A 72,089-nucleotide genomic window follows, 5' to 3' on the forward strand; every position below is an offset into this window, starting at 1 on the left:
TGATATTTGTGCTCTATTCTTTGCAGCAGAAACACCAATGTTGCCTGCTGAACAGTTGAATGAGCATAATCATAAGACATCAGTGACTTGAATCATTAATAACTTTTGTTCCTTACATTTGATTGAAAAGTTGTAGCTGAGAAAATTTGCTACAATCACTGTTATCATTTTTAAAAGCATAGTGATGTGGTGAATTGTTAGATATATATGAACAAAAACATAAGTTTTCCCATAGTAATTCCCATATAAACTTGAAATGGTTTGTGCCAAGTCAGTTTCTTACAAATGTAGTTCAAATTTTGAGAGGCTAAGCAGGACCCAATTTGGAACCGTTTGACCACTGTGGAGCGAAAAATTCAAATTTTGCATCAGTCTAGTGGGCATGTGTTGGGTATTTTGAATAAGTTCAACTACTGTTCTCCTCAGCGTTGCAGAGTTATCTTCAGCCTTGAACCTGCTCTTCATCCGACTCTCGATTTTTGGTGGAGGTATGCGCCAACTTTTGTCTCCGTACCAGTGGGAGCTCTGAATTGGCAGTCATGCGGTGAAGTTTGTTCCTCTCATCGAGGAGAAAGATCCTGTCATTTCCGGAGGTCATTGCTGTAAAGGCAGCGGCTTTCGTTGCAATTGCTGCGGTTATACGATGGCGGAAGGGCAGAATACCCGGAAGAATACCAAAGACAATCCGAACGTAAGTGTTGAAAGTTGGTGCTAGTCTCTGCACGAGCTTTTCGATGGCGATGCGCGTCATCTCAAGACCAGTAGGCGACTATCGATGACGGCACTTGCAACCCGGAAACGAGTTACGCGATTGTTAGACCGGTGGGGACGAGAGATGGTGCAGATCAAGTTGATCCTACTGCGGCAGTCGTTCTTGATCGCCTTAAAATGCTGCTCGAAGTTGAGGGACTGGTCAACAAGTACCCCAGAATACGGACCGTCTTCTTCAGTGGTATGGGCTGGCTTTGAACATTGATAGGTGGCCCGCCGACACGGTGTCGGGATGGACACACGTGGCACCTGACACTTTTGGTGGACGAAAGCTAGAAACCTACCGCGCTGGCCCACCTGGCTACAGCGGAGACTGCTGCCTGGGCCTTGATCCTGTTACGTGCTGCTGTTGGGCCGGTTGTTACGATAAGTACATCGTCAGCATACATGAAAATGTGAACAGTTTTCGGCAGAGCTTTGAGTGGGTTGTTTTATTTCCTTTAAAATCCGTTATAATTGCTTATCTTTTAACAGATACGCGTTTTTCGTCTACTACTTGCAGACACGTATCTGTCAAAAGATAAGCAATTATAACGAAATTTAAAGGAAATAAACCAACCCACTCGAAGCTCTTCATAAAAGGATTCCGTTAAGAGGTTCGACAAATTTAAAGCATTTTTCGGCAGTCCTCCGAAAGCTCCGTTAAACAATAAGCTTGAAATGCGAATAAGGTTATCAAATTATTATTTTTTTTCAATTCAACCAAAAATGAGCCCCAAAGGGGTTTCTGTAGACTAGTTGAAAAACGTGAATATGTAAATTAGAATAAAAAAAATTAACAAAGATGAAGAGTCTGATAGGTTAATTAATTAAATGATAAAACAATGTAAATTCATACTTAGCAGAAATAAACGTAATTTTACTACTACTGCTATTTTCACTATTTGTACTATATGCCACACAATTGCTGACTAACTACGCCGTCGAATGGCATATTGCATACATATTTCACATTAATGCTTTGGAGAAATATGCGTTTGAAATCACCCCCTTTTTTCCGTTACATGCCTCATTTTCTATTTCTTAATGTGACCCCCAGTATAGTAAAGAAAGACGTAGTCCTACGTCAAAATACAAGTAGGTTTATAAAAATGTGCCATACCTTTCACTCAAGATTCTCTTCATTTTGAAAGTGGGCCCGCTAGTTTGTTTCGGCCAACATGAGCTTTTTCTCAGTAGGGTGCCTCGTTATCGCGACAACTATGGCAGGTAAAAGTTCACAGAAGCACAAGTTGGATGTCGCGTTGCGTTACCTGCCATGTTCATTGGATGACGCCGACTAAGATAGCACCTGCCAGATGCAATGGACCACAACTGTACTGCACAGCAGCTACAATATTGGAACTTGGTTATCAGTGCGGCAAATCACCGAAAGCTACATTTTTGCATGTATTTTACTGGCCCTCTCGACGTACATGTGATAACTATGCGTGAATGGCATATTGAAAATTGCATATGTGATTAAATTATGCAATCAAACATCGAGATATGTTTCCCGGTGAGCGAGCGAATCTTCACGTTAGGTCAGAGGAACGCAAGGCTGAAGGTTAAAACATCTTGTATGGAATTTAGTGTCCCAAGCCTGGAGAATGTTGCTGTTTTTTTTAGCAATTTAATGAACAGTAGGTTTTGTGTATTAAGCAAACTGTTGCATAACACCAATTGACGGTTGATAAAGTTTTAACGTGAATGTCTGAACTTTTTTTTTAAGACAATTGACACCATCTTAGGCCAAAGGGAACACCCAGTAGGCCAGTAGGGAAATTCCCGGGATACGAAAAGTTCCACCAGCTGGAGCGGGAATCGAACCCTCACTACGTGGCACTCACAATACGCTTGAACGACGGGTGATGCTTAGGTAATAGCCAGAATTTCTTATCTCCTGGAACCCCAGCGATGCAAACTGGGGCAATCAATCACGACACAATCTTTATTTTGTAACACTATCAAACTTAATCCATGCATCGCGTTATGTTCATGTGAGCTTTAAGTGCAACCATCAAACATGGAAGTGCAAACTCCGTGCCCGTCTTCCACGAATTGATAAACTCAACCCAAGCTGGCAATCTGCAGGATCAGCATGTAACCCGTAGGGTAGATGCGATTACATGATTCGACTTGCCTGGGGTGCCACCGTAATGCAAGATTGACTGCACTAGTTGCAACCGCTACGAAAACGACTACGGTCAATAAATTCCGCACACGTGGTAGACATAAAGCGCACGCTATACTCGGCGTCATTTGGGGACGTCACGAAACGTTCATTATTGCTAAGTTAAACATGAATGCCTAAGAAGCGCCAATCTCTGCTCTGCTCTGCTCTGCGTCGACTATTTCATTTTTCCAACCACCTTTCAAGTCACCGGTGTTCGCCGTGATGCAGCAAATGCAATTAGCTAATTCGGTTTGCGATTATTGTTCCCTTTCATTTGAGATCGAGAAGCATCATCACCGGGTCTGGGTCGTCGTCGGTGGTGGCATCTTCGTCATCGTCGTTGCTGTCATCATCAATCTGTGAGTGGAATATCCGAATGCAGCTGCACCGCGCGTCGGTGGCTCGATATGGCGTTATTCGTGCCGATGTTACTTCACACGCAATATCAACATGAAAATAATAGATCATGCAAGGTTTGCACTGCTTCATTAGTATAAAACGGCAGTCATACTCTGTCACAAGCATATCCTACGTATCGCACTGTCCTTTCACGAAGAGGAATTGAGTTGCGAATTCATTAAAATTTTGTAAGTTAATTTTATGTTTAACACATCTAGAGAACCCTCAGAACGAGTGCTAATTGAAAGATTGTAGTTTACAACACCAGAACATCTCTTATCGTATGAAGTCACTCGAATGAACCCATGAATAGATCTCAAGCCACCACAAATCCGGGTACGATGAATAGAGTGAGAGAGAACTTGAACAATTGCACTCCATTAACAGACAATTAACCTTGACCATACCAAGCAGAAGGCAAACGTAAAGTAAAGGTACTCCAATTGTGCTTATGCATCTTCATTCATTCCCAGCTGGGCTCTACTCTATTATGCTCTTTTTTTTATTGGACGTCTCAATGCCAACGATGAGCCCTGCGTGTAGCACATCCGGGTTGATGCTGGACTGGATGACTAAGAATTGAATCTGAATCCATCAATTGCGGTCTGAGATGTAGATGCGGAAGACAATTTTCCTGCACATCTGGCCTGTTCTAATTTCAGATTCAAAAATCAAAAAATGAAATAAAGTGGTAGCACTAAAAAACAAGTTCCACTCAATTATAAACTTGGCTTTTAATTGAAAATGGGGGGTTTTTAAAAAGTTACCATAAATCGATATTATTATATCGAATCACCATCAAACAGCATTCTCAGGTTGAACAAAGCAAATGGGTATGGGACAGCATTCAAATTTGCTACTGAATAAAATGAAGAAAACAATCGGAAATATGATTGGCAAGACATATACGTCTGTACGTCTTAAAGGGGCCTTTTTATTAATTGAGGTAATTCAATTTTTACCTCAAATAACTAAATCGAAAGGTAGACCGAAGATCCCCAAGCATATGTGTAAATCATAGACGACTCCATAAACTGAAGTCAGTAATCCTGAAAGTTCGGTAATACCAGCACTTCGATTTGAGTGTATATAGTTCATTAAAATTCTCTGAAAATGTGTGATTTATTAAACCACTCTTTTCTTTTCTTCTATTTGAATGAAAACAATTGGACTTCTCCATCCAAATTTGAACGGAGTATTGCAACCTTGAGGTTACTCATAGACTGAGTAAAATGTTCCTCGATTTTCCAGGACAAACTTTTCGAATATGAGTAAAATCGAGAGAGGTTTCACTCAGACTGAGTAAAATTTTCTTCGATTTTCCTCATCTTCGAGCAGATTTTTTTAGGAAAAGCGAGTCAAATTTTACTCAGTTTATGAGTAAGCACTCAATTTTGAGTCGATCTCATCGGCCGCGCACGATCGAAAGCAGCTCGTCTTTTGGTGAGTGCTGACAGAAACAGTACAAAACATCTGATTGATGAAGGTTTTTGAAAAAAAAAGTAGAAGAGTCTGTGCCTGTAGGGACAAGAACGGAGGCTTGACGTAGGACCGCTAGTGGACGGAACAAATACGTTGATCATTTAGTTCTTAACTCTTTCCGTTTTTGAATTGGTGGCCCCGAAAAGGGCCGGTTGTTTTTCAAATGGTGGCCACACCAGTGCAAGTCAATGCCAACCGGATGGTGCCTATTGCGGGAAGCCTTGACACATATACCGATTTATCTGTAATGATACAGATTTTTCCAAAAAATTTGGTACAGATATCTGTATTTACAGATTTTTTTAAATATACATGCTTAGAATTTTTTACAGAATTCGGTAAACAAAAACACCGAAATTTATCTGTAAAATGTATATTACAGATTATTCGGTAAAAGTTAGGTATTTTCCATCAATTTGTCACAGACTTACCGAAATACTGTAAATAAAAATGAATACCGAACAATCTGTAATGGTTTTTACTGAATTATCTGTAACACATGGAAATTTACCATAAATCGGTAATTTCTCACCGAACTTCTGTAAGAACCTTGTGCAGCCATCTTGTCAAATCTGGAAAGCAAAAAAAATCACAAGTGCTTGACGCGCCGGTAGTAAAAGTATCTGAAAAAGTGCGAAAATGGACAATTTCATGGACAAATTGCATGGACAGGACGAAAGGATAGTCAGTGTCTTCCGTAAGTAATATAAAACACTTATTTAATTATGAACTTTTGTTCTAGCCTTCGATAATCTGTTTTTTTTTGCCATGCCCAAGTTCCCGGCTACGTTGCTGGCTTGCACCGCCATGTAAACAGCCATATAAAAAATAATGATTTCCGCTCTTGTGTTACGTTTTTTGATTGTACATTTCCACAATGCAATTCACGATTTGCCAAATTTTACACTCTCAAAAGGCACATAATTGAGAAACATCCCTTGGATAATGTTATGAACAGAACACTTGAACATGACTTACGGCATACATTAAACACTGACGAATATCAGGAACAGCAGGAACATGAGCAGAATTTGAGTTCCAGTCCAGCACAAGTAATGCAACTGGAAGAGATTCGAAGGATTATTAATCTTAACGTTTGTCGATTGACAAGCGATGTTAGTCTGCCACAATCCAAAGTCAGAGAAATAATCAAGTTTTGTGATTCAACTATTCAGCATGTTACTGATTACTTGGAGAAACAAGTCTTTAAGTTTCTGGAACTTCATAGCATTACGCTTCCTGATAGCGAGCTCATAAGGTTGCGAAACACTTTTCATCTGAACGATATGTTTTCTCAAATCGACTCGTTTACGAAGCAAAACAAATTTTTAGATAAAATGACCGTGCAAACCCCTGCGCCGTCGACAAGATGTTCGTCACATAAATTCGCTCCCTAAGAAGGTTTTGGTTAACGAAACAGCGTCGTACATAAGCATTGTAGATACGCTTAAATTATTATTCAGAGATCCCAGTGCAAGACAGCTTTTGGAAGAGCCAGAATCAGTAGACACTCCTTGTGTTATAGAGTTTAGCTCGTTCAAAACGGGAGAATCGTTCAAAACCAATGAGTATTTCAAAGAAAATCCAAACTGCATTCGTTTGAGCTTATATCAGGATGATGTTGAGCTGTGTAATGCATTAAGTTCAAGGGCTGGAGTTAATAAAATTTGCAACTTCAGCTTTAAAATACAGAATATACCAGAAAAGTGGAACAGCTCACCCCGAACAGTGTTTCCATTACTTTTTTGCACCTCCATTGATGCTAAAAAGCATGGATACAAAAAAGTACTCCAACCCTTGATCGATGATTTGAAAAGACTGGAAGGAGGTGTTACAGTGTTCTACGGCAATCAACAATTTGTGATAAAAGCAGTGGTCACCATGTTTTGTGGTGACACATTAACGGTACACGACGTGTTTGGGCTGTTAGGGCCAAGTGCCAAGTATTTCTGCCGTATTTGCCAGATATCCAGGGCCGAGTTTCATAACAATCCTTCAGGTGAATTCCCCCTTCGAAACAGGCAATGGTATGACAACCAACTTAAAGCAGTCCAAAATGGAGAGGTTTCCTCGAAAGATTGCGGATTGAAGCCTATCGGTTGTGTCCTCAACGAACTTCAAAACTTTCACACATCTGCAAACTATAACCTTGATGGTATGCATGATCTAGCAGAAGGAGTGGTCCCATTGTCAATCCAGTTAGTACTCTCCAATTATTCCAAGCAAAAGGATCTGAAAATTAATGCAACCTATATAAACAATCGTATAAACACATTTGCCGATGGATACACTGATCGCCATAACAAGCCATCAGCAAACTTTACGGAGGAAATGCTGTCCCATCCCAATTTACACAGAATAAAGCAAACATCGGCACAAACTTTATTACTTCTGAGGAGTTTTCCATTTCTCTTTGGTCACAAAATCCCATCTGATTGCCAATTGATGAATATGATCGGGCACTTAATCAACATTGTGAGAATAATTATGCCTACAGTAGTTTCAGAACACCTGCTACTTCAATTGCAGGATCACCTAACTTTTTTCGAACAAACCTTTTACACAACTTTTAACCGTCGCATAAATAAACTTCACCATCTAAAACACTACGCTCTATGCATAACGAAAAGTGGTGCCATGAAGCAGTATAATTGTTTGCAGTTTGAACAAACTAATAAAGTAAGAAAAGATCAATCTGCAACGTGTAAAAACTTCAAAAACATTTGCCACAGCCTAGCCAAACGGCAATGTGTTAGAATGGTCATCAACATACTGGATAACCCTCTATGCGACAAGCTTACTTTTTCGTCTGGAATGCTTCTTAATCGCGAAGAATGTCTGAGCGAAGTTCATTTGGATCCTTCCGTACAACTCATTTTTGTACCCAAAACGGCGCATTTGAATGGAGTAGAATTCAGGATTAATCTAGTAGTAGGCGTAAAAAAGCATTTAGATGAGTATTACCCTACTTATGGTATCATCCAAGAAATTTTAATCATCGACAACAAACCTCAGCTTCTGTTGCGGTTGTGCAAAACAAAATGTTACAAGGATTTTTACGAAGCATATGAAGTAGAAGTAACAGATGCTTATGAGTTGTTTTCTTCGGAAGAATGTTTTACGCACGCAACATTCGCCTTTTGGTCGCCATTCAAATGTTCCTATAAGTACATCTCAAGACGATTTTACAATCAGGATTATTAGAAGTAGGCCATTTCTGCTATAACTTTTAATATACATCTAGTATCTTATAACCGCTTATCTATTTCAGAAAGAGAAGAAATTGACGACTTGGATACCTTCCTACAACTTGATGACAATGACTTTACAAGACTGAACCTAACTACTAAAATGATTAAAATTATTCAACGTGTGCAACGGGAGTACGATCAAGCAGGTGCGCAGGTTGAAGACGATCCACTCGGACTACACCCTGGTACAGGAGTCAATTCAACTATCAAAGTAATTCACCAAACAATACAGCATACAACTACCTCCGCGTCCTGTTCTACAACTACTCAACTGTCATCTTCTGCAACTGATCCGAACGACAATCCATACCAAGAAATTAACTTGGATGAGGTAAGCTTGATTATTCATACCTTATTGTAATTGAAAATTAACTGAATAATTAATCTTTTTAGATCATCAATATCGACCGTGTGTTTGAGAAAACTGAGGAAGGCATTGCAGTCATGGAAGCACTGAAAGAGACAACAAAATCAAATGAGACAATCATCAGAAAAGTTGGTAATATACTATGTGACTGCCTGAAGTCACTGTACGGCTGGTAAGCATTATAACGTCTATGGGCCCTATTATGTAAGCCAAGTCGAGCGTCATTTTTGTCACTAATCTATCTTGGTATCCGTTCTGTAATATCAAAGTAGACCAGTGACCAAAAGTGACGGTCGTCTTGACTTACATACACAACCCACCATAAGTATCGAATCACTTCAAAAGCAGTTGAATATTGCAGCACCTTGAAATGTTTGGACTCATCTAATATATATTAAGTGATGCAGGATAATTCCAACTTTTTGGAGATGCTGCAATATTCACTTTGAGTGTTGAAATACTTTTCGAAGCGATTCGATACTTATGGTGGTAAGTATAATAGGGTCCTATCTAAAAGAAAACTAAGGCTAGCACTTAATCATGAATACATCCCGATCAACATACAATTACTTCTGACACAACAACTTGCAACAGTTGAAAAAACATCAAACAAACTAAGGCGTACTAGTTCTGGAAATTACACCAGCTTTGACGGTATACACCCATTGTGATACAAGAACATTTAAATCTTCTACGCTGTAATTGGTTCACGCCATAGCTGATGCCCTAATTTTGTCAGATTACGTTGAATGCAACACTTGAATAAAGTACAATCCATACTGCTATACTGTTACTTATAATAATAACATGAACTGTAATTCTCATTTCAGCCGCCCGTGCAACTTTTATAAAAACCAGATTGCAGTTTTACTTGTCCAATCATACCCGATTACGGCTGCTGAGTCAACTGAAACGCCACAGGTGAGGGATTGAAGTCTGATATTGTATGGTTTCACTTATCGCAGATCAATTGTAGGCATTGTGGTTCCACCCACATGCTAGGGGAACCAATCGGCATGCAGGACGCATTCATTATAGAATGAAGTACCTCTCCCGAAAATCTGAAGAACGCGTAACCAAGCGCCGACGAATCGCAGACCAGGAAGAAGATGTCCAGCTCATTTCTCCAGCAGCACCTGAAGATATCGATAAAGCTGTTAGTTATTTCAAAATACATATTGTAAGGCTATGTTTATTAATATTTTAAATTATGATTCCAGGAAAGCGAGTTGAAATTCATTATTCCAAACTCTCAGATGAAATCCAGAGTGATCGAGTTATGGAATGCAACGTTCAAGATGCGACATCAATACCGTATCGAAAACCAGTTCATCGGGTATGCGGCAGATTTTCCGGTTATAACCGCCTACAATGGAGAATTGGTAAATATTCGGAAAGCTTTACTATAATTTATTAGCATTTTATATTGATGAATAATTTTGATGTTTTTTTTTTTCGTTGTACAGCTAACCATGGATTTTAAGATTATTCATCAGAAAGCAGCAGCGTTTCTGGACAAATGGGATATTTTGGAACCAAAGATAAGTGTTCGTTATCACAACCTTTTCAAGGAATTGAAAAACGGTATGCAAATGGTATGTTTATCTTGATAAATGTCGTAATTTGTTTTCTATGACTACTAGATTTTGTGCGAGCTCTTGCAATTGTTCGATGCAAGAATCCGTCACGTGGCTCAAAACGTATTAAGGGGAGGTTTACTTGGATTTTTCAAAAAAATTGATTTTTTGCATAAAATGAAAGCTACAAGTGTGTAGAATATGTGGCCAAAAGGATTTTACGATCCGAAACATATTTAGCGAGTTATGGCGCTTTGAGTGAACCTTTGACATGCGCGCTGAGGGATGCTACAAAAACTTTAAACGCGTTTTTCTCGAAACCATATTTTTTTATAACAACTTAGAGCATAGGGCTTGAACAAATGATCCGATTAACAATCGAAAAATTGCGCTTTGAAGGATACTATTTTTTGCATGGCTTATACCTAAAATGAAAAAAAAATTGTTAGTTACTATTTTTTAAGCAAGGTCAAAGTGAGAAAAAAAGGGGTAAAAAAAGCACTAAATTTTCAAATGTCCATAATTTGGTCAATTTTTGTCGGATTTCGTTCTAGTTAAGTATAAGCCATAGGGAATATTATCAACTTTAACCACAATAAAAAAATTTCATTTCAGTTCACCACCAGAGGGTGTGCACTCGAAGTTCTGCAGCAAAACCTGACTGACACTCCTCCACGCGAGCCGCCATTTTGAGCCGCCATTTTGTTTTTTTACCTTCAAAAAATTTCCAAATATTCAGGAATAGTGGACAAATATAATTATCGAAACCGGAAGTTCGTATGCCTTTTCATTCTTCTGAAAAAAAATTCCAAAGTTCAACTGTTTTTCAGCCAAATCCAAGTAAACCTCCCCTTAAAGAAAACGCGCCAACCAGCAGAAATCCTCTGCATGGAATTATTGAGTGGATCGATGTGAGTATTGAATATTGTGAAAACTAATAAAAAACTAAGAATAAAAACGGACAACAAAACAACGCCCGTACTGTTCGTTCGCGGTGTGGAATTCGAGGACTCAATCGATTGTGCTGTTGTGTGGAACAATATTGTCATCCCAATTCAAAAGAGTATCAAAAGCTCTTTTGATGTATTCGTGCAGTCGTTCTATGTTTTCAACACTGCTGCTTCTCTCAGCGACAAGCAGTTTTTTTTTTTGTTTATCGCAGGGGCTGCAATGGGTGTTGAACAGTTGAGCACAACGGGTACTAAGTTTTTGCACAGTGTTCAATAGTTTGATTGGAATAGATTTGTATTCATTAAAGAGAAAAGTAAAATATATGCACAAAAACTAAAAAAAATCAGCAAATCGAATTTTACATGATTATTCCGAAAAAATATCTGAATTAAGTAGCTTCTAATAAGAATAAAATAATTAAAAGCACAGTTTTAACAGATTATTAAAAAAACACAGAAAGATTCGGTAAAACGAAAGTTCATTCTTCCAAAATTTTACCGAAGAATTTGTAAAAAAAAATTACCAAACGGTTCGGAAATTGCAACAAAAAATTACAGATTTTTCGGTAATCTAAAAAATCACCGAACACATTACCGAACGTTCAGCTGTTGAGATTTCGGTAAAATTTTACAGATTTCTGTAAAAAAAATCTAAGTGTGTACAGATTTATCAAATAAGTGGAATATTTGTTTAACTCTGGATTGTATTGTTTAATATCCATACAAAAAATAATTTCTTCCTTTTGAGTAGGTACAAGCAACTAACCACATACCAATTTTTAGCTTTTTATTTTATTATCTTCGTTAATCTTGAACGGACTTCTGATGCTTAGATGTACTGATTTCTGATTGCTTAGAAGGGACATTAGAAATGAATGAAAAACTAATGTCCCTTCTAACCAATCTAAGTCCCTTCTAAGAAATCAGAAATCAGTACATCTAAGCATCAGAAGTCCGTTCAAACTTAACGAAAATAATAAAATAAAAACCGAAAAATTGGTATTTGGTTAGTTGCTTGTACCTACTCAAAAGGAAGAAAGGATTTATGGATATTAAACAATACAATCCACCATATCACATGGTGACAGGCACTATTTTTTTCTTTTATTTTTCGAATCGGTAAACAAGCCGTTTTAACAACCCAGCTGATTGATTACAGTTTGTGAGTCGAAGAATCAACTGGATATTTTGACATTTGACTAGCGTAATCTCAGAGATAAAGAATATTCTATGCAATTCTACCAAACATCCAAATAAAAGTTATGTGTTGTGACCAAATACAATAAAGTTGATAAAACATATGAACACGATTGCAAATAGAGAAATACACATGAAACCATCCCAAAGTTTTTCACAAAAAATACTGATTACACATAAGTATTTAGGTTCGAGCAACAGCTAGCGAATTCAATTTCCTTTTAATCTGCCAAATAAAGTTGAAATTTGGTTCGATTAGATGAATTTGGGAAAATGAAACATCGAGCATAACATTTTACAATGAATACTCCATAAAAAAAATAATTCTTGAATAAAAAAAGTAAGAGGTTGCATCCAAGACTCGACCGTAGATTTGACGTAGGATTACGTGCTCGGTATCAATATTTGGCGACTATGTTAGGGAAACCACTTTTTGCAGGCAATCGGTGATAATTTTGATAACCATTGCAATAGTTGGACATTTGTGTAATTTTCAATAGTGACCTATTGAAAATTGATAAAGTATTCAATTTATCAGCTTTGTAGAAAAATTACCAATCGATTGGCTTGTTTAGGATTAAAATCCATCTGCTATTGATAGAGTTATAGCTGGTCAAAACCTGACCAGTTTTGGTAACGCGGTCGATTTTGTTTTTTTTTTATTGCATCCCCAATATGTTGCCAAGAGACGTAACCCTATGTCAAAATGTAAACTTTCCGGGAGACGATGTCATTTCACTCGAAGGCAATTTTGGGAAATATGAAGTAAAACAAATCCTAGCCAACTCACAAGCAGGCTGCTTTTTCATGGTATACAGAGTGCTAATTCAATAATCAATTAATTATCTCAACATTTACTGGCAGATAATTCATAAATGTTGGTAACATAGGGGAAATGGATGTAATGTGTAGCAAGTACGCTTTATGATTAGCACATTAGCAATGAACATTTACAAACTACAATCATAGTTATGCTTTCTATAAATTATTTATTCTGTTATATGTTATTTATTAATTAAAATATGAAATATCGTTTTTTCAAATAAATCTTAAATGTGTTCACCGCTAAGGAACACCCATTATTAGAATGGGTAAAAGAGTTACCCTAGCCATAAAACTGTTCAAATGAGTTCCCGTACACGTTAGCTACAAGCGCAAAGCACATGTCCCGATAGCCTGTTGAGCGTGGCTTCTTGTTCACATTACCGCGTCGATTCGCGTGCATCGACCTGCGCCTAAAACAATTAGGAATGCATTGACCTTTCCTGTTCGGCTTTGCACTTTCCCGAACTCGGGAGAGGAATGTGGCTGGACGATTAATATTCGTTCGGTGGAATGAGATGTCCCTATTTCTATAGGAATTGTCGCATGCTCAATTTTGAGAATCGGTTTCGTGATTTTGGCCTTCGTCTGAAATCACGATTACCGGGGACAAAGGTCACCAAGCGTGGTATCTGAGGACACACTTAGCCCTAACTCGTCCACTTTGTATTGATACGTGGAAGAGGCAAGAGTGGTCAGTTTTTGATCCGTGCCGTGGTGTGTGTAAAAAGGTGAATTGTAACATGTGGTCTCGATAAGGTGTTAATTTATACTAGATTTTCCTTCCCCTAGTTAACAGTAGTGAGCGAAGCTATATTAGCTATTTGGCGGTTAGTGGTTAGCGTGTGACTTAGAGAAAACGGTAAAGTGCAAAGTTTGTAGATGGTGCGTAAACTAAGAGGAAATATGCGTCGTTATATCCATAGATTCGTGGCAGCACAGGTCGTTTGCCGACACACCACCATTTCGTTGGAACCACTCTTTGACCCCACCTATCCATTGCAAAGATTCCCTGGGTACATCGTCAAGTCGTGCCTGGGCAGGCAGGCCATTCGTCGAGGAGAGTACGTTCAGCCAACGTACACACGACCGCTTGTACCACGCTGTCGCGCAAGCCCGCGAATCGGTGAGGGAGACACATCATCAGCCATTGTCGCATCCGCGATCGTTTCTGGGCCGGAGTAGTGCACCAAGCAGCTTCGGTACCGCCGCCAGTCTCCCCACCAAAGGACATCACGTAAAACCTAGGTCGTGAGTAGAAATGCATGCATGTTTGTTTGTGTCGTCCATGGCCATGTGACTCGTTTGAGACACACTCAAATACAGCTATCCCGTAAGCCGTCAATGAACGGGAGTAGCCCTTAGAATAACGAATTAAAGAAATGTGAAGACGACCATTGAAGCAATCGATCGCTGAGTTACCGCAGAGTGCACACAGGAGGAGTACATGGGACAGATACAATAATCTCACACGCTAGGAAAGATAGGTAGTACGTAAGGGGAAAGGATGACAAACAACTAGGCCTAGGCAATGAAAAGGGGAACAAAGCTACGAGAAATAAAGTCTTTGTAAACGTTTGAATTTCTGTGCTTTGAGCTTTATGGTAGAATAGAGCTGTACAAATGTTGATCCCGCTTGGAATAAATGAGTTTACGTTACACTGAATGTTTTCTGTTGTGTACCAATGAGAGATAGTTTGGTTAATGTCTTTTGAGGTTTCATGTTACTTCGCGTTCGTTTTGTAGTTTTTGGAATTTGATGTTTATTGGGTAGTCAGCCCGAATCTGACTAATTTTCTGGCAACTCTGGAATTGGAAGCGTTTCAGTACAAACGGGGACGATTAGGGCTAGGCCGGTGATGATAACCCCCGTTCACGTGTTCCTAGTCTTTGGCCGATTGTCGGAGTTTGATTTGCGTAAGTCTTATAGGAATTAGGGATATCTTGCGCGTCTTACGTGAAGTACGCCGAACGCGTGTTAGTCAGCCAGTCAGCTTCCTACCCGAAATTCGGGAAACTTGATCCTCTCCCTAGGAAGGTCTCAAAGCCGGGCAAGCTACCAACTGTTGGATGGTCTCCTTTAGGAGTGGCGCTTAAGCCATCCTTCTTTAAAAAGGGAAGCTCGACGGGCTGTCGCGTTACAAATGTCGGCCCAAATGCCCCTAATTTACTCATACATAAATTAAGCAATCGACTAAATTTTCAATAGCAACCAAAAATATCCATTAGTACCGTCCCAATGACGCATTCATCTGGATAAAATTGATTAATAGCAGATTTTTAGCGATGGGCCCAATCTTAGATCCATAGCCCAACATTAGAGCCATTTCCCCTATAAAAATTCTATAATCCATATTAAATTTCCTATGTAAGCGCCGATCAAAACAAACTTTTTGACGTCACTACAAGGGTGAGTGCCACTCAGAAAATTTTTCACTTAGTTGTGTAACGGGTCATACGGGTCATTGAACATACTGAGAGGTAAGCATATATCATCGGTAAGAGACGTGTGTGTGAGAAAATTTGCGAAAAAATCTAAGGGCACCTTTCCTATAAACAATTAAATTGACTGCAAAGTCGCTAAACCGTAAATTACTACCGTAATTACTAACTTCACTTAAGCGCCAGGTAGACGAATATACCGTGAAGGAGTGATGGGCTCAAAAGGACCCGGCTTGGAGACATCAGGGCGAGTTCAATCAAACTCTTAATGGCGGCAAAGCGGTTGCGAACTCCGACTTACCAACAGGGAAAAGCCTTAATACATCGGCAAAAGAGGTTTCCTATGGTGGTTTTCCTCTACTTGCCTACAGGGGAAACTTATCGATACGCGGAAAAATGGTGTATCCAATTAGATCATTAAAAGAACAAAACTGCTTTTTCATTCTCCTCAACTAGATTCTAGGGTATATGGTGTGCCAAGAAGAAAAGGTTTTTTTCAGGTGTGTTGTTTTTCTTTTCTTAAATCGGTGATGGGATTAGTAGAGTGTGTACAATGGGCTGGGGTGTACTTAAAGTTATCTGACCTGTTTTTGGACGTGTGGTTTCGGTGATTTTTGCGATACGCTGCAGGGTGCCGGTGGGAGGTAGTTTTCCACCAACGGCGGGCGTCGTGGTGGTACGACAAATCGTGGTTTCGATGCGATATACCACGCGGCGTGCGTCTTGGGTATCGCGTCGTCGAGAACGAGGGCACGAGGTAGCAGATTACCCCACGCTACTAAGGTGAGATTCCGATCGGTGGGAACGAAGCTTCCTCCACGATTTTCACCTCAACAGGTGGCTATCGACGGATAGGTGGCGGTCGGGTAGCGCCGGTATCGTTGGGCGGCGTCGAATCGTTGGGGTTCTGTCCGATAATACGGCCGACACGTGGACTCCGACGCTCGGTCGAGTTGGTCTGGTGAACGGGATCGGCCGGTTCTATTTTTCCGTCCCGAGGGGTGCACCCTTGTTTGAAGGGTTTAAATCTGTGCGAAAACCTTATCACCCACGTGTATTCCACGTAAACCTCGAATGCACTTTTTTTTTTAGTTTCTATTAAGCACCGTAAAATTTCCAGACGATTTACAAAACTCGTTAACTTTTTCTACCACCGTTTCCTACTAATCTCTGCTCTAACCCGATCTAGCCCTTCACGCAGTTTTGAACCAATCACTATCCAATTGGGAAGTCTCACTCATCTCGACTCGTGAACGAACCCGAAGTCTACCTTGTTGAAGTTCGGTTCCCATTATCGCACACGTTCGGACGAGTCTATCCGGTGGCATAAACTCTACCTCAGCGCTGCCATTTATACAGATTTATCTGTATTATACAGATTTTTTAATCTTAATACAGACCCGATACAGAATACAGATTTATCACAGATTTTTAAATTACAATACAGATTTATACAGATTTTTATAAAATGCTTGAGAAAAAAAAATTCAAAATTTATAAAAACAAAATAACTTGCTCGATTTTATCAGCGTACCCCCTTCTCTCCAAAATTAATTGTTGTGCTAAAAACCATATTTGGTTGAGTGGTAGTTTTATCAAATATCCGAGAGTTTTTGCACCTCCAGTGGTTGGAAAACTGTTTTTGCAGTATGGAGAATATCACAAAATTCGCGACTCTCTACTAAATATAACTTCACAGAAGGAAAAAGGCGAACATGAAAGAAAACGAAATCCAATTTGGCTCAAAAGACTAGAAGAAGCTTACTCGTCGCTATGCTCCTCTAACATAAAAAAAAAATTAAAAAGTTTATGGAACATTTAATCGATTCCACTGTGCGTTTATATAGCTGCCTTTTAATAACTCATGATGACATCAAAATTTGATGTATTTTTATTTTGTTTTTTCGGCATGCATGCAATAACATGTTGATAACTAAATTTGTAATCTAAATAAAATATCTATATCAAAATAAGTTATCAAGCAGTTCTCACTAATATCAATATATGTTATAATTTTGATATTCTTCGCATCTCTTTTAGCTCTCATTTTTGTTCTGTTAGCCATCAACTCCATCAAAATGAAATCAATTTGAGTTATCAGGAATAATGAAAACAACATAATTCTTGTTTTCATTTTGTTCTCACCCTCTGCTCGGGAACCTATCAAATTTCCATTGACAATTAATCATGTTATGGTGTTTTTGACAGCATTCACAACCAGAGGACCAACCGCTTTCGGATGCATATGGAACTGGTAGTAAACGATTTGAGATTGTATGGGGATTTACAGTATCAATTGAATATTTCCAATATAAGCATGTATGTTAAATACAAGAAAAGTGCCCGAGCACATTAAAATGGTACAAATACAACATTTTACATTTTACTTGCATTGAAAATGTATTTCGTAAGAAATTGCGGATTTTCTGATATTCTCCATACTGCAATAATGATTTTACCAGCACTGGGGGGCGACATCTCTCGACTTTTCGGTGTAACTACCACACAAATGATGTAATTAATTGTATTCATCTATATTAAAAATATCAAATAGTAATGAACTCGTGCACTTTTTTGCATTTAAAACTGCTTATCAGGAAGATAATGAATAGAAACTAAAATCTCCATACATTTTCAAACGGCTTCATATCACTCTTATAAATAAGTACGGACGATATCACAAATGGCGCAATTATATCCCGTATGGTTAGTACGATAGCCCGAATAGGTGGTTAAGCACTTTTTATGGTTATTTTGTATGCACTGTATTTGTAAAACAACAAAACATGATTAATTAAGAAAAAAATCGTCAATACAGAAAATACAGATTTTTTAATAGAGTGGATACAGATTTTTTATAAAACCACCTGGCAGCTCTGCTCTACCTACCAATCGTCATAATATGAATTCCTCGTTTGACGTTCTTTGTCGGTTTGAATCCAGAGACGTGGAACGCGATTCGCTCATGTGAAAATAGTAATTTAATGAGGTTGTGTAGGAATGTATTTTAACTTATTTTTTATAAGTGTAACCTTGTTACAGATGTTACATGAAAACATCATAGATTTTTTCCATCTAGTTTTTCACGTAAATTTTAAGTTTTTCATATGTAGATCGGTTTGAAAGTTCTAATTTCAATCCACATACAACTCTTATAAGTAGTATAGGCTTTGGAAGTAAATTCCACTTAATTTTCATGTAGCATCTAAGTGAAATAATAATAATAATAAATAAATTGTATTATGTTTTCACTTAAATTTTAGTAATTTTTTTCGTACTATCATCCATTGTAAGGAATTTTAAAAATATTTTATTGAAATAGTAAAAAAATTATTGTTCAGATAGCTGATTGTATATATCTTATGTGCTCCAGCAACCTCCGGCCAGCTACACTTCCTCTGCCAATCTTTTGGATGAGATCATTCCTCGTCCGTCGATTCCTCGTTTGAAAAACATACCATAAACAAATGGTGTATCATGACAAAAATAAAGCATCATACTTTTCAGAAAATTCAACAAATCCTAGTATTTGTGAATCCAGCAACAACTCTTCAGCAATGTACCGTTCGGACGTCATGTTGGTTTTGTTTGTGCCATTACCACTCAGAAATTTTCACACTATAAATTCATGTAGAATCTAAGTAAAATTATCTTACATGAAATTCACTTGAAACTAATATACATTCATCTAAGTTTCAAAGCTTATTACATTGCTTTTGATACGATTTGTAATGAATTTTATTAACGTCATGTACTTTACAGACAATTTTTAATATCTGAAGGTTACGTGTTTTTTCCAGTGAAATTAATGTGACAAATTTTTTGAGTGAATGAAAGCCGAGGGAAAACGGATTAATCATTTTGTCAAGCTTCTGCATGTTCCATCAGATGTCACTTCTGTTGTTGGCGGTGGCATCTATCGGAAACTACACATAATTTGTTTTCCAATAATTGTTCACAGAGGACAATGCAGTGCAAATCATGTCTGGTACCTCTATAGGGTAAACGCTCCTATAGTTGCGGTACGTTAGAAGCGTTAGGTTCCTATAGTTGTGTATGGAGACTCCATACACAACTATAGGAACCTAACGCTTCTAACATACCGCAACTATAGGAGCATTTCCCCTATATGCATTTAGATAAACAACCGAAGTCCCTCTATCTTTACACATTCTGCACTCAAAATTGCTAACCCCTTACAGGATTTCCTTCCGAATTATATGAATGGGGCGGGGCAGAAAGTATCGTTTGTGCAGAATATGTAAAAAAGGAGGCACTTCGAATGTTAATCTAAATGCATATATATAGGTACCAGACATGTTTTGAAGTGTCAGGTACTCTATTCTAAAGGAAATCACAAATTGGGTGTCATAAAAACCTAGGGGGACGACTCTATCTACGATGCAGAAAAGTTTGCGTTTTACTTTGGCTAGCTGCGCGCACGCTGAGTAGATAGAAAGAAGATTGATGACGATTCTGAAGATCTAAGGCAAAAAGATGATGCGCGATGCAAGTAGATGCGAGAAATGAAAGATGATTTTTAGAAGATTGAATCGCTAGTGTGAGATTTGTTGAGCATCTAGACTTGAGATTTAGATGTGTCGCCTCTCCCTCGTAAAAACATGGCATGTTGAGAGATTGAGCACCTGAGAGCTAATTTTCTCACAAATTTGAATTTTTTGGCTTTCTGGGGATTGGTAGTAGAGCAGGTAAAATTATATGGGGAAAAATCATTTAAATTAAACAATAATTTCCGGGAAAAAATGAATGTCCCTGACAAGTTTATTTAGCTCGTTCACTTTTTTGACCTGAATATGCACCTAAAGCGAATTATTCCCATTTCTCTCAAATTCTATATGTAGATTTTTAATTCCATCCAATTGAGTTGATGTCTTCAGTGAAGTTTCTTGGATTAGTTAGGACTACATTTTTTTTGCAAACCACAGGTTGCAGCCGTTTAGGGGCTCATTTGTCTGCGCCTGCTCTGTTCAACAATAGATCCGCTACTCGAACGTCAGAAGAGGCAATCAGTCCAGGTTAAGAAGGCACTGCTAACACATTTGAATAGGGATCTATTGAGGTATCATTTTAATATAACGATTGTGTGAACTTATCTATGAAATTCTGGGCTTACTTGTGTTGCTAAATCATCGGTTGACTAGGGGTGCTTTGTGGGTTATTATTGTCGTTGCCTCGGACCGTCTTCTTCGCCAGAATCGGTTCTTCTCATCACTGAATCCGGAAAAGTCGGAAGGAACTAGGTCTTCTGTTTCACTATCCCAGTGAGAGTAGCTGCTAGTCTCAAATTCCGACTCCACCATGCTACTATACAGATTTTTAGTGGTTTGTTTGAACTTGCTTCTTTCTTGTATAATATATATATCCTGCCATACTTCAATGGGAATTTTGCTCCTCTCCACGTCCTGTCGAATACAGGTTTTCCAGGTATAAGCTATTACTACTCTCTTGTGGACGATCTTCGTGATGATTGTTGTCGTTGGCTGTATTTTGTCGATCGCTAGATTGCTCATTCTGCTTATCATTCCATGTAAGCACTTCTGTGTCATCATGACACAGAATATGAAGAGTCAGTCATCTCTAGTTTCATTCTCCGCAATGAATTTCGAGTTCTCTTCAGTATTGTAGTTTTGTAGTTGAAGATGTTAATTTCAAATATCAGACTAAAGTGGTAATTTTTATACGATAGATGAGGAGATGAAAGTATAGAATTGATAGTTCCGTTAGAGTACGGCAGTGTGAAAATTGCATATAGAGAGTAGCAAGCGAGCTAGGACAACTTTAGGAAGGTACAAATCGGTTTGATCATCTCTCTTTACCAAACTCCCTCGTTGGAGAGGGATGGTTAGGGGTGTCCCCCCGCCACCACTGGCTAATCTCCATGGAGTACGTCACCACTGGAGTAATTAAACAATGGAAAAGCTTTCTTACTCTGCTCCATTTAAGAGGGTGTTGCTTGAGGAAAGAACACAGATGATGATATGCTTTGTACGCCTTCTTTATGCGTTCTGAAGAGGTAGTTCTTCTCGTAATACTACTGTTCCCAGGTATCTCATAATAATGACCACCGGTAGTTGATACTTTCCAAACTTAGTATTTTTTGTGGGCTTATGTTTTTTGTATCACTGGGGTCTCGGAATAACACCTTCGTTTTCTTGGTGTTGATCTCCAGTCCTATCGAATTCAATAGCGGTTCTAATACACTGATGAGCCTTTCCACATCCTCAACCTCTTCGCAAATGAATATAAGATCATCCACGTAGACAAGTATGCATGGTAATTCGATCCTCGATCCATGAGCCAAATTGATTTCCGGGATGAATTCGTTGACCGATTGTAAAACATGATGCAACATCAAGATGAACAATTGTGGGCTCAGAGGACAGCCTTGCTTTAACCCTCTCATTTTTTTTATTGAACTTGTCCTCTGCCCAAACCATTGAAGCGATGTTTTCTCGTGCAGACATGCGGATATCATTCGGTTGATTAACGATTTTGAAACACCTATTTAGGCGAGAACGGTGGCTGCTTTTGATATGTCCAGTCTGATAAATCTGTTTCAAATCAAGTGAAATCAGGATGGTTTGCCTCCCTTTTCTCCATCGTTCATCTAAGATTCAACGAAGCACTAACACTTGATCCGAATCACTCCTTTTTGTTGAAAGGCCATTTGTTAACCGGGTAGAGGCCGACTTGGTCGGACAAGCGTTTCAAAAGTAAGCTTGCATATATTTTGTAAGCAGTTGAACAAAGAGTGATGCATCTTTAGTCTTTGGTGTTTTGATGATATGGGACCTTTGTAATCGGAACCTAAATAGTTTCTAACCAGGCTTCAGGAACCTGATTAGTCCTGAAAACTTCCTTCATCAGATCTACTATCTTCTCTAGAAGCTCCTCTGACCCATGCTTGAAATACTTGAAGAACTCGAACAAACTGTACTGTCCCGGTGCACTGCTATTTTTGGTTGCCCATATGATTGTTCTGATTTCTTCCAAAGTTACTATCATCTTCTACTAGCAGCTCGATATCGTCATCCAAACCAGCATTAGCCATCTCTTTCAGTTTTCGGTCCCACTGTTGTATGCTTATATATTTCTTATTATTCGACTCCTTCTGTTTCTTATGCTGTTTGATGAACCGAAACGTTTTTGCCATTTTGGACAGAGGGTTCTCTTCTTCGATGTCCAGCAGAAATTTGTTGACTTTATCTTCAAAGTTTTCCTGGCATGCTTTTTGCTTTTCCTTTCTTGCTTTTTTGCTTCCTTGTTTAAAAATGTCAATCTATCCAGCAGGACAATTTTCACAAAAGTTGATACAATTATGTTTTTTGTAGTGTACCAACACCGTTCCATAGCGTACCTTCAAGGATTTGAACGTACCTCGCAATTTCCTTGTTTCAGGGTGTCCTGCTGAATAGACGGGTGATTTTTCGAAAATCTTGATGATGATGATGATGATGGTCCCAGCTCTTACCCCTACAAAGGTTTGAGCTGGACGATTTATCTTTAAGATAATTAAATATGACATTTTAACCAGGTTAGCAAACAAAATCGAACTGGTTTCAGTTACAGATATAAATTCTCTCTAGAGTTTACAGTTGCTTCACAGCGATATAAATGTGGAAAAGCTCAGGCGTCCACCTCTTACCTCGCCTTTTTGTCCACCTAAAATATTCATAAGTATAACAAGCAATCAAGAGTTAATAAACAATCAACAAAGCATCTTATTACACTAGCAACCCCGCAATCTGATGCTATCATAATTTTCAGCAATGTCAGGAATGCTCACGAACCCCCAACATTTGCCAAAAAACTTATTGCTAACTCAAGGTATCTTCCAAATAAGCTTCAAAATTGCATTTTTTTTAATATCAATGTTAAATTCAGTCCTCTATATCCGTAATACGCGCGCGAGGCTCAAACCTTTGTAGACTACTTTTTTTTTTTATTAATCTACTATTAAATCTAGGTTTTAATAAAGATTTCCAAATTTTCCATAACTCTTTACTGTTGTTTTGATGCTGACCAATCTTCCTTTGCACACGTTCACAACGAGTTTTCTTTATCGATTGTGAATACTTATTACGCGCGATTGTGTACCTATTCCAATGATTGTCATTATTTGATCTACAAAACTTTTTGTACCATTTGTCCCTTTTCCGTTTAAGACGCAAAAGATCCAAATTGTATCAGCTGTTCGAATTCTTCAAAGAAACAAACTTTTGCTCAACTAGTTGATTAGTACACGTTTTCAAAGCTCCTTTCAACAAGATTCGAAACAGCTTGCTTCGAATATTTCCTCCAGCACTTCAATTTTACAAAATTATCGTTGTCGGTAACATGGTCTAAGACATTAATCACTAATGTCTCATGATTGGTTATTTTCAAATCAGTATCCATAACTGAATAAATGGAATCAAAATTGGAATAAACGTGGTCAATTGAAGTTCTACTGTGCCAGGAAATACGCGTATATTCATTTACTGTTTGCTTTAAATTAAAAAAAAAACTCAGCTTAACGCTTCAAATGATTCGAATTATGTTATCACGTCAATTAATATTAAAATCACCAGCCAATATATTTAATTTACTAGAATCAAGGAATGTCTCGAGCCAGTTCTCTAAAACTTCAACAAAACGCTGGTCACTAGAACTGGGAGAATGACACAAAACACCATAATTACCCATCTTCATGCCACGTACAACTGCAATGCCCAAGAACCAGTTGCCATCAATAACTTCGTTGGTACGAAGGTTAATTGAACTGATTCTTTGACATAAATAGCAACACCGCCAGTGTGTCTAGAATGTGATAAACAAGCAGCAACAATATATCCCGGAATACTATACTGATCAAAAGCTTCGGTTTCTACAATATGAGTTTAGCCGGCGCCGGTGGTGTAGTGGTAAGCGTGACTGCTTTCTGACACTCCGAGGGGTCTGGGTTCAATCCCAGCCGAGGTCGGTGGGATTTTTCTGAAGCATAAAAATCTCTGGTCACGTCTTCCTTCGGAAGGGAAGTAAAGCCGTTGGTCCCGGCCCATGTGTGTTGTGAATGGGTGCGAGATCCTACGCAGGTGTGGAAGCTGCCTTCCTGCACATTCGATTGCCGTCAATGGATGGCAATCGATATCCGTCGGTGATTGGCACTAGATTGCGGAACAGAGACCGACGTTAAATAAAGGAAAGAAGTACAATATGAGTTTCAGATAATAAAACTAAAAGAGGACGTTTTTCCTCAATAATCTGACGTAATGCTACGTAGTTTGTTGACAACCCCATCATCATCATCAATCAGGCTAAGGCCTTGTTGTCCTCTGCTGTCCGAAGAAGTCGTCTCCACTCTACTCGATCCATGGCCACAGTTCGCCAGCCTCGTAGTCTGCGAAGGGTCCGCAGGTCACCTTCTACTTGGTCGATCCACCTTGCCCGCTGCGCGCCTCTTCTTCTTGTTCCTGTTGGGTCGCTTTCTAGAACCATTTTCACTGGGTCGTCGTGCGGCATTCTTACGACGTGCCCAGCCCACCGTAGTCGCCCAATTTTTGCAATGTGCACGATGGATGGTTCTCACAGCAGCTGGTGCAATTCGTGGTTCATTCGCCTCCTCCACGTTCCGTCATCCATCTGCACTCCACCGTAGATGGTACGCAACACCTTCCGTTCGAAAACACCAAGGGCGCGTTGGTCTTCCACGAGCATAGTCCAGGTCTCGTGGCCGTAAAGGACCACCGGTCTAATCAGCGTCTTGTAGACAGTCAACTTCGTGCGGCGGCGAATTTTATTCGACCGGAGCGTCCTCCGGAGTCCAAAGTAGGCACGATTCCCTGCCATAATGCGTCTTTGAATTTCTCTGCTGGTATCAGTTTCGGCGGTCACCAGTGAGCCCAAATACACGAACTCATCGACCACCTCGATTTCGTCACCGTCAATCTGAACTCGGGGTGGGAGGCTAACATTGTCTTCTCTAGAACCTCTTGCTTTCATGTATTTTGTCTTTGATGCGTTGATGGCAAGTCCAATCCGTCTAGCTTCAGCCTTCAGTCTGATGTACGTTTCCGCCATCATCTCAAAGTTCCGTGCCATAATGTCAATGTCATCGGCGAAACCAAGGAGCTGGATGGACTTCCTGAATATCGTGCCACTCGTGTCTATCCCAGCTCCTCTGATCACACCTTCTAACGCGATGTTGAACAGCAGACACGAAAGTCCATCACCCTGCCGTAACCCCCTTCGAGATTCAAAGGGACTCGAGAGTGTCCCCGATACTCGAACAACGCACATCACTCGATCCATCGTCGCCTTGACCAATCGCGTCAGTTTATCCGGAAATCCGTACTCGTGCATTATCTGCCATAGCTGATCTCGATCGATTGTGTCGTATGCGGATTTGAAATCGATGAACAAATGATGTGTGGGCACGTTGTATTCGCGGCATTTCTGCAGAACCTGCCGAATCGCGAAAATTTGGTCCGTGGTAGCGCGGGCACCCATGAATCCCGCCTGGTATTGCCCCACGAACTCTCTTGCATATGGTGACAGACGGCGGCATAGAATTTGGGAGAGTACCTTGTAGGCGGCGCTCAGCAGTGTGATCGCGCGGTAGTTGCAGCAATCCAACTTGTCGCCCTTTTTGTAGATTGGGCATACGACACCTTCCATCCACTCCTCCGGTAATATCTCCTCCTCCCAAATCTTGGCAATTACCCAGTGCAGCGCTCTAGCCAGTGCTTCACCACCGTATTTCAATAGCTCACTTGGTAGTTGATCTACACCAGTTGCTTTGTTGTTCTTCAGCCGACCGATCTCCTCCTCAACTTCTTGAAGATCAGGGGCCGGTAGCCTGTCGTCTTCTGCGCGTGCTCCAAGGTCTGTTGCCGTTTTCTGCTGCTTCACCGTTGAGGTGCTCGTCATAGTACTGCTTCCACCTCTCAATCACCTCACACTCGTTCGTGAGAAGGTTACCGTCCAAGTCCTTGCACATATCGGCTTGCGGCACGTAGCCTTTGCGCGAACTATTTAGCTTCTCGTAGAACTTCCGTGTGTCCTTTACGCGGTACAGATTTTCCATCGCCTCGCGATCTCGGTCTTCCTGCTGACGCTTCTTCCTTCGGAAAACCGAGTTTTGTCTGTTCCGCGCTTGTCTGTATCGCTCCACATTCAATCTCGTGCGGTGTTGCAGCATTCTCGCCCGTGCTGCATTCTTCTCCTCTACTAACAGTTTGCATTTGCCGTCAAACCAGTAATTTCTTCGGTCCGGGATTGCAGTACCTAGTGCCGCTGCAGCAGTACTACCTATGGCTGAACGGATGTCCCTCCAGCCATCTTCAAGAGAAGCTGCGCCAAGCTGCTCTTCCGTGGGTAGTGCAACTTCCAGCTTGTTGACAACCCCGCAATATTCAAATACAAAAAATCGAATTGATTCACATTCCTGGAACTTGGCTGCTATTTATTGAAACGCAAGCTGCTTTTCTTCTGATCAAAAAGTCTTCTATAGAGCAAACATTCCGAGCTAAATGCAGCATGGTTGACGTCCAAGTTCATTTTACGTTCTTAATTCAGATTTAAACAATTAACACATTTCAATACCGTTGACGTACACTCCAACGTTTTGTGTTGTTGGCTGCACCTAGAGCATCTCTCATGATTTCCTTGCTCTTGTGCCCAAATTCTCCACATTTGAAGCATCCCAACTCATTAATCGCGGTAACTATCGAGCCCCGATCAAACCCTAAATTTACTTTTTTCGCACATAACAAACATTTATACGTATCGACATCAACTTTAATTATTACACTAAACTTATTGTAAGTGAAGTGTGGATTTTCAAACATGTTCACTACCTTTACATCATTTATAGCGATGTCTTCCTTTGGCTTTTTAAGTAGTCAATGATGACATTGGAGGAAAACTGATCGCTCATGCCCACTATTTTCAATCTTGGCACCGAAGTGGGAACAACAGCACTATATTTTTCACCCAGATTGCTTTCAATACCAGTTTTTACATCATTTAGATTGGCTCCTGTTGCACACTCAACAATAATAGAGCCATCTTTACCATTCCTAAAATTACTGATTTTGTGTGTTTTTGGATCCAACTGAGTTTTCAAAAACTTACGAGTATTTTCGCAAGCTTGTTTGGACTCTTCTTGCACATTCGGTTGCCGTCAATGGATGGCAATCGATGTCCGTCGGTGATTGGCACTAGATTGCGGAACAGAGACCGACGTTAAATAAAGGAATGAAGATATTGTCCAATTGCTCACAAATAAATTTTTCAATACCATTTACATTTCGGCAAACGTCTACCATCCCGCTCTTTAACGCGATGTCTATCTGAGTAGCAATATAATCTCGCATGCCAGTGATCGAGTCCGAGAGTTGAAATACATTCTTCATCTCTTCCTGTATCCTTTTGACGCGTGAGATCAGATCATTCTGCTCGTCGCAACTCTGATCTGATAGACAACTATCACACTTGAACAGAACATTTGCATTGTCCGTGATAAGCTTTGACTGAGTTCGCGTAAGTGTAGTGCATTTGCAATGAAATACACGAGCACAATTACCCACACAGATAACCAGCAAATCACTTATCAAAATCCCCAAATTACATATTGCACACTCTGCCAAATCTATCCACCCATACACATAAACTTTACATGCAACACTCAGAGACACAAGTAAAAACGAACGAAAGCAGAAATTTCAATGCCCCAGCTTACTAAAGGGTGCCATCCAATAGCATGCCGGGCGAAGGAAAAAACGCAAATTAAACAAGATCCAGCTGCAGCAGCAACCGTTCTCCTACTTATCCACTAAATGATCACTATGGGGCACGCGTAGGATCAATTCGACCGTGGCACAAGCACAATTTCACACTTAATTTATCGAATATTTATCACAGTACTGCGAAATAAACTATAGCGTTCGCCAATTGTGTAACATTTTCTTTCTTTTTTGAATATCACAGGTTCACGCCTGATGGTTATGCTCTCCACACTACAATCCAGGGAGCGCATTATTCCCCGCTGGGGGGGTGCATTTCGACCGTTTTGTGCATTTTACCCCCCTCCCCTTCCACCCCCCGATCAGAACGGAATAACACAATGATAACACAATTACGGTAGAAAACTTCTTCGGCCTAATCGCCCATTTTGGGCCTATCAGTAAAGTGGTCTGTGTAAAGTTTTTTTTTTATTAAAAAGTCAGCTATATTTACTATCAAAACATAAAATATGTATTAATTATTACAAAATATTAGTTTATCCCCTATTTTCTGTTTCTAAGTGACGATCATTAGATACATCTGCGTATAAATAATAAGAAATAATAAGATTTTCGAATGATTGTCCAAGATTGTTTAATTCAAAAACGGCTTATATCGCGAATTTCTTTAGCAATGACCGCCGTCTCTTATTCAGCTATCTCTTTGAAGTATTTAAAAAAAAATCTGGTTTGCTGCTCTATGGAAAAAGTAACAGAAAAGTCATTTTTAATTGATCCACAGTTTTCCATAGTGGTTCAGGTTGTGGAGCAGCTTCATATCTTAAAATAAAATAGGTTGTTAGTGTGCTGTCATTATTGAAAAAGAAGACTACATACCCATACTGACAATTCAAACAAAAATAAACCCTTTCGGAGCTGGGAAAGCATTAGTAAAAGTGGTAAAGCTTTCGGGAAAAGTTTTGCCTAGGATGGAAACATTCAACATTCTCATAAAGTCTTCCAAACCTCCTTGGCTAAGCTTGTGCCTTATGTAAAAATTCAGTGCCATAAACATTGTCTTTGACACGAATGTTGCCATGAAATTTTGACGATTGATCGTATTTACTCGAAAGCTCCTGAAAAAAGATAGGTTGTTCTCAGTCTTATCTACCTTGAATAAATAAGATAATAAATACCGATCCGGAACATCGTTCATCGTTTCCTTCGAAGAATTCTGCATGCATAAAGTCATCCGGTTTTTATGATTCGGCATCGGAAAACTCTACCGACGGCGATGATTTATCCGAAATAGATTGGCTGCCTACTGCTTCTGAACCAGATGAGGGATGAAATTCCATCACCATAGGAATCTTATAAATTGATGGAAGATCCTCTATCCATGTGGAAAACCACGAACGACGCAACCAAGCATCGGGCTCAACTGCCACATAACACAATTAAACGCGTTCCACTTGAGCCGGAAAAAGTGAAATATACCTATGCGAGGTAATCTTCATTCATTCAGAATAACTAAAACAACACCATCACCATCCCTCTCCAAAGGGGGAGTTTGGTAAAGAGAGATGAAAAAACCGATTTGTACCTTCCTTAAAAAGTTGTTCTAGCTCGCTATTCTAATATCTATATCTTCACACTGCCGTACTCTAACGGAACTATCAACTCTATGCTTTCATCTACTCCATCTATCGTATAAAAATTACCACTACAGTCTGTTATTTGAAATAAGCATCTTCAACTATGTAAATCGTTGACTTCACGTAGAAGTAATACTAAAACATATAGTCAAAAGTAAAACAACAAATTTTTCTCTCAGATCGGTTGTTGAAACTCCGCACTTATCGGAGAGACAAACCAGCTGCTGCAAAATCTTTGGCTGATGAAGCATCACACATTATGAAGCGAATTCTGGCATATTGTGGAAAAAGAAGCCAGGAAAATGACTCTTAATTAATTAAAATGACCTACAGTTGATGAAGTCTTGAAAAAATAAACTTTATTTGTAATTAATTATTTGACTTCGATTCGAAAAATGTGAAAAAGAAATGGCATAAAACCATTGCCAAAAATATGGCAATTTTTATATCTAACTAGCTGAGTGTGCCCGGTCTTGCTCGGGATTCAATATTAGCTTGAGTTTATGCGCCGATTTAAAAAAAAAGCATGCTATATTGTACCCCCCCCCCCCTATTATCTAAGGGGATACCCCCTATGATTATCTCCTTATACCCCCACACTCGCCTCCACATGCCTAATTTGGTTCCATTTGCTTGATTAGTTCTCGAGTTATGCAGAAATTTCTGTTTAATTTGTATGGGAGCCCCCCCTTACAGAAGGGGGAGGAGTCTCGAACCATCATAAGAACCTTCCACGGCCCCAAAAACCCCTGTATACAAATTTTCACGCCAATCGGTTCAGTAGTTTCCGAGTCTATAAGGGTCAGACAGACAGACAGACAGACAGAAATTCATTTTTATATAGGGTAGATGTACCAGTTATGGCTATACGTTCCTATTATGGTGTGTTCCAATTATGGCCTATGGAATTCCATAGGCCATAACTGGAACACACCATAATAGGAACGTATGGTCATTACTGGTACACCTACCCTATATAGATTTAATTTATAATAACGGTTGTTATATGTGTATTTTTGAACGCGATAAATGATATCTAATTTTGTAATAATTTTGATATAATCATATCACCGTCTGCTATAATTTTGTTCCACTAGACGAATTTTTGTTATATTTTATGTTATTTTAACAACTGACCAGCCATTGTTTATTACACGTTCTGTTACAAATTTTTGTTGAAATAAATAACTCCAGTTGTTATAATTGTGTTATGCCCTTCTGATTGGGCCTACGGATTTCGGTCCCGCTCGGAATTAGTGTCTGTGATTCTACTTTTTTAATATTCTTCGCATTGATTTTTGAGCGTTTTTATCATGCAGCTATTCCGCCATAGGCACGGATATTTTCCCATTCCGAGATTCACCTTCACCGCCAAGTGCTCAGACAATCTCTTCCCGCACCACTATGATCAAGCTGTCATTCATCCCCGATGAACAGCACTACAATCTCATCCTCCCTCAGAGACCTTCCGAAAAGTCTCAGTCCCAGGTGTAGGAGTAGAGTGGTTTTAATTTTATTATTTATATCTATATTATGCAACTGTATTTCCCTTTGCGCTGCTTCGCATTCTCACCGATAGGCGCTTTGCGACGAATACAGAAGCATGCAATTTTCACTTTCAGAGGTCCAATTTTAGATAACCGAATCCATTCACTCCAACTCCCTCAGCGCTGTCAGTCAATGCTCGGGCGAAATGGGCCATCGCACTACGATTTGGTTTCCAATCCAGCAGATCCAACAGCCCCTGCCGGAGATCGCTTGTTCTCCTGGTGCCACACCGCGGTGTTGTAGGCTAATGTTTTAATTATTGCAATTATTACCATCTTTTTCCGCTTCTTTATTTAAAAAGGTCTGGCGGCTTCGGCACGACCTCTGGTGGTATAGCACGCTGTCATTTGGTGTTGACCTCAGCATAGACCCACAGAAGAGCTCTCGGATTATGCAAGTGTGCCTTTTTATTTGCAGATGCGCGAGAAATGCAAGAAAGTCGCCGTCGTCGTTAACGCCGTTGTTGTTTTCACCCCGGTTGGTTTTTGTAATGGGTCTGGGCGGGTCTGTGATGGTAGGTGCAGAATAAATGGCTGCACGCAAATGGGTCGCTCAGGAAAGTAAAAACGTGGGGAGGGTTTCGATGAATACAAACTGCATCACTTGAGTTTTGCTAGGCGCGATCTACTGAATCGTTAAATCTGTGAGAACAGTTCAATAACTCGTCAATTATTAGAAAAGGAATCACTTTATGGGGTGGCTTTCTCAGTCTTTTAGTAGAAACGATTATTTTTTACGTTCCCGACGTTCCGACCGTTTGGTTGTGGTCTTTCTCCCCTTGAGAAAGACCACAACCAAACGGTCGAAACGTCGGGAACGTAAAAAATAATCGTTTCTACTAAAAGACTGAGAAAGCCACCCCATAATCAAAGTTAATAGAGTTTTTGGCCTTTTTTTTGCAACCATATATATTCTTTTTATAATCGTACAGCTATCGGACACGGTAATTTTTTTTTCAAACACATCTAGGTTTCGCACGACGTTTGCTTGTTAAAACGAATAATCGCACCAAATTCATAGTGTTATTGAATATTAGCGAAGACAACTGTAACCGTTTAGTTACAATGTCCTAGGTTTTAATTTGTGCATGTTGTTTTAGGAAACTGTAGTGTTTGTTTAGTGTCAGTGTTGGGTTAGTAGGATTAGTAGGATTGTAGGTAAAATTGCTGCTATTGAAAAATGTATAAATTTGTCTTAGTAGGTAGTTTGAAAATGATATTTGTTTATAAGCTTAATTGGATGTGACAGGATCGAAAGGGTGTTATAATCAACTGTGGTAGAAAAACTCAATAGGCGAAGGAGATGATATGGATGGGTGGTGATAAGCTACAAGGAAGGAAAATGGAGGAAATAATAAGGAACGAATTGAAAACTGGATGGGAAAAGGAGGGCTTTCGATAGCTGGGATGGTCAACCATTGCCCAGAAGTAAACCGGCGTTTGTGCCTAGAAGACGTGAGTGGAGTGCAAAAGTGAACCAAAGTGCAGAGAACGAACTTTTTATGTTCCTGGTGTTCATTCAGGTAACTGAATTCGACCAAAAATGATTTTGGCTTGGTTTAAAACAACCATTTGTCCTTTAGGACCTTTTGTTTGGTATTCCACGGAGATCCTCACGATCGGCAATTTTCGACCAAGTCAGTCTCGACTGTCTTGGTCTAAATGTCAAGGACCTTCAACTCTCCGGCTTAATAATTGCTAGAAAGGAGAGCATCCTCGGCCTTGGTAGTCCTAACTGTTAAGGAGGAAGACCCTTCTCGGCTCGACCAAGGTGGCCTTGTCACGGTCAGCTGATGTTCGCCAACGAAGGGAGACGCCGTGGACACCGAAAAGGCTACTTCAGTAGCTGCACAGGGATTGCTTTATTCCCTGGTTGCGAACCGCCATCACAACGCGCAAACCCAAGCATCAAACCCGCCATTGTAGTGACCACAGCTCCAGTCACCAGGCGCCATCTTCCAGACCAGCTTAAGACACCGATCCGCCATTGTCCTGTGACACAGTTCAGGGGTCTCATGCTACTGAGCTAGATATCCGGGAGTCTTGGTTGAGCCACATAGGGTGAGTCTCATCTAGTCTCACAACATATCAAGAAGACTGGCAACTCTTCCATTTTCTCACACGAACGCTATGAGACAGGTACAATCGCGTCATCTACCGCTCAAAGGTCAATGCTTCGAACGAATTTGATAGCAAAGATTACATCCTCAGAAGAAAGGTTTGTGTATTTGCTAATTTTTCTATGCGTTGCTTCCACCTTCACTCAAGCGCAGCGCTACCTGTATGTGTCACTTGGATTCTGGCAAAGTTGCCACTCTTTTTGATATGTATCTTCGATATTAGACTCTCGGTGAACGCGGTGATTAAATATCCCAATAGAATTATTTATGCTTGAATATTTTAGGTTCTATTATCGTCGTGTTTTACTGCAAATCACTTAATCGTTCATTTGACGTAAGTTGTATTATGATAGAAATAAATTGATTTTTAATTTCATTTAAATTCTAACATGCATAAACTTTGTCAGAGTAATGAGCTACCCATTTTAATTTGGGAGGTATCATTATTAGATCATTAATGTTCCTTATTCGCCTCTATCGATATTGGTTTGTTTATAAAACGGAGTGTGTTAATTGTACTTGAAGCTGTGCAATAAAGGAGAAGTTATTGAGTTCTAATTTGCACACATTTCTGACACAATAAGTTGCAGCAACTTGTTTATGACTGATATAAGTTGTATAGAAGTTGCCACAACCGATTAGTGACAAGGGTGCTACTAGGGTAGTGAAGATAGCTGATTAGAAAGTGGGAAAGTTTAGGGAAATAGAAGAGACCTGTGTGATAGTTCATCGGGGTGTGTTAAAAGTATTTGAGTATTTTTTTTAGGCCGCGATAGTCACACATGCATGCCGACCCTGATGCAGTGTAGAGGGGGGTCTCATTAGTACTGGGCAGGGAGTACCCCACCTGTTACAATTTACCCTATATAGGTAATATTTTGTATATTTAAATTCAATGCAGCCCAGCCCGTGTAAATCACCTATGCCAAAAACTACGGCTGATAAATATGCAATTGATGGGGGCCAGACATAATGAAAAATGGACGAAACATATGGTTACGTTTGATTGATTTTCAATTTTATTTTTTACTGTCCCTCCCATCGACAGGTTCGAAAATTGTGTGTCAAAAGTAAAAATATTAATTGTTTCGGCCTAATTGCTTATCAATTGATCAACTTAAATAACAAATCTTCGCACTTGTAGCGTAATTCATGCAACAGGCCAGGCCAGGCAAGTTTTGTAAATTCTCTTTCGGAAACTTTCGTTGATAAAGAGTTGAGTCATAAATAGATCAATACGATCATAACAGTAAGCTTGATGGATCTTGAATGATGTGGGTTTGGAGGACTACTGGAATAAAACCAGTTCGGCCTTCAAGTCCGAGTATGAACAATAGGAACAAGGGAAAACAACCACCTTAAGCCCAAAGTTCTGTAAATCTGTCCCAATATGAACCGCTATCTTCTAAGACTAGGAGTTGGTTGAGGCAATATTAATTGATAAAAGATTAAATTCGTCGAGAAGATTTGTGTTTCATAATGCCAATGATTGAATCCGTTGGAAGATCGAAGATTATTTCTGGTTTCATAATATGATGTTATACACACTGGAGTCGGTTTAACGCGGTTTTTGTACATGGTTTTCCCACAAAAAATACTCTAAGGAAGCCTTAACGTGAAACTTTAATGGCACAAATGTCAGCTTCCACAAAACATACAAATTTGAAATTGCTACTCCTTGTTTGCTGTGCTACTACAAACAGAGAGTAGCAATTTCAAATTTGTATGTTTTGTGGACGCTACCATTTGAGCCTTTGAAGTTTCACGCTAAGGCTTCCTTAGAGTATCACCTTAACGACCTTATTCCAATCACATTATCCATTTTGGGCCAAAAGTAGTCAAATGGCGTACTTAAATAATTCTCAATTGTTGGCATGTGAAATTATCAATCTCGGTTGGTTGGCTTATGGCTAACAGTACTAGTTCTAAATAGACAAACATCACAAATTTCCATGAATTCATATAATGTGCAATCCCCATGGGTTCCCTTCGCCGTACTAATCATCACTCAACTTCTTACATATGCATAGAAGTCATGCAATGAATTAAAAGGTCATAAACTATTGAAAACGTATAATTTAAATTGGAATTAGATTGTACTCATCTCGCGTATGGATTCCGCCGAAGATCATCGCATTCACGACCGGTACGGTCTTCCTACTCACCATGATATGCATGCACCCAGGTGAGCGTTTTATTGCTTGCCTCTTTTGTAGAGCACACATATGAATCGCACGCCATAACCATCACCGGATTTTCGTGGCGTTCACCTCCCAGATTGGGCAATGAACATTTTCACGGTTGAACGACTGATTGCACCTGGAGATGAGCCAGCATGTTCAGAAGCTATGCCTGCATCTTGTGCTATTCTTGCTTGTCAGTTGCAGTAAGTACATTGTACCATCTGCCAATAATGGACAGTGTTTGCGGTCAACCGATTGTTTATGGTTTGATTGTGTCGAATCGTCGCCGTTGTCGTCGTCACCTCCTAGCATCGTGAACTCCAATCAAACCGCTTTGTCAATGCTAAGGAGCAGCAATTCATTTTCTGTGAGCCATTCTCTTAGTGACAGGGTAGTAGCTAGCAGATGTACAAAAATATGTGACATCGTAAATGATGATGATGATGATGATTATTGCACATACGACAACGCCATCGACAGCAGTTGACTGGTCTCCCGCGCAATCGAATTCAAATTTAATTTTCGATCCGAACGCTCGTTTAAGATAAAGGTTGACTCGGCGCTCGGTTATTTTTTTACTGGTCCCCCCCCCCCCCCCCGCTTCACATTCGCATGGAGGCACTTCTATTTTCCGTCAATAATCACCTCTGCATTTGAATGAGCTGCTCGAAACATTGAGGATGCTTGGGCGAGCGGATAATTATCATTCACAAAAGAGGCTGCTGTATATTGAAAAGGAGGACATTGCAACAGACACAATCATATGAACGATTTGCATTTTTTTTTGTGGGTGATTCAATTAGGTCGTTGAAGATTTTTTACATGGTTTTTTTTAATATATGTATGTGTTCATGTTTGTAAGATTATCATTTCATTAGCCTTTTTTTTACACCTTTGTAGATTAATGTTTGTTCCATATAGAATTGAGACGACGCTGATTGCAGTGTCAATGGTTGTAAAAATTGTGATTCTATTTCTGAATTAGCTGAAAACATAGATGAAGCTGAAAACATAGCTTTTTTACAACCCCACTGGGACTTTACGGCGCCTCTCAACTTAGTGCTCTTTAATCACTTCCACTGTTGTTTATTAATTAATTAATTTATTTATTTATTTATTCATCTGACTTTTTTCCGTCTAAATGAATGTGATGGGGAAAAGCCAATTTATCTGGCCTAAAAACCCCATGTATTTTCACAATACAGTGCAAACATTACAAAACAAGTACATCCTTTAACATAACAGAGTAAACATGGTTTCAAATATCAACTGTAGTCAAAACATAAAAAAAAAATATGGTTCAATCAGCTCCATTACATCCATCATCCGAAGCAATCCTCGTCGGCAGTGGTGAATCGAGGAAAAAAAAGATACAGGTAGCATAATCGTTACAATTTAGGAGCAATGGAATATAACTCACCTTTCACAGTAACGCATCTCACTCGATCCATTGATACAATTCAGTCAGTTGCCACAGTAGAGTTGAAGTCGAAGAGGATGTAGACTTCGCCGACATAAAGCGGACAGGACCATGAAGGCCGGGGCTCAAGCAGCAAAAAGTTTCTTTGGCGAAGCAATCGTTCAGGAACGTAAAGGTTAAGTTGACCTAGTACCTCCGGTGCGTCAGTTTCTCCTGTGAGAATTTTAACAACAAACACCGCTTGGGCATCATTCCGTCTCTGCTCAAGCGTCTGCAGTCCCAATACACTGAAACCTCTGTTTATGAAGTCTTTTTACGCAGTATCCAATTTACGTCCCTCTTTTTACGAAGTACAGCTTTCCCCCGAAGAACGCGTTTTCCAACACTGAGTTCTACCCACCGCTTTGTCTCGGTGGGTTTTCAACCAAGCACTCGGATTTTCTGCGAGTGACTAGTTCTCCATTGGCACTACACGAAACGAAAATCAATTATTTAATTCATGTGTTTCACTTATACATTTTTGCCAAAGCATCATCCTTATACATTCCATAAGACAAACCACATAGGTCCTATTAGAATGCATAAAAGGTATGTGTGACCGCTTATACATTTCATTTGACACATGATCTTTATTAACTTTTTGCAAGGCGTCTACCTATTAGTTGACTTATACATTTTATGAATAATCAGCAATGGAAATTTGCCAAAAGGTATAAGGAGATTTCTATCCGTGTAGGGGAAACAGCCCTATTGTTACGGTACGTTAGCAGCGTTAGAAGCCTATATCTGTTTCCCTCTTGCTCGCACTCGTTCGATTTAAATGGTGCAGTAGTGTGCGCCGATTTAACGTCAAAAAGCTCTATTGTTGTGTATGGAGACCTCCATACACAACAATAGGCTTCTAACACTGCTAACGTACCGCAACAATAGGGCTGTTTCCCCTTTCACATGCAAAAATCAGACCGACTGGCCGAGAAAAAGCGGTGGGTGCAACTCAGTGGGTAACGCGTTCTTCGGGGGATAGCTGTAAATCCCAAGTAACAAGGTTTTTTTTTACGAAATAAAATCCAAATAACGAGTTTTTGCGATTTTGGGAAACTGGGAAATACTGTGAAATACCCCACTATATGGGTATTGTTTAAATCGGAGTGACGTGAAGGAACCAGAAATCCTTGTCTGCCACCATTTTGAAATCCAAGATGGTGGCTTTCGCTTACAGAAAAACTTGGAAATTCTGCCAAATACCCCACAATATAGGTATTTTTGGAATCGGAGTGACGTGTAGGAACCGGAAATTGATGTCTGACGTTATTTTGAAATCCAAGATGGCGGCTTCCGGTTACAGAAAAAAATTGAAAATACTGTCAAGTATTGACAGTCAGTTCTAAAGGGTGCTACGGTCAAAATTTGGTCAATATCAACTTGACGTATTTCTTTCAATGTTGCATTTAAAAAACCTGAACACCCCTCATTTTGAAGGTGTGTGTGTGTAGAATGTTGCTCCTATTTTGATTTCGGAATTCACTCTTCAGTTGTCAAAATGCCGTCCAAGCAAGAAGAGCAGCGTATCAAAATTTTGCTCGCGCATCGCGAAAATCCGAGCTACTCGCACGCAAAGTTGGCAAAATCGCTAAAAGTTGCCAAATCAACCGTTACAAATGTAATTAAAGTGTTTGGGGAACGTTTGTCGACAGCCAGGAAGTCTGGATCGGGGGGAAATCGAAAACCGGAAGCCGCTGAGACGACAAAGAGAGTTGCCGGTAGTTTCAAGTGAAACCCTAACCTCTCTCTCCGAGATGCCGCAAATAAGCTGGGTGTATCGTCTACAACCGTGCATCGAGCCAAAAAACGAGCCGGACTATCGACTTACAAGAAGGTAGTGACTCCAAATCGCGATGATAAACAAAATACGACGGCCAAAGCGCGATCCCGGAGGCTGTACACGACGATGCTGACGAAGTTTGACTGCGTGGTAATGGACGACGAAACCTACGTCAAAGCCGACTACAAGCAGCTTCCGGGACAGGAGTTTTATACGGCAAAAGGAAGGGGAAAGGTAGCAGATGTTTTCAAGCACATGAAACTGTCAAAGTTCGCAAAGAAATATCTGGTTTGGCAAGCCATCTGTACCTGTGGCTTGAAAAGCAGCATTTTCATAGCTTCCGGGACTGTCAACCAAGAAATTTACGTGAAAGAGTGTTTGAATAAACGTCTGCTGCCTTTCCTGAAGAAACACGGTTGTTCCGTACTGTTTTGGCCGGATTTGGCATCTTGCCATTACGGTAAAAAGGCCATGGAGTGGTACGCCGCCAACAACGTGCAGGTGGTTCCCAAGGACAAGAACCCTCCCAACACGCCAGAGCTCCGCCCAATTGAGAAATACTGGGCTATTGTCAAGCGGAACCTAAAGAAGACCAAAAAAACTGCTAAGGGCGAGCAGCAGTTCAAGGCAAACTGGCTTTCTGCGACGAAGAAGGTGGACAAGGTGGCTGTACAAAATCTGATGGCAGGGGTCAAGCGTAAGGCCCGGCAATTCGGATTTGGAAAAGCGGAAGCCTAACTGAATATTTTTCGTGAATTTTATACTAATTGAACTTGAAAAAGAAATTTAATTTGATTTTTTAAATAAACGATTTCACCGATTTACACGCGTTTTCCCTTGACCAAATTTTGACCGTATCACCCTTTAGTCCCTACACGTCAGTATTGGACTGACGTGTAGGGACTAGAAATTGATGTGTATCACCATTTTAATATCCAAGACGGCGGCTTCCGGTTACAGAAAAACTTGGAAATGCTGTCAAATATCCCACAATATGGGTATTTTTGGAATCGGTGAGACGTGTAGCAACCAGAAATCGATGCGAGACGCCATTTTTAAATCCAAGATGACCACTTCCGGTTAGAGAAAAGCTTGGAAATTCTGTATAATACCCACAATATGGCTGTTTTTAGAATCAGGGTGACGTGGAGGAACTATAAATCGATTTCTGACACCATTTTGATCCAAGATGGTGGATGGATGTTCTAGAAATTAAAAAAATACCCATGTGTGGGGTATTTTGCAGCATTTCCAAGTTTTTCTCTAACCTGATGCCGCCATCTTGGGGTTCAAAATGGGGTCAGACATGGATTTCCGGTTCTAACACGTCACCCCGATTATTAAGGTACCCATATTGTGGGTTAACATTATTTTTCTGTTTTTATGTAACCGGGAGCGGGGTTTGTCGTGCGCGACATTATGTTTGTATCCGTGCTCTCATGCTCTACCGTCGTCTTTCTCACGTAACACAAACGATAGAACAACATTCGAGGAAAAAGTAGAAGGGTCTGTGCCTAGGGACACGAACGGAAGCTTGACGTAGGACCGCTAGTGGACGGAATAAATGTGATGAGCATTTAGTTCTTTTAATTGATCAATTATCTATTATCTCAACTCTTTCCGTTTTTGAATTGTAGGCGTACCAAATTTGTAGTAATCTTTTGACGTAGGACTACGTCTTTGATTTCTATATGGGGGTACACTTTGTGAAAACCGAAAATGGAACATGTAACAAATGAGGAAATATTTTGAACTTTAATAACTCAGGTGCCCCTGGTCCAATTTCAATAATTTTATCACCAATCGATCAGAAATATGGCTACGCATCGATAACAATGCTCCCGAATGTTGATTTTCAACAAGAAACTATTGAAAAACTGGTAAATGTCCAGCATTGTCTAAAAGCATCGATATAACTAACGAATCCACCAATTACCTACATGCATATGCTGCTTCCCCAGCACAGTCGTCAGAGAGTAGTAAGTAGACGAAGTGGCATTCGCCTCCGATCCTCGGGCGCGTTCGAAAAGGGAGGACGGAATTGCGTAATATTTTGCACACTCATCGCCATACTCAGAACCACACGCTCCCAACGACCACACCAATGTGTGGTGGTGTTCGTTCGTCGAAATTAGTAGCAGCAGTAGCAGTGCTTTCGGGGTGTGGCGTTGAAAATTGTTCTCCAGTAACAACGAAAGGCTGCCTGCAAGCAGCGAGCTGCAGAGCTCACATAAGCAACCATCAAAGGAGGAAGAAGCTGCACCGCTATGCTATGGAACGGAATCACTAGCTCTTCGTGAGTCGCTGCGGGTCGGTCATCTATGCCAAGCGTGTCACCCTCGCTCCAAACGACATACAGCTCGACAGCCTCATCCGTGTTGAACACCCAGCTCAGCATTACTCAACCATCACTACAAAACGGTCCTTTTCAGGGCCACCAAAAATTTGTTAAAGAGTATTATTTGGACATTTGTCAAGCTCATCAGTTCCCGAAAGCAGCTAGTTATCAAGGCTCAACCTGGTCTGTATAGAAGGTGTGGAATTGTAGGCCCGAATGTATTGGTGAGATTAATCAACGTCCGACCATTTTCCAGAACACGCTGGTAGGAAGTGTTAAAAATCCATATAGAATTAGAGAGAAGTGGGAATAATTCGCTTTGGGTGTATATTCAGTCCCCAGAAAGCCAATAAAATAAAATTTGTGAGAAAATTAGCTCTCACGAGTTCAATCTCTCGAAGTTCCTCCTTTTTTACATATTCTGCAGAAACGATACTTTCCGCCCCGCCCCATTGATATAATTCGGAAAGAAATCCTGTGAGGGGTGAATTGAATACACTTTAATACCAAAATGCACAAAATTTAAAAATTCATAAATAAAAAAAAAATCAAGATACACCTTTTAAAGTCGGGTAGATGAATCAAAAATACTCAAGTTGACAGTCCCTTGGATTCTCTTCACCAACTTTCTCTTTAAAATAAATACTACAAATTATTTGATACGCTTACAAATAAAAAACGGAAAGAGTTAAGATAATTGATGATTGATCAATTAAAAGAACTAAATGTTCACATTTGTATCGTCCACTAGCGGTCCTACGTCAAGATTCCGTTCGTGCCCTTAGGCACAGACCCTTCTACTTTTTCAAAGAGAAAGTTGATTAAGATAATCAATCAAAATCACTTGCACCCCTGCTTCCAAGTTTGGTTACAAGATTACATTTCTGGAGAGCATTTTGTGTGGTCGTTGCGGGCTTGTGGTTCTGAATATGGACAAACAAGCACAAATAAATTATATTCCAACTCTTTACTGATGTAAGCTTGATGACCCTGAAAAGGGCCGTTTCATTGAAGAGGACATCCATGGCCGCTTACGCTTGGCGTGTTTAGTGTAGGTGACAGCATCACGGACCTCATTTTCCAGGATCACCTTCAGCACACCTCGTAGATCAGACCGGAGATACGTTTGACACCACCACGGCGAGCCAGACGACCGATGGCGGTTATCTCGAAGAACTTTGCGATGACGCTTGGCGCCTCCTTTACCAGACCTTTTCCTTCTTTGCCACGACCAGTCAATTGTTGCTTGTTGGGTGTGAAGGAGTGGACTAGCCACTACCTTCCTACTGCTGCTATTGCTGTTCACCACGCCGTCCGAAGCGAAAATGAACTAATGCCATACAGCAGCGCTCTTTTATATCTTTTCAGGTTAAAGCAGAATGATGTGCAACCAAGTGGTATAAAAGCTACAAAGACTCCTCCCATTATAAGTAGTTTGCTATCAAGTAGCGAAACTGGCTCTTTTCCTTTTGCGTACACGGCGAATGAGAACGACCCAAATTTGAGTTTAGTTCACTCATAATCGCCAAAAGTGCAGGAACTCAGCGATGAGTAAATTTGTCTCATGGTTTCCTGCCAGAAAATGAGGAAATTGACGAAAATTTTATTCAGTCTCGGAGTAGTACCAATTGACTGAGTGAATCCAATCTTTACTTTTCTCAAATTCGGGAATTTTTCCCTGGCAAATCCTGGGAAAACATGAGGCAAATTTACTCATCGCTGAGTTCCTGCACTTTATTTCTTATTTCTGAGATAACTAAACTCAAATTTGGGTCGATATCATTCGCCGTGATATCACCTTGAAAGATATCGGCGCCGGTGGTTGGCATGATTACCTCTCACTCCAGCAGGCCTGGGTCCAATCTCAGTCGGCGCCACCGGCATGTTCTAAAGCATAATATCTCTGATCACGCCTTCCTTCGGGAAGTAAAGCCGTTGGTCCCCGGTTGAGTTGATGGGTCGATTGGTAGGGTCCAGGTGTGGGAGCTGTCTCCCTGGCGTCGGTAGCATTCGAGCTCAGTACGGAAAACAAATCTCGCGTTACTTAATAAGCTTGGTGGCCCTGAAAAGAGCCGTTTTGTTGCCAAAGTTGGTGATGATTTAACCTCCGAAACCAAACAGAGTGCGTCTCTGTCACTTCAAAACGTAGATGACATCCATGGCCGCTTACGCTTGGCGTGTTTAGTGTAGGTGACAGCATCATGGATCTCGTTTTTCAGGAACACCTTCAGCACACCTCGTAAATCAAACCGGAGATACGTCAGAGGATCGGAGACGAATGCCACTTCGTCTTGTTTCGTCTACTTACTATTATCTGACGACTGTGCTGGGGAAGCAGCATATGCATGCAGGTAATTGGTGGATTTGTTAGTTAATTCGATGCTTTTGGACAATTCTGGACAGTTACCAGTTTTTCAATAGTTTCTTGTTGAAAATCAACATTCTGAAGCATTGTGATATAGCCATATTTCTGATCAATTGGTGATAAAATTATTGAAATTGGACCAGGGGCAGCTGAGTTATTAACGTTCAAAATCTTTCTTAATTTGTTACATGTTCCATTTTCGGTTTTCACAAAGTGTACCCCCATATAGAAATCAAAGACGTAGTCCTACGTCAAAAAAATGAATTTCAGGATGAATACTTCACGGGCACTGACTACTTTTTAGCTGGTTATATTAAAATAATTATTGCCAAAATGTACAATTTCACTTGTTTCGAATGTCTTAAAGCATACTGATTTAATATTTGTAATATATTTGCCTACGTTTTATTTTGAAAATGAATACCTTGGTAGAAGAAAACTATAAGAGTGATACATGAGTTAGAAAAGGATCACATTCGAAACAAATACAATTTATTTGAAATCAATCAGACAATTTTAAAACAATTAGCCATGATGTCTTAATTTTTAAATGTCTTGTTTTGATATTCTATAATATTCTTGGTGAAGGACTGCGGAATGGTATTTCACTTGGTTTTCCCACCATACATGGTTAAATTATATGTAGGTAAGATCATAAATGTTTATTTAGCACAATTGCTCACTATTACGCCGTGAAGTATGCAATAGTTGATTTATGATCCAGTATGGGTGGTATGGTACTGGATGGCTTCCTGTACTAGAAACAGGATTACCTCAGGTAGGGTCGAAGAGCATGCTTGGCATGCACAGTTGTACTCACCAACTGCTCATTTGTTAATAACTTTTCACTCAGTTATTGAAAATTGATTTTCTTTAAAGTAATTGATGGATTAGGATCATAGCTTACTAATGATATGCAAAGAGTAGGTAAATCTTAACATTCGAATCAACACCAATGAATTTTTTGGCCGGCGCCGGTGGTGTAGTGGTAAGCGTGACTGCTTTCTCACCCCAATGGGTCTGGGTTCAATCCCAGTCGAGATCGGTGGGATTTTTCTGAGGCATAAAAATCTCTGGTCACGTCTTCCTTCGGAAGGGATGTAAAGCAGTTGGTCCCGGCCCATGTGTGTTGATGAATGGGTGCGATATCCTACGCAGGTGTGGAAGCTGCCTTCCTGCACATTCGATTGCCGTCAATAAATGGCAATAGATGTCCGTCGGTGATTGGCACTAGATTGCGGAACAGAGACCGACGTTAAATAAAGGAAAGAAGACCAATGAATTTTAAGCTTAAAGTCCGAGATGTGCAGCGAGTATTTCTCACCTCATTTTTACAACGCAAAAACAAATACAGTTTATTACTAGAATTAAAACTACCTTTTCTTACGTACCTATTACAAACTTAAACTTTATTCTATCTACTGCTTCAAGCAGAACTACGTTTTGTCAACTGTGAGCAAAGTTATTAGCAAGTGAGCAGTTTGTGACCAAAACCGTGTATGCCAAGCATGTCGAAGAGGAATAAGAGTCGAACAAGGTAGAACATTTACTGGCATATTGAGCACTGAAAAGTGCTGTTTAAATTTGTTGTAGCTTTAATTATCAGTAACATTTCCTTCAGCAAAAAGCAATTGGATCCGCACGGCAAGAGAGCACGATGCGGACTGACCCTTTTCGCAGTCTTTCGTTGTTCTCTTTGGATGACCTAAGTGAATTGATTTTTTATTTATTGTATTATCTTTTCAAATCACCAAATTTATTTAACGAATGTTTAAAGATTATTTGTACATTTTTTTTATAATGAATCAATATTGAAACCGTACAATTGATTGATTAAAATTGAATAAAATGCAAGCAAGTCGTACAATTATATCTAAGGAATTCTGGTTATTCTCGAATCTTCGAAGAGCGTCTACAGCAATAGGCCGATTTAAATATGTGTACTTTAACTTAAGTACTCCAATTAAACGCTCCACATGAACCCTTAAACAAGTTATTTGTTTATCTTTCTCGATATTAAGAGGGTTCAATTGAGTATTTTTCCGCAAGAATGTAGGAATGTTCAGAGAGGCTCCTTTTGCTGTTATTAGGTCATTAATATCGAATCTTTTGTCAGCCAGTATCACTTCGTTGGCTTGACTAATATCAAGGAATCCACAATCCTGTAATATAAATCGATCAGAGCACCGACCTGCATAGGCATGAGATATGAAGGCAGTAACGGCGGTGAGCATAAATCATAAATCATAAACTTAGTTGTTGGCGTTGGCTCCTTCTTGATTCAGCGTCAGTGGTGATGACAGCAGCAACAAACAATTTTATTGGAGAAAGTTGGTATTACGGCCAATGATAATTTGAATTTAAATTTTATGGCATGATAATTTCATTGCTTGTTCGCTTTATATTGTATGATAATTAATTTAATGAAACAGATTAACAAAACTAGGAACAAATTTAAATACTACTGAATAAATATTCACAATGCCGAGAGACAATACCAACCTTAGGCTAATAAACACTCAATATTTGACACTCAAACACATAACATGGAGTATATACAAATATTTTATGTTTAAACATTTACTAACAATATATTTTTATTTTTTTTACAATATATACATTTTTATAAATTAAGCTGCCCCAGTAATCAAAGAATCAAAGAATCATTGTAACCGTGGAAGCGTTGGTTACAATTTTCCCGGGGACAGGATAAAAAAGCCTTACGGTTTTTTTTTTTTTTTTTTTTTTTTTTGTCAAAATCAGTGCGAGCCAATATAGTGAATTAATCGTAAAAGGGTCAATGTCGAGGCTTTCAACACGCGTCAGAAAAAAACGCGCTCTAGCTGTCACTACAGTAGTGGACAATGATCAGAAACCAGAAACAGTCATTTACTCTCTCCTTTACTTACACCTACAATTAGCAATATCGAACCAAGAGATCACATATTGTTTTATCACATTCACTTGGACAAAAATAATTCTCTTTCATTCAAATCCCAATCATTCATACTTTCATAAGCCCCCTCATTAATTCATCATCACTCATAGTTTAATTTTTAAAGTTACTTACGGCTAGCAATTTATTAGGGTACCCTATTCTATTTGTGATTAATTAAATCTACGCATCTCTTTTCAATGAGTTGCGTGACCATAATATTTTAAGTCTTCAGCGTTATATTCCAGTACTTTCGACCATGGTGGGTATATAAATGGTGATACAGCTTTGTCACTATATAGGCGAGGAGGTCGCGGGGGGGAAAAGTGCGGTTTTAGAGCAAATTGTAAACAAACTCGGTCGCTGTCCCATACAAAAATCCAACATGGCTGAATCATGAATTTGACACATTAGAACACCTATTTGTAGTCACCTTGGATTTCTGGACTGGTAAGTATGTAATTAATAATCATATTGCTTGATTTTCTTATAGGTGACTTTTCCGATGGTTTTCCTTCCGAACAAAGACGAGGTGGTGGAGCAGAGGTTGATTTTTGAGGATGACGATCCCACCCACGCAATTCAGCGTTCGAAAGTTTATGCCATTATTGCGGACGAAATAAACAATGATTCCGTGGTGTTCTTCTATCCGGGTTTCAAGTGGATGGCAGGCCATACCCCTAGATTGTTACCTGCTAGGTCTTCCAACTCATAAGAAGACGTACCTTGTTTGGCTTTTACCCGACATGGAAGGAATTGACGACCATACTTGGCGTTGTAATTTTCGGCCACACTCGATTGCTTCATGTTTCTCCGATAAACAAGTTGCCCGGGAACGAATGCCTTCGCAAACTTTCGATGACGAAGATTGTATGTCGAATTGGATGATTCGTGTGCATTGACTAGATTCCGGCTGACGATGTCGTACAGATCCGCAAACATCTGCTTCTTGCGGTCTTCTTGTTGCTCTTGTGTGAGTGATTCGTAGTGACGTGCCAAACGGTGATCCGTTCCGACTTCCGACAACTCGTGACCGCGCGTGATGAAAAACGGAGTGTAACGTGTCGACGAGTGAACACTAGTGTTGAGGACCATTTCGATTTCCGGAATCTTCGTGTCCCATAATCGTTGATCGTCCTTCACGTAGGTTCTAATCGCCGCGTTGATTGTTCGATTAACCCTCTCTACAGGGTTCGCCTGTTAGTGGTATCGGGAATTGAGCCAGTGTGTAATTTTGAATCGATCCAAAAGTGCCTTAAACTCCTTCGAGAGGAAACAACTCGCATTATCTGTGATGATGATTTCCGGTACCGAATTTCTAAGAAACCATTGATCCTTCAATATGGAACAAAGAGATGAACTCGCGATGTTCCTGACAGGCTGTATCATTGTGTTTATTCTACGAATGGAGTGAGGGGAGATGATTCGACTCACTTTAATAGAGCGATTCCAGCTGTCGAATGCAGTGAGAAAGGTCACTGTGAATGAACCCGCATGAACTCTCGCTCTATTCCAACATTCGAGTTATATCGACTTTTGTCGGTGCATCGTGACTTTCCGAGTCGTGACGTTTTGACTTGTCGACTGGTGTTAAAAAGCATAAAACATGGAGGTGAAGAAGTAAGATTTTTTTTCTTGTGATCAAATTTGTATTTTTTGACGAAAACTGTTCTAATTTCAGGGTGCGCGTTACAAATCGCAAACAATTTGAAATGCTTGTGTCGATGTTGGAGGAACATCCTCCAGTAGCCAAGGGCCAAAAGTTTTGCGAGGTGATGCACATTTCGAAGCAAAACTACACCGAAATATGGCGTTGTAATTTTCGGCCGCACTCGATTGCTTCATGTTTCTCCGATAAACAAGTTACCCGGGAACGAATGCCTTCGCAAACTTTCAAAGACGAAGATTGTATGTCGAATTGGATGATTCGTGTGCTTTGACTAGATTCCGGCTGACGATGTCGTACAGATCCGCAAACATCTGCTTCGTGCGGTCTTCTTGTTGCTCTTGTGTGAGTGATTCGTCGTGACGTGCCAAACGGTGATCCGTTCCGACAACTCGTGACCGCGCGTGATGAAAAACGGAGTGTAACGTGTCGACGAGTGAACACTAGTGTTGAGGATCATTTCGATTTCCGGAATCTTCGTGTCCCATAATCTTTGATCGTCCTTCACGTAGGTTCTAATCGCCGCGTTGATTGTTCGATTAACTCTCTACAGGGTTCGCCTGCGAGTGGTATCGGGAATTGAGCCAGTCCCCCCTATTCTGCGAGTCACGTGACTCTCTCTCATTTGATTTGCATGGAGAGTCACCTCACACGAGGTGACAATTGTCACCTCACCGGTGAGAGAGAGTCACGTGACTCGCAGCATAAGGGGGAGTGTGTAATTTTGAATCGATCCAAAAGTGCCTTAAACTCCTTCGAGAGGAAACAACTCGCATTATCTGTGATGATGATTTCCGGTACCGAATTTCTAAGAAACCATTGATCCTTCAATATGGAACAAAGAGATGAACTCGCGATGTTCCTGACAGGCTGTATCATGACCCACTTTGAAAAGTTATTGGTCGCAACCAAAATGTGTTGGTTTCCCGACTGCGAGGGAGGGGTCCGATGTAATCGACCGATACCATTTGCCAGGGGCGTGTAGCTAAGCGCATCTTTCCCATTTCTGGTGCTACCGGCACAGAAGCTGCTTTGACCTCCTTGCAGATCGCACATTGCTGGCAGTATTGACGTATTTCGGTTGCCATCCGGGGCCAGTAGAATCGCTGTCGTATCCTGGCGAGTGTTTTATCATTTATACAATCCCCCCTATTCTGCGAGTCACGTGACTCTCTCTCACCGGTGAGGTGACTAGTCACCTCGTGTGAGGTGACTCTCCATTTGATTTGCATGGAGAGTCACCTCACACGAGGTGACAATTGTCACCTCACCGGTGAGAGAGAGTCACGTGACTCGCAGAATAAGGGGGAATAACTTAATCAGTGTGCATTTAATCATGAATGACCAATTTTTGGCCGTTCCACCCATTATAGTGTCAATATAAATATGATAAGCGTCACTCTACATAGCCTGCTGTTCACTGTAGTTTAGGCCTGTCATTATTCACATATTAGGCATAGACAAACATTAATTCATCTATTGTTTTTATATTCTCACATCAAAGAAGGATATCCTAATTATATAAATTTTTTTAGCACATTCATAATCTTAAAATTGTAAACAAACCAACAGCCAAATTGCCCGAAATTTGCACTCAATCGGTAGCGAAAAATTTCCCGCTAATAATGCCTCAAATTCGCCTATTTAGCTCTTGTCAAATCCCACGGCAGAACACTAAAGCCAATTTTCAACAATGACTTACGATGGAGGAAGGCCGACGGCTTCACTAAACAGTTCGTTATTCGACATTGTGATAATTGAATTGCCGTATATCCCATGGCTGCGATGAAGAAGAAGACCAATCATTCATCTTTAACAAATTGTAAAACCTTTGAAAATTTCCGCCGAGCATTAGTGAGAAACACTGTCACTTGCTGTCGGGTTACAATTAGCGGCTTTATCTGCTTTAATTGAGCAATAAAGATTAGAATAAGAATGAGGCACGCGCCAAGCAGTGCTAGTCGGTCGGGCGGCAAAATTGACTGATGACTGATTTTCGTATTCAAAGCCGAGCTGCTGGGTGACCTTGCTGCTGTTTCGGATGTATTTTCATTATATTTAGGTAATTGAAACCCGTACGATGAGAACGCCGCAAAGCAGCAAAGCTCACGAAACTGTCACATTGACCTAATGAGGAGTCGCATAAACATGTCAAAGTGATGCATATCAAGCGAGTAATTTGGTCATTTTGAGTGGAAACACGTTGTCATCGAAACGATAAGATTTAATCAAAAACATGGATTGCATTCCAAACAAGGTTACAGCCATGTGAACTCATATTGCACAACGACAACAACAACAACAACGACAATCAAGACATTCAAAGTGATGTTTTGAAAAGATTTTAAAAATAATTAAAACATCTTGATTTGATAAAACATAAGTACCATATCGTCTTTCACCCAATTCCCTGCTAATTGAGATAAATTACACTCAATATTAGTAGACATTTTTAACCACCTTATAAACATCACCCATTCAATGTGATCATCTTTCAAAATGTTCAACCTGCATTCAAGCAACCACCAATCGGCAATTGGCACTTCAAACCAACTTCAGCTCCCTTTCGTTTCTCAGCCTTTCGAAACCACCCATCGAAAGGTGGCCAAGTTCCACTTTAGTCGGTTAGTTGGTCAGTTTTTGGAGTACTTTTTTTTTTTTTTTTGGAAACGTGATGAGCCCTCATCAGCATGCATCCCATTCCAAGAGTATTCATTTTCACGAAACTTTACACGCTCGTAAAGTTAATAGCACACTACCTACGCTGCCACTGGCCGAAGCATTCAGCTGCATTTGCAAATATACTACGGCGCACGGAATGAGACAGAGCGACTGAGAGAAACATGTGTTTTGCTTTTGTTGATGCGCTTCTGTGCATTTTGCCAGTAATAAGTGGGTGTAGGTAGAAGATTGGCCAGAAATGACGGGATGGTTGGTTCGCATCTTGTAATCGTTTTGTATCGTGCGCAAACATTAATTGGCAATAAATCATACGGGGTTCGCAGTAGACAACAAATTCCATGAGCGAATCTATAGATTGTGAGTCAAAAATGTTGCACAATAGAAAAACCGATCGTCACATTTCAGAAGAAGTAAGAGAACATATCACAAGACATAATTCGTATACTAATTGGTAAGCCTAATAGCTGACTTCGTCATTTCAATCTTGAATATGAAGTGCAGATAGCGGTGATTATAGTCACTATATTCATAGACTGGCGGAGACAATGGCGGGAGCCAATTTGTCACTTGTGGGAGCCAATCGAGCATGACTGTTTCTTTTTGGATCACTGTGGTGGAAGATGTCAATCGTGACGATAATTAAGGGGACGGCCTGGAGTATTGTGTAACATCCATACCTCTCGCGCCACAGTCACGAGTTCAAATCTCATTCCCGGACAAGTCACGAATGACACAAGAGTGATAAATAGACTATAATAAAAAAAAAATCGAACAAAGATTATATTAAACGATCGAATGTATTAACGCGTTCCTAGCCTCGCCAGTGGTGTAGTGGTAAGCGTGATTACCTCTCACCCCAGCAAGCCTGGGTTCAATCCAGTCGGCGCCGCCGGGATGTTCTGAGGCATAACATCTTTGATCACGCCTTCCTTTGCAAGGGAAGTAAAACCGTTGGTCCCCGATTCATGAGTTGATGGGTCGATAGGCAGGGTCCAGGTGTGGGAGCTGCCTCCCTGGCGACGGTAGCATTAGTGCTCAGCACGGAAAACAAGATTGACGGAAAATAAATCAAGGAAAAAGTTGGTAGTGTTGTGTACAAGACACGACCGCATGGTTGACGTATTTTTTCTAGATATTTATTTAAAATACAGTAGATGTAACCTATGATTTCGGTCCTATGTACATATTTTGGATTTCTTACTAAGCAAAACTTGACTTTCTCTTTCGTTAATAACTTGAGCACATAACCGTTTCTTGATGTGTTTGTCGCTAGAAAAAAGCTTCTTTTATCAATCTGTGTGCTGAAAATACAAGGAGAAAGTCGACAAAGAGAATCTGTCAATGTTACTTAGAAAAAATCGATGAAGAGAATCAATCATTGCAAGTAGGCCTTTTGAACGCTAACTGTCGAAATTCAGTCAGGGTTGCCAAAAGTAAATCTGTGTTTTTGCCCAAAAAAATCTTTTCATCTTAGTTTTTATCCAGAAAATCTGTGATGATAATTTAAAAATTTCCTTTGAAAAGTGATTGAGCCATTTTTCCGATAGAGATAAAATATAGATAACAATATATGTATCATGAATTGCTTATGGATTGGCAAAAACGAATGCCTCTGACAGTTCTCATTCTCTTTTTTAATTCCACAAAAAAAAAAATGCATACTTAGATATATAAGTTGGGGATGGTAAAATAAGTGAAAATAATGTTTTGTTTTTGAACATTTCAAGTTTAATTTTTTAATGTCTGATCCAGTGTTGGCAAAATCAGAAATCAATTGATATTTTTCCGCTCTCATGCGCTCGCAATATCACGCGTGATATTGGAACTAAATATCATGCTTGATATTGATTGCGAGACTATTCACAACGTGACTCGACACAAAAATGATTCCATTGCACATCTTTTTCTTAGAAAGAGAAACCATAGTTTGCTATCTATTTTTAATCTTCACCGATGGCAGACACAAAGGGACTGCTGCAAGCCGTTATGGAAGTTTCGGTTGCATTCGGGAGTAAAGCAAAAATCAACAAACTCAATCTCACCACAGTGTGGTGAGATTTGCAGTTGGTGAGCTTGATATTCCGAGCTGCGATATCACAGCTTGCAAAATCAACCGCAGATATTTGCTTGTTGATTTTTGTCTACGAAAATCAAGCGTGATCTTGGGCGTTGGCGAGATTTTATTTTTTGATATTTTCCCAACACTGGTCTGATCATATTTTAAAAATCTGTGCAATCTATTTAAATCCTAAAATTCTTTAGCCTGTGAATACAGATTTTTGGATTTAAAAACTCTGAAAAATCTGTAGAAATACAGAATTATCTATAGTTTTCTCGGTAGTTTTGGTAACCCTGATTTCAGTACCTAGCACTGAAAAAAAAACTCGACGGTAACTCTATTTATGCTAAGAGAGAAGCATTGTAAGTCCCTCCTACTTGGAGAGTTATGCAATCGAACGGCTTGCTATGCCTCACCCCCATCAGCAAAAAATCAGGGATTTTATTAACCGTTCTACATATACATAACATAGGGGAAAAGTTTTCTTCGGCAATACCTTAACCTATTATCGTCAGGGGGGTAAACAAAGTCCTAGAGCACTCAAATTTGGCCAATAGTTGCTCTGAAACACAATGTATCCACATGCCAAAATTGAGCTCTCAACGACGTTGTTTACCCCCTTGACGATAATAGGTTAAGGTATTGCCGAAGAAAACTTTTCCCCTATATAACATAATTTCATGATTTCAATGCTTGGTACAGAAATCTGTAATCTGTGTAGGAAATCTTTTTTTTCCCACCACAGAAACGGGTACACGACGTTAGGCATACGGACGTTAGGCATAATGTACGATAGGCATAATGGACGTTGGGCATAAAGGACGTTAGGCATAATGGACGTTAGGCATAATCAACCCGATGAATTCCAGAAGGATGATAATGGGGACCGTCTATTGATTGCTGACTTCGGTGACAATAATGAAAGAGCCTTAATTTTTGGAACTCATGAGAACTTGCGACGTCTTGGACAGGCAAAGTATTGGGTTACAGATGGTACGTTTGCCACAGTTTCTTGTTTGTTTCGGTAACTCGTCACTGTTCATGGAAGTATCGCTCCCTCACATCAGCAGACGGTTCCGCTAGTTTTAATTCTGATGACAAAAAAAAAACAGAATCGTTGTATCGAACAGTATGGCAGGAAATCCTGGAAGCAGCAGGTATGTTTTTTGTTATTGGATGAAAAACCACCGAATTTACCATTCGTCATTTCATGAGCTGTTCTTTGGCATCATATTTTATTCAACCTTAGCTGTTTTTTTAATATTGAATGAAAAATCACAGAATTCACCATTCTTTATTTCATGAGATGTTCTTTGAGGAAAGCCTTTTCTTCTTTGACAATTGCAATATGTGTGTAAGAATATATTACAGCAAATGTGTGATTTTTTAATTTCTAGATGCGATTGATTTCAAGATATAGCTCAAAACTATGCTGAGTTTTCATTGGCATATTACTTAACCGCTATCGCTACTAATCTTGGATCTAAGTAAATATGTAGCTAAGTCACTTATGATATGATAAATAATGGATTCCAAACTGTGCTTATTAAATAAACTATGTTTGTTTAAGTTGTATCATTTTTATTCAACGCTTAGCCTAATTTAAGCATTGTTTACCATGCTCGAAACAGGTTTCTAGATTTGCACAGTAGCAAGGTATTTTATGCCTAACGTCAATTATGCCTAATGTATATTATACCTAACGTCCATTATGCGTAATGACTTTATGCCTAACGTCCATTATGCCTAACGTCCGTAGGCCTAACGTCCTTATGCCAAACGTATTTATGCCTAATGGGGTACACTCATTTAGTGCATTTTTTAATTCAATCAATGGATAAACGATGTACCAATAATTAAATGGAGGGATTTCAAGCTAAAATGTTCTGATCGCGTGATATTCGCGATCAATACCGAAATTTCGCATAAATGTCCAACCCGTATGCGTGTGTACTGCTGATTTTCACTGTTGCCCAACAGTGAAGTGGGGTAATTGGTCAAACAAATTCTACGTCATTTATGGATGGTTCCTAATTATTCTTCCAAGGCTGTATCCCAATGGGTGAGTTAAATTTATCTCGTGGTTAAAAGTGACAGATGAGCTATCGAATAACCCTGCTATCCAATATTGGCCACCGTGGCTGAGTTCTGTTTGAAAACCGATCAATTTCCGGGATTTTCGAACATTGAAAATAACTTTCGAAATGTCACGTTTAACCACGAGTTAAAATTTAACTCGGCAATTGGGACACAGCCCAAGAAGTTTCTCTCGATTACTTTTTCGAAGGGACGAATCAGCTTGTGTAAACAACGCGTTGGAACGTCTATTTGGCGTAACTCGTAGTTCATTCTCGCATGCTATCACTACCATCAGATAGGGAAAATTTCCCCCTACCTATAATAGTAGTGTTAGTATGCGTGGGAGAGCTATCAGTTACCCCAATCCGACGATAAAATGCGTTGTTTACAAAAGCTGATATGTCCTTTAGAAAAAGTAATCGAGATTTGTAGAACGTGGCAAGGCAAGGAGGTTGATCCACTTCAAAGCGCTTGCACCATCGAGGCGACGGCGCTGCCAGCATCCAGTAATCACGACGGGAAAGAAGGGCAAGGTTCGAGGTTCCAAACTCGAACGCTGCGCGCTTGACAGGTACCGCTGCCTTTCTACTGCTGCTGCTACCTTCTCATTCGCGGTCCGAAGCGAAAATGAGTTGAGGCACAAAAGCAGCGCTGTTTTATAACTTTTCAGATTCAAGCAGCACGATGTGCAACCAAATGGTACTCGATTATGACGACGGGGTTTGGGGAGAACGATTATTTCATGAAAACAGTGATAAAATTATCACTTTTTATTTGTACATTTTTCAACAGTTTTTTCATAGAAGATTGAAAAGGCGTTTACTGTTGCAAATTATGTGTTATTTCCTATCGATTGGTGTATTTGGATTTTAATTTCATCTATAAATGACAAAGTTATAAGCGTTCAAAACCTTACACCTTTTCGTGACGGTCGCAATTTTAGATTTTCGATTTACTCCCAGTACCTTCCCGTAAGACGTAGTCTACGTCAAAGAAGTCAGAATGATGATGCTTCCATCGTATAGAAGGGTTACGCAGGGAAGCCTATCACGAGTGTAAGATGAATTTTAATTAGCGAATTCATCTGTTAAAATTGTATCTTACACGGCACTTGAAGCTCTTGCCTTGATTGTGGAGCTCAATATGACAAGAAAGAACTACGAAAGACTGCGAAAAGGGTCAGTCCACATCGTGCTCTCTTGCGGTGAGGATCTATTTACTTTTTGCTGAAGGAAATGTTACTGCTACCTAAAGCTGCAAAAAATTTAAACAGCACTTTTTAGCGCTCAATATGCCTGTAAATTTTCTACCTTGTTCGACTCTTATTACTCTTCGTCCCTACCCGAGGTAATCCTGTTTCTAGTATAGGAAGCCATCCAGTACCATACCATCCAGCATGCATCATAAATCAACTATTGCATACTTCAAGGCGTAATAGTGAGCAATTCTAGATAGAGTTGGAATTAGGGCCTAACAGATTTTGTAAACAATGACTTCTTTCGATGATTTATAGAAATTCAAGGTGCGCCCACGCAAGGGGAATACTTCCCCTATCTGATGGTGATATTGATTTGCTTGGGCGAGCCTTGAGTTTCTAGAAATCATCGAGAGAAGTCATTGTTTACAAAAGCTGTTACGCCCTAATTCCAGTTCTATCTAAAATTGTGCTAAATAAACATTTATGATCTTACCTTGTATGGTGGGAACCTTAATTTAACCTTGTATGGTGGGAAAACCACGTGAAAAACCATTCCCCAGTCCTTCACCAAGAATATTATAGAATATCATATCAAAGACATCATGGCTAATTGTTTTAAAATTGTCGGATTGATTTCAAATAAATTGTATTTGTTTCGAATGTGATCCTTTTATAACTCATGTATCACCCTATCGTAGGCTTTATGGTACACTTTAGAATTTGGATAACTTAACAAAAATTTACAAATATTAAATCAATATGCTTTGAGACCTTCGAAATAAGTGAAATAGTACATTTTAGCAATGATTATCTTACTATAACCAGCTAAAAAGCAGTCAGCGCCCGTGAAGTATTCATCCTCAAATTCATATTGCTTTTTTTTTTTTGGCGTAGGATTTTGTCTTTCAGCAACATAAATTTTTAAATACCAAAATCTACCGCGTTACAAAAAGTGGTCATGTTTTGACCACTTTTAACTCTGTCAATAGCGGATGGATTTTAATTCTATGAATCTGCTAAAATGAACACTTTATCAATTTTAAACAGGTCGCTATTGAAAATTACACAAGTCTCAACTGTTGAAAAAATCAAAATGATCAAAATTATCACCGATTGCCTGCAAAAAGCACTTTCCCTAACACAGGTTTCAAAGTTGAATTAGATCCGGTCTCGCCGAATGGTGCTTCCGGCGCGTGGCGTTGTACACTTTTCTCCACTATGCAACGAAAAGCTGCCCGCAAGCAGCGAGCTGCAGCCCACATGAGCGTCGAGGAAAAACCCGCACCGCTACTGATCGGATTCAGTTGCTCATCGTGAGCCACTGTAGGTCATCTATACCGAGCTCGTCAAACTCGTTCCAAACAACATACAGCTCCCCAACCTCATCAGTGTTAAACCCCGTAATAGCTCAGTGTTACTTAACCATCACGACAAAACAATTCATTTCAGGACCACCATAAACTATTGTTGTTTAAGACTAAATTTTCATTGAAAATTCGCTCGCCTTGCTGCTAGCCACATCACCCCCAAAACTCTTTGATAATAATGTACCCAGCAACCAAACGTTTTTGGTCAAATGCGTAACAGTATTGAAGTGGTGCATACATATTCTCACAATGACCGGATACCACATGACCTTGTCAATTAACCAGAAACACTTCGAATTAACATAAGGTATTCTCCAAGACACTAGAAAAAATATAAAAAATCTCGGTTTTATGTGATTGATCGCGATTATCTCGCGATTCGAAAATTTTAGTAAGAAATTCCCCCAATCTACTTAATAAACCAAAAATTCCGTGCGTTTTGTGAACGAAAATGCTTAATTTTGTCGAGTCGTTTCCGTGATTGGAAAAGTGGTTTCCCTAACACAGTCGCTGAATATTTATATTGAGCACGTAATCCTACGTAACCGTGTTTCGGATACAACCTCTTACTTTTGAGAAATGGGCTTCATAGAGATAATTAACCACATTTTGACAAAACTTTCTCCTTTTCATCTAGTGGCAGGGAGATCCAGGAATACGACTCATCAATTTAATTTATTGATCCTGGTGACTGTGGGTGTTTTGGATTACCTTTATAAAGAGAAAGAGAAGGACTAGTAATTCTTTTTTAATTCCACTACCTTAGTTGCTTATCCTTGACAGATGCGCGTATTTCGTCTACAATGTGCAGACTTCTTCAGTGTCTTGTACTTCCACTCGACTTTATATGTAATCTATTGGTTTCATATTGTTGAACGTCATGCGTAAGGCATGCAAGTTGCCTTTAGCATTGTCACTGACCATCGCCTTAAATGGAGGACCATCGTTTGCAAATGGTTTTGAATAAGAAGCGTAATAGATATACAATCCGTTTTGCAATGTTACAGCATGCTAGTCAGATGTTATATGCGCATAAACCGGGATAGTTACTTTTCTGCTATCAGAATCAGACTGGTTGACTCTTACCCCAATGAATACGAGTTCCAGATCTTCAACATCATCTAAAAACTCGAAAATCCTTTGTGTACCATCGTAATGACCCACCGGATTTTGTCCATTATTCCGGATTGCTTCATTATGCAACATCCTATGCCCTTAATGTGAAAACATTTTTATTTCAAATGGACGAGATCCCACGGAATGCACAAACATAGCATTTGTCTCATCATATTTCATATTAAGATTAGTAGGATATTTTTCACCATAAATTTTACCCAATATTCGAAAAGCTTACAAGGGCGTTATGTTTACAGTACCCGTAAATTTTATCTCGAAGAAGTGTAGCATACTTAAACTTGTCAAACCACCCACACCTCGCTGAAGTTCCCTCTTTTTAGTGGAGTGAGCTTCTTGGTTCAAATAACATTTTAAGATCATTTTCAGAAAACTGTCAGACGTGTCGCATGTTATCGAGTTCAGAACAGTATGGGATGTTGATACGTAATCCAAGTGATCAGTTTTATTATCCAAAAATTTTATTTTTATTTGCAAATTTGGCATGCTTGTTGAGGCAATGAAGAAAAATGTGCTTCAACACACAAGCATGGATTACAAGCCTTCTAGACTAAGCTTCAGTGAGTTTCAAAGTTTCACGATTATTAAGGAGATCAATCACCTGCAGATTGCCACCGATAAGCCACGGATCGTCGCTGATAAACGTGGCCATGTTGAAGCTTTTTACGATACGCTGATGGTGAAGCAACAGGTCTGTGAGAAGCACGACGTGTTCCAGTTGCTTCCCAGCCTTCATTACCACCATCGTACGCTGAAAATGTTTGTTTGCGACTATTTGCTTGATCCTGATAGTATGCTTGGTTTGATACCAGCTGTCGATTTGTTTTTTTATGATAACTCAGTGTGATAATTCAATAATCAATAAATTATCTTACATTTAGTGGCAAACCATTCATAAATTTTGGTAACATACAAAAAATTCTATAATCCACATTAAATTTCATATGTAAGCGCCGATTGAAACAATCCTTTCGACGTCACTACAAGGTTGATTGAATAAATGAAAGAAACGAATCGTGCGGAATGAAAGCCGAGGAAAAACTAATTGCACCAATATCTTCAGGCCTACAATTCCACACCTCCTATAGACAGGTTGATCATTGATAGCAAGCTGCTTGCGGGAACTGATGACCTTCCTTCCCTTTGGTTTGTTTTTTCCGTCGATCTTGTTTTCCGTGCTGAGCACCAATGCTACCGACGTGCCAGGAAGGCAGCTCCCACACCTGGACCCTACCTATCGACCCATCAACTCATGAACCGGGGACCAACGGCTTTACTTCCCATCCGAAGGAAGCGTGATCAGAGATGTTATGCCTCAGAACATCCCGGCGGCGCCGACTGGGATTGAACCCAGGCCTGCTGGGGTGAGAGGTAATCACTATTACCAGTACACCACCGGCGCCGTTGACTGATGACCCTGACCAATGTCCAAATAATACTCTGTAACAAATTTTTGTAGAGATTGTTGAGTTATTCTGAGCTGGGTGTTCAACACGGATGAGTCTGTCGAGCTGTATGTCATTTGGAGCGAGGGTGACACGCATGGCATAGATGACCGACCCGCAGCGACTCACGAAGAGCTACTGATTCCAATCCATAGCATAGCGGTGCAGCTTCTTCCTCCTTTGATGGTTGCTTATGTGGGCTCTGCAGCTCGCTGCTTGCAGGCAGCCTTTCGTTGTTACTGGAGAACAATTTTCAACGCCACACGCCGAAAGCACTGCTACTGCTGCTACTAATTTCGACGACCGAACACCACCACACAGTGGTGTGGTCGTTGGAAGCGTGTGGTTCTGAGTATGGCGATGAGTGTGCAAAATATACTTTACACAATTCTATCCTCCCTATTCGCACGCGCCCGAGGATCGGAGGCGAATGTCACTTCGACTTGTTTCGTCTACTTACTACTCTCTGACGACTGTGTTGGGGAAGCAGCACATGCATGTAGGTAATTGGTGGATTTGTTAGTTAATTCGGCGCTTTTGGACAATGCTGGACATTTACCAGTTTTTCAATAGTTTCTTGTTGAAAATCAACATTCGAAAGCATTGTTATCGATGCGTAGCCATATTTCTGATCAATTGGTGATAAAATTATTGAAATTGGACCAGGGGCAGCTGAGTTATTAACGTTCAAAATCTTTCTTAATTTGTTACATGTTCCATTTTCAGTTTTCACAAAGTGTACCCCCATATAGAAATAGTCCTACGTCAAAAGTAAGAGATTCAATCCAAGATACAACCACAGATTAGACGTAGGATTACGTGCTCGGTATCAATATTCGGCGACTGTGTTTGGGAAACCACTTTTTCCCATCACGAAAACGCCTGGTTTTCTGATGAAAAAATAACACATTTTCGCGAGGGGTGCGACACATCTAAATTGACAATTGGATGCTGCAAAGAATCGAACCCCTCTTTTAGAACAGTGTACATTCATTACATTCATTTACCTAGCATACGCTGCATCTACTTTTTCAACGCTGCTGAAGATGGAAGTAGATGCGAGCAAGGATATGGAAAGATGCTATATGTCACTGAAGTTATCCAGTACCATACCATCCAGCATGTACTAATTTGTAGTATGTACAGGAAGCCATCCAGTACCATACCATCCAGAATGCATCATAAATCAACTATTGCATACTTCACGGCGTAAATGGAGCAATTGTGCTAAATTAACTTTTAAATCAAAATTTACAACCATTAATGATACAGTGGTGACCCGATTTTGTCTGCCCCCGATTTTGTCTATCTCCAGTTTTATCTACCCCCGATTTTGTCAGTTTTTTAACCCGATTTTGTCAGCCTATATGATTCAATGAGTTTTGGTTGAGGGGGACTGTTTTGTGTGTGTGTGTGTGTGTGTGTGTGTGTGTGTGTGTGTGTGTGTGTGTGTGTGTGTGTGTGTGTGTGTGTGTGTGTGTGTGTTTTTTTTTTTTTATAGTAAGGAAAGCTTCAAAAGCCCGGCTTGTCACTGTGTTGCGTGTTTGTTCTCCTTCTGGCACAGTGACTCTTAACCACTAAAACCTTACTCGCCTCTAGCCACTATCCCCCCGGAACTCCCCTAGAGTATTTCATCGGGGGGGGGGGGGGGGGAGGGGGGCTGTGCTCGAGCACTTCTCTTTAGCTCAACTAGCCGGCGTTGCTAACTCGCTGATCATCTCTCCATTTTCGCTGCAGCTCCGACAAAATTTGCGTCACTGCCCTGCTGACGACGCTCTACGTCCTCTCATCCCGGCACATTTCACTGACGACATTACTCGCGCTAAGGGCCGGCATCTCCACTCGCACTGCCTCAAATCTTGGGCAGTCGAAAACCACGTGCTCCGGCGTTTCGTCCACGTTTCCACACTCCGGACAGAGGGACGACGTTGTGTGTCCAAAGCGATGCAGGTACTTCCTGAAGCAATCATGACCAGACAGGAACTGCGTCAAGTGGAAGTTGACTTCGTCGTTATTGAAGCTTAGCTTGTCATCGAGTATCACTCCAAGATACTTCAGCACGCGCTTTGATGCTATGGCGTTCTCCCCGACAATAATTTCTGCTCGCTGAACAGCTTTACAGTTATTGACCAATAGCACTTCCGTTTTGTGGTGGGCTATCTGCAGCTTCGCTCCTTGCATCCAGTTGGAAACCGTGTCGATCGCCTCGGTTGCCAGCATTTCCACCTCTTCCAACGTCTCGCCTACTACCGCCAACACGACGTCGTCCGCAAATCCTACGATATCGACTCCTTTGGGCAGCTTCAGCGTTAGCACTCCGTTGTACCATAGAGGTAACTCTAAGACTAGAAGGTCCCGAAATAACGTGCTCAACTTTTTGGCTCTGCTCTGGTACTCTCTTCGGTCCCAAGCTAATCGATTCACCCCTCGAAAATCCACTAACCCCTCATTTTATCTGTCAAACTTTCATAGCGAATCAAAACAAACATTGTGTAGTAGTAGAATTTCGACTAGAATGGGGTACGTTAATCGTTTGCTTGGGACCAATAGGCTAGTCAAGTACTGAGTCAATTTAAAATCGTTAGTTTCGTATTGATTATTGGTTGTACATCGCATTTCAGAGCGTTGGGCCAAGGATGGAGCCTTGTGGCACACCCGCCGTGATCCGGATGTCCGTCTCGTAGACTAGAACCCGGTTCTGGAAGTAACTCCTTATAATGGTACACAGGTAATCAGGAACCCTGATTCCATGCAGTGCTTCGACGATGGCCTCCCAGCTGGCGCTGCGTTCTTCACGTCGATCGTTATCACGGCGCAATATCAATCTCCTCTCCGCTTCTGTTCAGACGCTTTCTCGGCACTCTCGACCACTGTCCGAATTGCATCAACCGTTGATCTCCGGAATCCGGAATCCGAATTCCTATACGATGCTGGATCCCCCAGCGGTTTTCCGGGTTTCGGCAGTAGCACTAGCTTCTGTATCTTTCATCGGTCCGGGAAGTGACCTTCATCCAGACACTTCTGCAGCACTATCCTGAATATGTCCGGGAACGCCTGGATCGCCGCCTTCAACGCAGAAGAATTGCATACTTCACGGCGTTCTTCTTCTTCTTCTTCTTCTTCTTCTTCTTCTTCTTCTTCTTCTTCTTCTTCTTCTTCTTCTTCTTCTTCTTCTTCTTCTTCTTCTTCTTCTTCTTCTTCTTCTTCTTCTTCTTCTTCTTCTTCTTCTTCTTCTTCTTCTTCTTCTTCTTCTTCTTCTTCTTCTTCTTCTTCTTCTTCTTCTTCTTCTTCTTCTTCTTCTTCTTCTTCTTCTTCTTCTTCTTCTTCTTCTTCTTCTTCTTCTTCTTCTTCTTCTTCTTCTTCTTCTTCTTCTTCTTCTTCTTCTTCTTCTTCTTCTTCTTCTTCTTCTTCTTCTTCTTCTTCTTCTTCTTCTTCTTCTTCTTCTACGAGTGTTAATTTAGCAGCAGTTTAGCTTGTTTAGAATTAAAATCTGACCTCTTTTCGTAATGCTGTGCATTTTGGATTTTTGAAATTGCGTGGATTAGGGGAATTTACGTATTCTTGTCAATCTAAACAGCGTCCGAACTTCGATTAGCGATTTCTCATGACAGGTTTGTTTGTTGACATTTATCTGCTGCTTGCTGTTCTACCAATTCCAATCGACAGAATTGATCAAAACGGGTTGAACATGTTTTTACAACGAACGGCACCGGTGGTGTAGTGGTAAGCGTGATTACCTCTCACCCCAGCAGGCCTGGGTTCAATCCCAGTCGGCGCCGCCGGGATGTTCTGAGGCATAACATCTCTGATCACGCCTTCCTTCGGATGGGAAGTAAAGCCGTTGGTCCCCGGTTCATGAGTTGATGGATCGATAGGTAGGGTCCAGGTGTGGGAGCTGCCTTCCTGGCACGTCGGTAGCATTGGTGCTCAGCACGGAAAACAAGATCGACGGAAAAAACAAATCAAAGGGATGTTTTTACAACGCTCCAAACTTCTCAGGTGAGAGTGACTATTGTCGGCAGTCTCTTTTTCTTCGGCACCCTTGAACTGCGTGTTAACCAGCTGTTCTATTATCGGCAACTCGAAATCAGTCGTATTTTGTAGCATGTATATTTCATTTAAAGAAAAATGTGGTATAACAGGAATTCACAGTCGGTAAGGAATCGGCTTAACACATTCAGCGAAGAGTTTTGATGGGAAAATACAGTGAAATAAACGTTTCAATTTCGGTTGCCGAAAACAGTCAATGGGTGCCGAAGCCATAATTTACCCTATATAGATCCTGTGGAGATCTATCTAGCCCTGATATTGGATTGCGTGGGCGTGCCTTGAATTCCTAGAAATCTTCGAGAGAAGTCATTGTTTACAAAAGCTGTTCTGCCCTAATTCCAGCTATATCTAGAAATTTTCCCAACATTTAAAAAAAAAATCTATAATCCACCTTAAATTTCATGTGTAAGCGCCGATTGAAACCATCTTTTCGACGTCACTACAAGGGTGATTAATTAAACGTTGTTACTGGAGAACAATTTTCAACGCCACACGCCGAAAGCACCGCTACTGCTGCTACTAATTTCGTCGACCGAACACCATCACACAGTGGTGTGGTCGTTGGGAGCGTGTGGTTCTGAATATGGCGATGAGTGTGCAAAATATACTTTACACAATTCCATCCTCCCTATTCGCACGCGCCCGAGGATCGGAGGCGAATGCCATTTCGACTTGTTTCGTCTACTTACTACTCTCTGACGACTGTGCTGGGGAAACAGCATATGCATATAGGTAATTGGTAGATTTGTTAGTTAATTCGACGCTTTTGGACAATGCTGGACATTTACCAGTTTTTCAATAGTTTCTTGTTGAAAATCAACATTCGCTAGCATTGTTTCGATGCGTAGCCATATTTCTGATCGATTGGTGATAAAATTATTGAAATTGGACCAGGGGCAGCTGAGTTATTAACGTTCAAAATCTTTCTTAATTTGTTACATGTTCCATTTTCGGTTTTCACAAAGTGTACCCCCATATAGAAATCAAAGACGTAGTCCTACGTCAAAAGGACTTTCCCTAACACAGATTTCAAAGTTGATCGATCGGTCGTTATCATCAGCTGCAGCACTGCTTTCGGCGCGTGGCGTTGTGCATTTTTCTCCAGTTTACAACGAAAAGCTGCCCGCAAGCAGAGAGCTGCAGCCCCCATGAGCGTCGAGGAACACGACGTACACCTACTGATCGGATTCAGTTGCTCGTCCTGAGCCACTGTGGGTCATCTATGCCGAGCGTGTAAAACTCGTTCCAAACAAAATACAGCTCCCCAAGCCTTGCTGCTAGCCACATCACCCCCAAAGCTCTCTGATAATGATGTACCCCGCAACCAAACGTTTGTGGTCAAATGCGTAACATTATTAAAGTGGTGCATACAAATTCTCGCAATTACCGAATACCACATGTCCTTGTTAATTAACCAGAAACACTTCGAATTAACATAAGGTTTTCTCCAAAACGCTAGAAAAAATTAAAAAAAAAATCCCGATTTTGACGTAGGACTACGTCTTTGATTTCTATATGGTTAGTTAGGTTAGGGTTAGGATTAGGATTAGGATTAGGATTAGGTTTAGATACTTACAGTATTTTCAGGTTCAGCTGACTGTTGCGGTGGCGGGCGCGCGTCCAGCAGCTCCGTCAGCCTGTTTACCTCTACAACAACAGCGTTCAACTGATTGTTGAGCGCTTCCACTTGCGCCGTCAGCGCACCCATGTCTTGCTGCAATGCAAGCCGTGACGGAGTTGGCGACGGCGACTGGATACCTGTCCCGGGCGAGCACGCGACGGACCTGGCTGGAAGGACGGTTCTCGTTGGGGTTCGCGACGCGACGGACCTGGCTGTGGTGACGGGTAACTGTTCTTCTTACGTTTCGGAGCTGGGGACGGTTCCCGTTCCTTCGGAGAACGTGCCTTCTTACGTTTCGGCACTGGCGACGGGCCCCGTTTCTTCCACTTCGCTCTTGTCGTCGGCATGTTTAAACTTTGCTGTGATGTCGGGGTACTGGTCCTCACGCGTTTCGGAGCCGGGGACGGGTCCCGTTCTTTCCGAGAACGATCCTTCCTCGGTTTCGGTACTGGGGACGGGCCCCGTACCTTCCACTGTGCGCGCGTAGTCGGCATGTTTGGACTGTGCACTTGCTCTTCTTCGCTACTCTGCTGACAGGAGGAAAAAAGAGGGTTACTACGATCACCGAACACTTAACACTTTGTTATTCTATAAAAGCAGTGGCAGTGTGTGTTAATTGCTCGCTGAATCGAACAATACCTCATAGTTGAATGGAGCGGTTGCAAAGCTCCATTCAACTTCGTTCTCTTCGACCACAACACTATTGTCCATGCTTTGTTAAAGTCAAATCGCGTTAAACGTCAAATCGAATACTAACTCGTTTGTCCTGACATATAGCCGAAGTTGTCAAGTCTTCAACACGCTATTTCAATTAATGCATAAGTTATGTAATGCAGAAAGTTGTAGAAAAAATACATACTCCACTAAAATGATGAAATCTCAAAAACACCAATATATATCTCTCTTAAATTTTGATATTTAGTTTAACGAGTATTGCTTAATTTTTGCTGAAAATGTCAGGTTGGGATTTTTTGCACTTTAAGAGATATTAAAGATAAAAAATTATTGTTTTTTGGTTCATTATATTTTTAAAATTTGAAGCTTAAACCAGTATGTTTCTTCTCAAAATTGATTTACTCAATGTATTTACATAAGATAAAACTATAAACAGACTAAAACTATGGTTGTCTGCAAAAAAAAACCGAAACAGAAAGAAAAAAAAAATATTTTCGACATTTTTTTTTCTTTAACTTCATATAACTTGGAACCAGTAGGCTGTGGAAATTTAAAGTCTTCAAAAGAGTTGTTTATTTTGTCAAGGCAAACAACTTTGCCCCAGACATCAAGTCTCCAAAACGTCAGAGAAAGAAGTTAGATTGTGGCGCCATCTTTCCGGAAGAGTTTTGAACTGTTTGTTTATGTCAATAGATGGTCCTTATTATGATGAGAAACTTTACCCAAGACACCAAGTCGTAGAAATGCTTTGTTTCAGAGTTATTAATGTTGCTCCGCTAGATTGCATTTCTGGCCCGGTGTGCATTGTGGAGCAATTGTCCAGAACGACAATTTAGCAAGAACACCTTTAAATCTTCATTTTTGGTAATAGGGTAAAGCACTACTTCGTCGTAATCGCCCATTTTCGTTTTATCTATCAGAAAAGATCAATAATATAAATAATTTTCCGTAGGACGAAGAAAATTATCCGTAGGACGAAGAAAATCTTATCCGTAGGACGAAGAAAATCTAATGGCGTTTCAATACGTTTGGACGGAATTGAAACTCGTAGAACGAATTTAGAATCAAGCAGCAGTATTAGATTTTAAACAATATCTCAACAATTTGTGAATCCTTATCAAATCCAACGGTACGTATGGAAAGGTGAATAAATTTAGAAGTCATCTTTGACATAAATATTCCATTTTTTGTTTAAACTCGTTCAAAGAAGAGAGGTAAAGCGCGGGTTGTTCTTAGTAGGACTAAAATTAGATCAAAAACCCTACCTTTTTCAAAAAGCTCTTCGAACGTCTAGAAACTTAACTTGTGTATTTTGACCAGCTTTACCTACTTTTGAGTTCCTGCAGTAAAAAGAACTTACTTTTGGGCACTTTTTTCTTACCGTGTTTGCTGCAGCTGATTGAATAAGCACCGTTCGGCGAGTCCGACTGGAATTCGATTTTGAAATCTTTGTTAGGGAAAGTGCTTTTTGCAGGCAATCGATGATAGTTTTGATCAGCATTGCAACAAATGGGCATTTGTGTAATTTTATATTGCAACCTGTTGAAAATTGATAAAGTGTTCATTTTAGCAGATTCGTATAAAAAATTCAAATCGGTTGGTTGGTTTAGAATTGTAATCCATCTGATATTGACAGAGTTATATAAGTGGTCAAAACCTGACCACTTTTCGAAACTTAGTCGATTTTGGTTTTTTGAAATTGCACCCCCAATATGTTGCCGAAAGACGTAATCCTACGTAAAAAAAAAACTTCGAGCTGTTCCAAATCCACAATTTCAACCGAACTCACGAAAAAAAAAAACACTATTAAAATGAATGATATGGATAGCTGATTGGATTGTCTTACTTTGGACACGAACAGCAATCAACACAATCAAATTGTCCCATGCATGCCAAAAGCGAATACGAATATAACAAATCTAGATGAATTCCTTAAAAATGTCGTATCTGCTTTGATTGATTCTCTTCATCGATTTTCTCTTTTGATAACTACGGTTATACAAACGGATTTTGCGCTATTTTTGCCACATAGTTTGATGAAAGAGGTTCTCATCTAGCGTCCATAATGTTAAACGCAACAGTGAATGTTTTTGCGGCTGAGCCATTAACGAATCAACGATTAAAGCAGGTAGGTTAAACAGCCCTATTGTTGCGGTACGTTAGCAGCGTTAGAAGCCTATTGTTGTGTCTGGAGGTTTATATGTATGCTAACGTACCGCCACAGGAGTGGAGCTTCGGATCAGAAAGTGGCTCCACTTGTCATTTGCAAACACTAGCGCACCTAGAGCGGTAGAAGGCATCTTCTGCCTGCAGTTAAGATAGGCAGCATGCTATGATAGTGTAAGTGCACATAGAAAGCCCGTGTGGAACGCTACCACAACACATCGCTTGTTGAGCAGAAAAACGAACCACTTTTTGATTCCCCGATTTGTTTGCACTTCCCCTTCTGTTCTGTGGTACCGCAACAATAGGGCTGTTTCCCCTAGGACAATTTGAAATGTTTGTCTGTAACTACACATAAATTGTTTAGACTTATGTATAGATCATGTCAAGACAACTTTAAAGTTTAGTCCAGAGGTACAAAGACGTGCAAAGTATGTCTAAAGGCCTACAAGGATAAGTTCAGATGTATTCAAGAATAGTGCAGATGAATCTTGTCTAGAAGTACAAACGTCTTCAAATATAGGCATAGGGGTTAAATGAGCACTTTAAAGAGATTGTTGTTGCTTATGGTGAAAATAATAGTATATTCCGGGTAATTGGTTGGACTTAATATTAGTTTAACTTGAATTCTAAGTAAATACCGCATGCTGTTATTCACTCAGAAATATTACATTCCAAATTTTTAATATATCATGATGATAGTGGTCCACCACTCATTGTAGCACGGAAACTAGTTTCGATAGCTGTGGGCTCTGCTCACTGTTGAACTTGATCAAGCTTAATAACCTTTGACTGTGTTAATCTCTGAGTGCTCTCTGACTCTATTACTACAATGCCCCAGGTTCCTGGTCTAAAGCCACGGGGACCATACGGGGTGGGCTATCCACCAGCCTCTTTTGCGGCGACTAGCTTAAGCTTGAAACGGAGCTCTTAAGGTCGGCTCCGGACAAATAGGGGACAATGATCAGCAAGTTCAAACACGGTCACCAACTCTTTCACTAGTTAAGGGGAAGAGTAGGTGACCGTGCGATGAATGCCACGGCAGTGGTGCAGGATGGCACGGGGTCCTGTCGCTGCGAACTCCTCGCGGTACCTGGTTCCCTACCAATGCTGAACTTCGACTCGTTGGCACGTGTAGCCGGTCGATCGAGCACTACCTGTCCCGGTGCGATTTTGGGCTGATTTACACACGGCTACCTGAGTATACGGTTTCAAAGGATTAAACAGCTTTGTTTTTCCCGTATTCGTTCACTATTTATCAAACTTTGTGAACTTATAAACTTTGTTCTTCAACTTGGTGAACTTGCTAGCTCAAAGGTTGGCTTGGAAAAGAACTAGTGCTATTCTTCGGACCGGTAGCAGACCATATATTTCCCTTTTCCCAAAATGTCCCTTTCCTTCTTGATCCATTCATTAGTCCCATTCCAAAATTCCGTTCTCCTCCATGATCCGGGTGGTGGGTGTTGTTTTCTGGTGTATAACAGTTGGTGTGTTTCTGTATTTAATCGACCGTTCATACTGAAGTTCATGTTATTCAGTTGCCTAATTCCTATCTGTTTTATGTATATGAATAAGCCATTAGTACTTTATTCCATTCATTCATCATTCAATAGGCAACAATATGAATAATAGTACCATTAATTCTAAACAAACATTATTTCCATCATTACTGATTACAAACTTTCATGGTTCTCAGGATTGAGCGCACCAAACAGCAGTATACTAGTAGATTGCTATCTCGCTCTTTAAAGCATTGCTATCGAGCTTTTTCCATAAGGCAAAGTACCCAAACGGTAACTATTGTTATCAGCAAATCGCTGTATGAAGGGCCAAAACGAATGGATAGATTGATAGGCAATTCACCTATTCATTTCCTTGGGACAGTTAAGAATCTCCTTCCAACAACTTGATCAGTCAATTGGTCAGAAAACGAGCCATCCAACACGAAGATGCCCCATTGAATGGGGAGAAGAGCCCGCCCTTTATCCACGAAAAGTTAGCAACAGGAAGTTGACATCATTACTCTCCCCATCCAAATCGTTTCAACTGAGTGAACGCTCACGAATCATAAAATAGCTAATTGTTACACTCTGAAAGCGAAATTGAAAGGTTTCATGCGTCAAACACCTGCCCTTCAATCTCTTCTTGTATCTAACAAGTTCAAATCTTCATTATTACATCGAATGATTTCAAAACACCAAAAATCCCCCTTTTATAGCATGTGAGTGAAGCCACCCTGGTGTTGACATGCATAATTAGCTACTTAATACTTACATAAAGGGCGAACACGAAATTATTGCGACACATTCAACAGGGCATAACTTTTTTACCATTGGGTAAAAATCAACCAAATTTTGCACACTTTCTCATTGATGTGTATTGTGTACATGCTGTCAAACTCGAAGTCGTGTTTTTCGATTCAACGAAAATGGAGGTGAACCAACGCGAGTTGAGAGAACAAATTCTTTCCAAACACCTGGAATTTCCTGACCTGTCGCACCGGCAGTTGGGAAAAATGTTGAACATTCACCATTCAACCGTCTCCAGAGTGTTGAAGCGGTTCCAGGAGCGGTTGACGTTGGACCACGGCAAAGGAGCTGGAAGAAAACCGGGACCGGAGAACAAAAAGACGGAGGGAAAGGTGAAGCGGATGATTAAAGCAAATCCCAACGTCTCAAGCCGTGATTTGGCTAAAAAGATCGGCATGTCGCAGAGCTACGTCCAGAATGCAAAGAAGAGAGCTGGACTACATACATACAAGGTACAGAACTTCCCAAACCGCGATGAGCGGCAACAATCGACGGCTAAAACTCGGGCACGGAAGCTCTACGAGAAGATGCTGGCAAAATATGGCTACTGTGTGATGGACGACGAAACGTATATAAAAGCCGATTTTAAGCAAATTCCGGGGTTGGAGTTTTTCACCGGCAAGAGCAAGTTCGATGTGGACGACAAATTTAAGAAGAAGAAAATGTCGAAGTTCGCCTCCAAATATCTCCTTTGGCAGGCCATCTGCTCTTGCGGACTGAGGAGTGAGCCTTTCGTGACAAAGGGCACAGTAAATGGCGAGATCTACGAATCTGAGTGCCTCGAGAAGCGCCTTTTGCCGTTCTTGCAGCAGCACGACGAAGCTCCGCTATTTTGGACAGATTTGGCATCATGCCACTATTCTAAAAGTGTCCTGGAGTGGTAGGAGGCCAATTCTGTCCATTTTGTTCCAAAGGACATGAATTCGCCAAACTGTCCGGAGCTGCGCCCGGTGGAGCAGTACTGGGCAATAATGAAGCGGGAACTTCGGAAGAGCAAGAAGACAGTCAAAGACGAGAAGGACATGTTAAGAAAATGGAAAAAAAACTGAGAAACTGGTACCGGATGACACTGTAAAGACTTTGATAGAGGGCATCAAGCGAAAATCCGTTCAATTTTA

General features: G+C 40.3%; 2 protein-coding genes across 2 annotated transcripts; one reads left to right on the forward strand and one right to left on the reverse strand.

Moving 5' to 3' along the window:
- Positions 1-8,502: 8,502 nt before the first annotated feature.
- On the forward strand, positions 8,503-31,584 carry LOC135704016 (uncharacterized). Its single transcript, XM_065225378.1, has 6 exons — positions 8,503-8,597; positions 9,256-9,346; positions 9,402-9,581; positions 9,646-9,807; positions 9,892-10,020; positions 31,462-31,584. Exons 1-6 carry the CDS (start codon positions 8,503-8,505, stop codon positions 31,582-31,584), a joined length of 780 nt encoding a protein of 259 aa, XP_065081450.1.
- Positions 31,585-65,699: 34,115 nt separating this feature from the next.
- On the reverse strand, positions 65,700-66,535 carry LOC135704017 (serine/arginine repetitive matrix protein 1-like). Its single transcript, XM_065225380.1, has 4 exons — positions 66,464-66,535; positions 65,962-66,351; positions 65,780-65,917; positions 65,700-65,714 (listed from the first exon to the last, which is right to left on the reverse strand). Exons 1-4 carry the CDS (start codon positions 66,533-66,535, stop codon positions 65,700-65,702), a joined length of 615 nt encoding a protein of 204 aa, XP_065081452.1.
- Between the last annotated feature and the right edge of the window lie 5,554 nt (positions 66,536-72,089).

Source organism: Ochlerotatus camptorhynchus, unplaced genomic scaffold, assembly GCF_037179485.1.
Source record: "Ochlerotatus camptorhynchus isolate MF236.1 unplaced genomic scaffold, CSIRO-AGI_Acam_v1.1 ptg000228l, whole genome shotgun sequence".
Lineage (NCBI taxonomy): Eukaryota > Metazoa > Arthropoda > Insecta > Diptera > Culicidae > Ochlerotatus > Ochlerotatus camptorhynchus.

Excerpts from the sequence above, each read along its gene's own strand:
- LOC135704017 (XM_065225380.1), bottom strand. The coding sequence starts at position 66,535 with ATGGACAATAGTGTTGTGGTCGAAGAGAACGAAGTTGAATGGAGCTTT. Across the intron at positions 66,352-66,463 it reads CCGCTCCATTCAACTATGAG|AGTAGCGAAGAAGAGCAAGT; the intron begins GTATTGTTCGAT and ends TCCTGTCAGCAG. Across the intron at positions 65,918-65,961 it reads CGCGTGCTCGCCCGGGACAG|CAAGACATGGGTGCGCTGAC; the intron begins GTATCCAGTCGC and ends CTTGCATTGCAG.
- LOC135704016 (XM_065225378.1), top strand. The coding sequence starts at position 8,503 with ATGGAAGCACTGAAAGAGACAACAAAATCAAATGAGACAATCATCAGA. Across the intron at positions 9,582-9,645 it reads CTGAAGATATCGATAAAGCT|GAAAGCGAGTTGAAATTCAT; the intron begins GTTAGTTATTTC and ends TTATGATTCCAG. Across the intron at positions 10,021-31,461 it reads TGAAAAACGGTATGCAAATG|CGCTGTCAGTCAATGCTCGG; the intron begins GTATGTTTATCT and ends CAACTCCCTCAG.